The sequence below is a fragment of the Melanaphis sacchari genome, unplaced genomic scaffold (genome assembly GCF_002803265.2).
Source record: "Melanaphis sacchari strain LSU unplaced genomic scaffold, SCAv2.0 Contig43_pilon_pilon, whole genome shotgun sequence".
Lineage (NCBI taxonomy): Eukaryota > Metazoa > Arthropoda > Insecta > Hemiptera > Aphididae > Melanaphis > Melanaphis sacchari.
The window spans coordinates 3645282-3717370 of NW_020271284.1; the positions used below are offsets into that span (position 1 = coordinate 3645282).

General features: G+C 28.0%; 2 protein-coding genes across 2 annotated transcripts in view; one reads left to right on the forward strand and one right to left on the reverse strand.

Moving 5' to 3' along the window:
* Positions 1-947: 947 nt before the first annotated feature.
* LOC112597779 (homeobox protein ceh-37) lies at positions 948-41282 on the reverse strand. Its single transcript, XM_025343989.1, has 9 exons — positions 40839-41282; positions 33534-33641; positions 30277-30368; positions 29367-29468; positions 23995-24144; positions 22583-22749; positions 21200-21325; positions 8097-8197; positions 948-1824 (listed from the first exon to the last, which is right to left on the reverse strand). Exons 2-9 carry the CDS (start codon positions 33625-33627, stop codon positions 1427-1429), a joined length of 1230 nt encoding a protein of 409 aa, XP_025199774.1. The 5' UTR covers positions 33628-33641; positions 40839-41282; the 3' UTR covers positions 948-1426.
* Positions 41283-49680: 8398 nt separating this feature from the next.
* LOC112597778 (cGMP-dependent protein kinase, isozyme 2 forms cD4/T1/T3A/T3B) overlaps positions 49681-72089 on the forward strand; it is a gene marked incomplete in the record, with an annotated part of 125685 nt that continues 103276 nt past the window's right edge. Inside the window, 1 exon segment of the mRNA XM_025343988.1 lies at positions 49681-49807. Within this exon segment, the coding sequence (XP_025199773.1) occupies positions 49696-49807 (112 nt within the window).

Genomic DNA, 72089 nt, shown 5'->3' on the forward strand with positions numbered 1-72089 from the left:
GTTCAGTCTATAATTCTTACGAATAACGTATTGAAAAATGTTATGTCTTATATACTACGTAATATAAGTACGCTTTATATTATTGATGTTCCTGATGTAATGGTGCCGCAGATTGTTTTCGTATACCAAATTGATACTGTGGGGTATCATGAATGATAAGTTTATTAGGAGGTGTATTTAAAGAAATAATAATAATTGAAAAGATATAATAATACATAGGGTATAATATGATAATACTTCACACTTATAATACATACATTGAAAACATCTAATTAAAACAATATATGCAACCAAACGTATAGTAGGTAACAATTTGAACAACTACTAGGTATCGGCATAGCAATGTATAATAATATATTAAGGTATACTGTAACGACATGAAAAATTACAATAAATGATTAAAAATACATCATATTATATTGCTTCATTGAGTATGCTTACAATATTGCTGTGTCGTTTTTTTTTCAATTACGGGACACGTAAATGAATAAATAATTGAATAAATAAAATTTACCTAATTATGAATTAAGTTAATCTTTCTATACACCTTAGAATTAAACGGAAACATTAAAAAACAAAAAACATATTTGCTATCGTTGACGCCATTTTCTAATTTTTTTTTTTCATGATAATATTTTTCACTTAACGTAAATCACGACTTACGTAATAATAATAGTTTTCCTACACTTAGTATAAATATGGTATCCGTAAATTAATGTCGTGTGTGTGTATATGTAATAATAATAATAATAATAATAATAATAATGATAATAATACGTAACTATAATACTAAACAGACGTATATAATGAGAAAATGAAGACTGTATATAATATTGTTTAATATAATAATAGATAGATAAAGAGAGAGAGAGAGAGAGAGAGAGAGAGAGTTAAAATTATCAGACGAATTATTAAAAAAACAAAAAAAAAAATAGGGCGAACGAAAACAAAAAAAACAAACAGAAACCGACATATTATAAGTTAACGTAACGTTTAAAAATTTAATATTATTTTAATCGATGTAATTTTACTGTACAAATTTGAATCTGTAAGCCTGTCAACAGATTTTGTTTCGTGCGCATAATAATAATATGCGTATATTACATACGTAGTATTATATTTTTGTGTGTTTCCGGAGAATTTTTGACTGCAGTGGCCAATTTGAAATCGTAACGAATCCTTCACGCACACACGTCCTGCACAACATGCGCCCAAATTAAACAATATGATACACTGACAACTTACGATAGTGTTGTAGTAATAATGCTGTTTTTATAATAATAATAATAATAATAATAATATGGCAAAGAATATACGCGCTGGGTCGAACCCCGTCGATCGTTAATGACGAGGCGTTTGCGGGGGTGAATGTGACCACCACTTCAATAATTATTTAGGTCTAGTACTAAGGCCGGTCGCCCGCGATTCAGTTGTCGGACGACGTAGGTGGATGTGGCGGCGATATCGAAGTGGCCTGTTCCGTCGTGGCTGCAGTGGTGGTGGTACTGGTCGTGGTCAGCGATAGCGGTTGCGGGTGCGGCATTTGCGGTTCCGGTTTCCGGTTGGCGGCCAGCGCGTGCAGTGTGGACGTGAGCGATGGCAACTGGAGCCCGAGGCCGACGGGTAACTGGAGCGCAGCGGCCGCGGCCGCGTGATGCTGCATGTTGGCCACGTGCTGCAAGCTGTGGAACAGCGCGGCCGAGTGTTCCTGAGCCTTACGCCGCAGCTCGGCCACGCTAGACGAACGATGCTCGGCGCCACTGCCGCTACCTCCGTCGGCCATCGATCCGAACGGCTTCATCGTGCAACAGCTGCATCCGAACCCTGTGGACGAATTAAACTTGTATTGGTTGTGGTGAATTTTTATTGTATATAGTGCAGTAAGTACACGGTTTTTTTTTAATGTAACCTGTCTTGGACCAGTTAATAACAAAAAGTATAGAGTGTAACTAGTTTTTTCGTAAACAACTTTTATTATTACTAATATGCATATATGGGTTATAATATTTTTATCAATTCATTAATGACAATTAATAATTTATTGTTAAATGCAAATCACAGTAGCGTAATTAAATCAGTTGTTTGAGAAATCTAAAATCCAAACTTTTGGAAAAATGAAAATAACTTAGGAATTTTTAACTAATTGCCCATAGAATTTCCCTTCATACCTAAAATTTATACTTAATACAAATTACAATTTACTTTGTAAATTTGTGAATTAAGAAACTTTTTTTAAAGGCATACAAGTACACTTAATTTAAATGTAAATAATTATTTTCTAAACATAAACTAACTACAGCTATGAGATTTTTTCGTATGTATATTTTCTAATATAATGATATTATTACGATAAAATTTTGTAAATTTTTTCGATTGTCAAAATGTTAATATCCATTTCCGACAAATTCTATTGAAAACGGCAATAACAATTAAAATATTTACTCGAGCCAAAACGAGAAAAAAATTTTAAATATAGATATTTATTTTAAATAGGTAATACTGGTATTAAACTAAAGGTTAATATTTTAATTATTGTCATTTATTGTGTAAAAAATGTTAATATAAGACAAATTTAGTTGTTGAGCGAAGATTTGGAAATTTGACTCTAAAATAATGATAAGTTATGAATATTTTAATTAATTTTACGAAAACGATATAATTTGCTAATATAACTATGGTAAATTAATCCAAAAATGTGTCAGTCAAGACTTGATACTTTAGTTTATTTTTGCCGTCTACATCTTAATATTATAACAGCTAACACAATTATATTATTAAAAACCTACGAGTGAGACTACCAGTGTTTGGTATTATAAATTGATTTTATTAGGTGTTTCAATTTTAATCATGACATTTTTTTTTAATTAACTCTAATTTTTATATTATTTTAAATTGAATAATGAAGAAACCATTTTAAACCTTTTATGGAACGTCGAAAGTAAATGTAAAGAAACGACTGCGTTCATTATGAATAAAACATTTTGTAATTTTATTATGGCGACGTGGAAAATAATTCTTTGTTTCCTTGGCAACATTATAATAAAATAGTGTTGGTCGTAACTCGGGTACTGTAAGAAGATATTTAGTTAATTAAGCAATTTTCGCTTGTTTACGACTTACTAACCATGTTACATCATACTCTAACGGTGTTGACATGGCTATTTTATCAAATACGAGTAGGTACTGTTTTTGAATCAGTCATTTGCTTCAGTTTTATGCAAAACAAATTATGTGGGTTTTCTATTTTTTTTTTTTCAATAGTTTTATTGAAGATGTTTCTTTTATTTATCTTTGCAATGTCAGTAATATCATTTAAAATAACCAAATCGATTCTTCTTCGACGATTGAAAAACATTGGAAGCAATTTAAATTTATCTAACTTTTGTATACGAAGCATTAAGAAACCACAAAATCGCTTTCCTCTCTATGTGTGTGTGTATACTGCATATAAATATATATATGCAAGCAATTATTATGTATCAGTTACCGACTCAAAGTTTTACTTATTTACTAACTTTTGACACATAATATTTCTTTTATTATTTGATTTTACTTTAAAGTCTACCTACTATATACGAACATCGGAACATGATATTCATTTATCAACGACTTCGATGTCGTGATATTATGTTGCCAGGGCAAGATTTAGCACAAATGCCGCCCTAGGATATCATTAATATGTTGCGATTTCTCCATAAAACCAAAAAGAAAATTAAATGATTTGTTCTAGCCATACGGCCTAGGTCAAAACCCTGCTTCATTTGTGGAATCATATCAAAGACTTTTAGAAAATACAAAATAACCCAAATAGTGAATTAGTGTAGTATGTATATAATAAGATAATATGTATATGATAAGATATAATTAGAAACGGAAACTGATTTTTTTAATCACTCAAAGTGGCACTAAAAACTTCAAATTTGTATACGAAATCTAAGTAAATAAATCCAACGAGTGATAAGTATATCATGACTCATGAGTAGGAGCAAACACGTTGCTACCGCAGCTGCAAAACATAATATATAAAATTATAATTTCGCTGGGAATGCGATGATATATAACGATGTAGGTAATTATACCTAAGCGACATAGTTGACGTTTTTCGTTATCACGGCGTTGGTATAATTTCGTTAGGAGGAGAACCGGGCGAATGTTTATGAAAAAATCGGACCGCTAAAATCCTTTACTTCTACCTCACCCACCACCCGTTATCGTGCGACAGCGGACGATCCGCCGCCGTCGCCGCCGCCGCCGCTGCTGTAAAACCGAATGTCCTCGACGCATCCGTTTTCAGACTGGCGAATATTAATGACTGAGAAAAAATTTAGTCGATCGCGGGCGGAACCTACCCTGCGGTATATATATTTATATGCGCGCACCCGCGTGCTTTAATAATATAGTCGTAATAACAATTATGATTATTGCGGCGCGCGAAAAGGCGTCGGTGCAAATTGATTTAGTCGCCCGCGTATATATTTATATAATATATTATGTATATAATAATATGTATAGGTACACATCGCCGCCGCCGCCGTCTCGTGGTCCCCGCGAAAGACGCGCCCACCGCCGCTTCCTCTGGCCCGCGATATTGTATAATAATATCTGCTGATGCGGTGTATATATATATATATATAATATTTGCATCCCTTTCTCTGCCGCCGCCGCATTCGATCCATTAATAACGACTACGCAACTGCGGTGGCGGCATACACCTACTCCGCGCGCTCGTTTCGTCGTTATTTATTAAGGGATCCGTTTGATTATCATAACGCGCCCGCGCAGGCACATCGACTTCTTCCTCGTCCTCATTGTCGTCCGTCGTCGTCTCTGTCTCTCGCACTCTCTCAGCACACTCACACGGCACACCCCTCGACCATACACATATACGTATATTATTATATAATGTACCCACTGTACCCACACATATACACACACACACACACACACACACATATATGTGTTGCTACCCCGCGCAACCGACATAAATAAGGCGTACGTGTGTGAATATATATATATATTTAGGTGTAGGGCGCGTGTATACAGTATTATTATTATTATTATTATATACCCGTCGTAAACTTGGCGCCGAAAGCCGCTGCCCCGCACGATAAATCTCTCAAAGTTATTCCATTATGGAAACGGGACTGCCGGAATCGCGGGGGTGGGCACAGTAATGTGTGTGTGTGAGCTTCGGGGGTTCGGTGTGGAGGCCCCAGGTGCCTGCACCCTGTATATATATATATATATGTTACTCGCGACCGACCGCCCCCCGATCTGCACCCGCTCCTTCGCCACAATAACTATATAACGCGATAAACCCCTCACCCCATCCGCTTTTATACCGTCGGTGGACTCGAAATATACCGCGGGGGTAATGATAAGTGTACGCTGCGGTGGTGGTGTATATGAAACCGCCGACGTTCTCTAAGCCAATTATAATGACAAACGCATATTATATATACGCGCGCGTGTTTATGTGCGTAAATATTCTACCGTAGATATAAACCGCCTCACGGTGACTTAACCTTACTATATTTATGCACGAAACTCGCGCTGCAGTCATGAGGTATAATAATGTATGGTATAATATAGGAACAATCACAAGAAAGTTGTTATTCATTATGATAATACGAAATGTGTGAATTCTTAGGTGTGCATTATTATGAGACTTTGACAAAATTAAAAAAAAAGTTTTTCGATTATCAGCACTATTGTATGCAAATCTGTCGATATATAAAATCAATAAAAGAAAAAAATAGGGCATAATACGATGCTTACAAAATTGATTATACATCATAATCTTTTGGTCAAAAACTTGTAAATTATTTTTGTAAATCTCAAATATTTTAACTTATTGCTAATTTATAAATTAAAATAAAAAAATACATATTTTCTATGATTAAAAATCTTAAAATGACCAATGATAAAAAATCTTGCCATCTGCTTCACTATTCATTAATGTACAATAAAATATGTAAATTGAATATTATTCATTATAAATTATTTTTCACTTAATATTAATTTGCTTGTTAATATTTAGTTTAATTGTTTTATTTTATCGTAAGTTTCTTCTGTATACAGTTTATTAGATTTTAATTTTAAATATTTTAAATGTATTTTTCTTCCGCTAACATGTACAAAAGTATTGAATTTGTAGAAGATAGCTATATTTATATTCGTATATATAGATAAAATAATAATATAATTTTAATTATTATATTAAAAAATATATGTTTATGTATAGACGATATAACATTGTAATTTGTAATAATATTCTATATTCTGTGTATAATAATATTATAGTGTATCGGCGCTAAACGGTCAGATCAACAACGAACGATTGTCATTTTATATGAACACCAACGAGATTCGACAACCAGCTATAGCATATCGCATAAATATTTGCACGAATTTGCACGAAATGAGGTACATGTTTATTATTTATTTATTGTTTATACTTTAAAAGGGTTAATTCTTCGAATAATATATTATAGAATAGTGTATGTTACTTATTAGTTATTATTAATTACACAAAGATAGTAAATTACAAACATTTATAAGAAGAAAGATAAACAATAGTAAAATATAAAGTAAATTAATATAGTAAATAAAAATTTAAAACATAAACGAAAACGGGAAAACGTTTTGTTAATTTGCTTTTTAATTTTTGACAGTGAGATTTTATAATATGATAAAAACCACATAATGATACGAACCATCAAAGAATAAATCGATCGGAAAGAAATATATTTTTTTAAATCATAATCTACGATGAATTTGTATATGTTTATAGGTTAAAAATTTAAAATTAAATCGATAGATAGAATAAATAATTTGTACAAAAATGTATTTTTTTAAATTTTGTTCATTTTTATTCCGTTTACAATCCACATCTGTCACACCCATAATGTATTGCATTATCTTTGTCCTATTGTTTTCTTTTATACTGTATAATAATAAATGATATAAAAATAATATTCAGTTATGCAAATAAATTTATATAATTTTATTTTTTTATTATGTAAACCTATTTTATACCCAGACCTTTTTAATATTAAATTTCGTAATATTATACTACCTATATCTTGAAGTATCATATATTCATATCAATCTATAATTTATATAGTACGCAATGTATTAGTACCTATAAATACTAAGCCAATAATAAAGATAATTTATGATAGTATATTAGATAAATCGTCTTCAGAATGAATGCAGAACTAAAACTAGTAAGTATAGTTTCAGAATAATTCCCAAGTTATAAATTTAGTGCTTATTACGTAAAATATATAGCTGTACTATTATTTAACGTGGTCCTTAATTCTCTTCATTATTTTAGTAAAATATTCTTCGATGACTAAGTGTGGTTTGTAATTTCATTTTAACAAAGTTCAATATTACAACTGACATGCTATTAAATAAGTAATATATTTAAAATTGTAGATATAGGTACTTTGATGATTCATTATTATACAATTCCGTTTACACGATTCAATTTAGTGAAAATTAATTACAGTATTTTTCTTTGTTTGATAAACACATTTTATGGATTAATTATTATCAATTTAATAAAGTTTGTCTAATATAATAACTGTATACTGTACAGATAATATTAATAATTACAGGTATAATTATTATTTTATTTATGTTCAATTGCAATACAAACACTAGCTATTTTATATGAAGGAATTAATAAATCAAAAATTAAAATACTTTTCTTTTAAATGTTGTAATTTTTATGGTTAAAATTAAAATATTTTTTTTATTTTTTTTTTTATTGATGTATTGATTTTATCATAGATATTTTGAATGATTTTTCGGTCATCATAATTCCCAAAAACTATGCTTCTAATAATAATGTCGTGGATACATGTCTAACTTTTAATCTATTTAGGCAATATATTGATGGTACTATTTCCAATAAATAGAACTATGTTTTGATATTTCAAGATGAAATGAATGAAATTTTTTCATTGTTTTCAATCAAATAAATATTTTAATTATGTGTTGTATGTATAAATTATGTAAATAATAAAAAATAAATATATTTTATTATGACATATCTTTACATTAAATACATTTTATTTGATTCTTACCTTTGAGACCACTGAATAACGGAGATGGTAACGATCCGAAATGAGGCGGAAGGAATATTGGTCTGGATATTGCAGGGTCAGACACCGGTCTGAATCCATTTCTGTAGACAAATTATAAATTATATAATATTAATCATGGGTGATTTAGTCATCTATTTATATAAAATAAATGGTATTTTAAAATAACCAATGATATAGATTGAATAAATTGTATTATTAAACAACCACAAACATATTCTTTATAATGACGTATACGTGTGCGTGACTTTAGACAAAATTATTCAATTTTTTAAATCAAGGTGGCTTCTTAGGAAGCAAATTGAATTTAGTTGGCATTTTGGGGGATAAAATGAAAAAAATTCTATTGGTATTGATTTGCATACTTAGTGTAAGTTAATAACAGCTATTTAAAAATTATACAAAATAATAATAATATAAAAATAATTTTATATATTACGAGTATTATATATATTTTTGGAAAAAAATTGTTCAATCTATCATATTTTCAATAGAAAATAAAATTATTTTAATAGCAATGAAATATCAGTTAGAAATACAGCGCTATGGACTATCTTCGTTCAGAAATATTTTTCGTATTCAATGATTATTATTAAAATCAAATTTAACATATCTCCAATAAATTCACCTATTATATGTACAGTAAACCCTGCAGAACAACTAGGTACCACATTTATTACTATTTATTTATTTATTAATTATATGTATATTTTATTATTGTTTAATTAAGTACTATACAGTCTATACTATTGTAAATGACAGTAAATATTAAATATTGTTTCAGTTAATTTTTATTGCGACGAAATATCTACGATCAGTTGTCGTGCTGTAAAATTAAGTATTTTTGTTTTTTAATTTGTTTTAAAATATCGTATTATATACAATGTACGATATGAATGACGGAGCACAATGTGTTTAAAGAGTACATATAATATCATGTACGATATAGGTACTTTCATTTTATAAGTATTATCACAAAATTGACAAAAATAAAGGTATTTATCGAGTTGTATGGGAAGCAAAACGTAGATGAACATATTACTATTTCATTACAATACGAGAAGTTCAATTTGAAGTTTCAATAAACCATAATCAGGCTTATTAAAAAACCATGTTTCAGCTATTGTCGGTGGGGTGATTATGAAATTAATATTCCAGCAGTGGCTCAAGGATAGATACACAGCGGCGGCGGTGCCAAAGAATGCCCGATAACTGCAGTATGTAGGTACTGTGTGGAATAGTATTCAGTCAGTGCGTATGGCCAAACCGATATCGGTCGTGGTTTGGTACCTAAAATTATATTATATTATGTTATAGTGTCTAATAGTCGATTCATGCGCGCGCGACACTTGCAATCGTACATTTGAAATAAGTAGCCAAAAAAATATTGTAATTATATATATATAGGTACGTTAAGTGTTATGAAAACGGCCATTGGTCACAGTTGTTGTGCTTCACTATCGGAGGTAAATCTATATTTTCTTATTTTATTTATCACGTGAATTAATTTTTAATATCATTCGAGAATATCGCAATGATGGATTTAATTTAATACATAGGTATTACATTTAAAAGTTAAGTGTCAGTGTAGATCGGCGGCGAACTCTTTCGAATTCAACAGAATTACTTCCAACTCACATAATTGCGTTTCAAGTGCGAAACGGACGATATATTCCTTTAACGACAAGTATTATTCTTTATAAAAAACCTCTATTGAAGGCGGAAGGGGGATTCAGATCAAAAGTAAGCTCCGCCGGAATTTATTACTGTTTAAACAACTGTTAAACCAATCACCGCCATAGGTTCTTAATAAATTGGCGCAAGAAACAGATTTAATATTCCATCCTGCACTAATCCACCTATCCAAATTCTGATAAAGACATTTGCTGTCATATAGTAAATAACTTGTCATAGTTAGTAAATATTAAAATAGTATAGTTAATATATTAAATAATCATATACAAACAGGTCATTATCACCCATCATCCTTTAAAACGTTGAACATTCAGAGGAAGCTTCCTTGATAACCTCTACGATAACCATCAGGTATCGGATATTACTTTATACAGATTTTCTTTTGCTCGTTTACAATTTATATATTATATTCACGGTTTAATGTTTGTATACAATATATATAACGGTCTCCTCCTCTGCGCCAGCTTTATATATCCACGCTGCGACAAAACGTATGTATGTGTGTACACGTGTGTACTGCAATGATGTCTGACCGGAACCGGAAGTTTTTAAAGTCCGCAGGGTGCTTCGTGGCTCTATGTAATAATACAATGAGGATGATCGCGGGGGTGGCCGACGGTGCTCGTAAACACGCATACATACACACACATTATGTGTATATATTTATATACATATAAATGGTTAATAGAGACGTACTCTTCGTCGTCATCGGTGCGGGCATTTATATTTTACTCGGAAGGAACTGGCAAATGGCCCGGGACGACTATGACAGCAGCGTCCGGATGTTGAACCGCATTGTGCGAGCGAATGGCCCTTGGCCCAAGACAATAAGCTCGTGGCGTATACACTATTATAATTGTATATATATATATATATATACATAAATATATATTAAATAGTATAATACGCGTACTGTGACGCGGTCGTAATTGACGTTAAACTGTCTATGCACATCCGACGACAATATCGTTTTGTGAGTGGAAAATTATCCGTGGTCGCTAAAAATATTTTACCCCGTACGCAAAATACCTATTCGATAGTTTCGGGCGAGCATCAGAAGACGTAAAAGAATATAATGTATCCATTACCTGTAGAAGCATTTATATTGCAGGGCTAGAGGGTGGATGGACAAAGTACAGCAGAGGATATCGAACTTTTATTTTAACATAATTTTAATTCATGTATTACGAATCAATCATGTGTCATTTATGATTAAAAATAAAACTATTATAAATGTTAATACATTTTTAACATAATTAGTAATTTAGGTAAATTTTAACAGTATTTATTATTTATCAATTTACACGAAATATAGAAAAAATAAAATATTCGGTCTGTTACAACTAACAACCATTAGAAAAATATTTATTAATTATTTTTTCATAATTTCCACTACATGATCTTCTGCGTACCTTAGTTTTATAACTAGTGCAGAAGACCCCCTCATAGGTTCGGATTCGACACAAAATGTATATGATAAATGCCTGTTAAACTAATATGCGCATCAATATATATATATAATATATATATATACGATTATTATTATTACCTTTATCTAATTACATAACAATATATTATTTTACTCTGATTAGAGGAGTGTGAAAAAGTACGAGTATTTGTCTTAAAATATTAGAGGCCTTTATACCGACAAAATCTTTGAAATTATATGACACGAAATACATTTAGATATTAAAAATTTTAGAGGTCTACCCCTGGACTATAATGTGTAATGTACCTATTACCTAGTTGAAAGTTAAATGTATTATAACATTAATTAAGTATTAATTGGTAGACTATAATTATTATGGTTATGAAATTACGTACGATATGCTTATTTTTTTATATTTATGGAAAGAGAATTTTTGAGATAATTTATATTAACTATAGTTTTTATTGTAATTTTTAATTAATACATATTTTTATATATTATAAAGGTTATTTTCTATATGGAGATTTTTCCTTCAGTAAATATATAAATAAATAAAAACGTAATATTTTATACACAACAACTTAATATCAGATAATATATGTCCACAAAAATGTATTTTATTATGAAGATTAAAACGAGTGTACGTCATGTACGAAAAAACAAAATATAAAAGCGTGTTAAGCGATATTGACACGTACATACGTCGTATTTGTGATTATATTAAATTATTAAAATACTCGAAGAATGCGTTTAATTTTGATTTTACGTGCTTGCGGAAGGATTCGAAATATTGAATACTCCTCCCCTTGTAATTTCGCCGGAGCACACTCGACTGCGGTTTAGATGATCGAAACTCTCGGCACGCTCGCGCGGTCCAATTGCTTATTTCACTCGCGTTTGAAGTGACAATAACGTATAAATATACTATAAACAACCGATAGCGACGTCAATGAGTCGAATATTATATACACTTCGGCAATATGGCGTACAGCGCACTGCTATTTAGATACAGTGTTCGAATTATAATAAACTAACTAGAGAAGCTCAATCTAATGACGATTTAAAAATGTCGTTCCAAGTGCAAAATTATTTAACACATAACCGTAAAGATGAAGCGCTACATATCTCCTAGCTATTCTGGCTTAATCACAACTTTCTCCATATGTCATTTAAAAATTAAAAACCTAAAATTACAATCCGTTTAAGTGAACATGGATTTACGTTCGTTTAAACTCACTTATAATACAGATCATAAATTTAATTGATACATAATAAAACATATATAACATATATAAATTCATAAATGACTATCAAGAATATCTAAAACTGATAACATATGAACGGTATGTCGGGATAAAAATGATAGAATTGTTATTTTGTCCACCGAGAGAGAAGGAATCGTGGGATGAACGGAATTGGCTGTCGCAACCGGTGTAAGCGATAATGCATTAAGATAAAAATAGTCTAAAAATCGGTATAGGCATGTTATTAAGCTAACAAAATATAATTAAAATTAAAATTTAAAATATTAGAAATTGTAAAACGTATTACATTTTCTAATTCAATTATTGACAGTAACCATAACATGCAATATCGTAGGCAAAAATATAAATTCATAATTGATAAAAAAAATTAGTACCGGTATTAGATTGTTCCGTCACCCTAATTTTAGAAAAAAAAAACAATAATAGTTTAAGTACGCAAAAATATAAAAATAAATGTTGGGGAACTTTGGATATTCGTGCGCACCTTCTTTTTAATTCGAGCTCTAGAGCCTCAATAAATATATAGATCTAAATAATATAGATACTGCGTGTATATATATTTCGCGGTCTGGGGCATTTTTTCTCGTCTTCTCTTCAACGTACGCGTGTTAAACGAAAGGACCGCCATGGGCAAACATAATTTGGATAATTTACAAATTGGCATCAGCAAGCCAGCCGCTAACGAGAGGAGATATCCACGTTAATTACATCGAATTAGATTGTAGCACGAGGGACGACAGCTGTATATACATATATATGTTGCACTTGGTCGTTGTTGTGGAGGAGGGATTGGTTATGAGGATGGGAGTTGGACGAGGGCGTAGAGTCTGTGCAAAAAGGGCGGGAAGGTATATATAATATATATATTATGTATAGCAAGCCGATACTGTATAACGTTATTTAATAAAGGCACCCGCCAGTGGATGGCCGGGTGGGACGAGGGGCCTTTGACATCGTTTCTTTGAGCGCGGCGAGCGAATTATCATATTTTTAAGCCATCAAAAGGAACGCCGCCGCCATCGCCGCCGCACTCGGATACATAACTTGGGAGTTATGAAATAAAAGGAAAAACTGCTTTTCCGCCTCTACCGCCCCGTCGTCGGGTAATAAAATTCAATTTGCTCCAATATCAAACGACGCAGGTAGGTACTGAATAAAAAATTTTCAGCGAATTCTCTCTGCCACCCAACCCGCTACCAGCTCCCACACGTCCCGCGACCAATCTCGCTTGCCATACCTCCGGCCACCCACTTACTCACTACTCAATATATTATACAGCAATAATAAGTCAAAAGAACTTGATGGAATTTTTCGAATAAAAACTTTTTCTTCTTGATCCTTCCGTTTTCTTTCTCTTTCCATTTTTTTTTTCATTTTTATTTTTATTTTATTTTATGCAAACTTTTTTTCAATGTGAACATTTTAACATTATTATCTGATCGTTATATTTCCGTCTTTCTTTATAAACTCGTTAACAGTTTAATTTTTTCATTTTATTCATACCGAATATTTCATTTCTTTTTCTTGTTTTCTATCTTATTAACGTTGGGTTTAAAGTAATCTAAGTAGCTGGTAGTGTGGTAGCTAGTACGTTTACATATAAAATAAATAACTAGTATTCTGTATTACACGATACCGATATATCGTCTTTACGTAACAAATCGCAATTCTATTTATTAACAGGGCTAATATAATAGTATCATATGCTTGTAAATGATGTTTGTGTACCAATATATAATAATGTGCAGAAACTTAGATACATTTGTGTTTTGTATTTCTTGGAATTTATTTACCCGATATTATATCTTATACTAAGATAAATAGGTATGCACCTAGCATCTATCTTGTACATAAATATTTTTCTTTTTGATGGAATCGTCAAATGATTATAAAAATCGTTTTAAATTTACAATATGTATAGTAAAAGTTAATTTTCAATTTGTAATAAAAAAAAAAAAAAAAAAAACATGTTATTATTAAATGCTATGATTTTTTTGTAGGCTGTTTAGGTAGAGGTTGGATTTAGGGCAGTGGTGAGAGGGGGTTAAGTTCTGGGGAGTGAGGTTTACAAACCATATGTTATAACTCTTTACATTTACGATAGTTAATTTAGAAATATTTTACACAATTTTTTTTTACTATAGTGAATGTTTTTAAAAATGTATCTTGTATCTTAGATCAGATTGTATTTAATTATCTAGAATAAAAAGTAAAAATACATATACTTAGATACTTTTTCTCAAGTCAAGTGCTTAATTATACCGATATTGCGATATATAAATATCTAAGGAAAGAGATTATATATTAAACTTATACATTTTGTAATTTATGTGGATACTTTCATATGACTTTATAAGTGTTAGTTATGTTTTGTCTTAAAGTAATAAATTGTGAAGTTAAAGGACTAAAATAGACGGAGGTAGCTCGCTGATCGTTCAATACTTTCAGTGATTTAGCTAATGCGAATTTACAAAGTGTTTGATTGGAGACGTTTCTCAATAATAAAAATATGTGTAGGCGAATAAACGAAAAAGAATCAATTAAAAATCTTGACTAAACCCAAAAGCTAAATTCAATTGATTCAAACGACCCACTTTATATACACATATATATGTATACTTTTTTATTTTCAAATTGCTATTTTTTTGTGAGTGTTATATAAAATGATACAATACTATTAAAGGTACAATAATATTATTTATAGATTTACTTGTTTTTTACGAATACGAACATCCCACACGATATGTTTAACACTGTAATATCAAAATATTTTATTTTATTTTAAAGTTTTGTATCATATTAAAAATGCAAATGTATCATTATTCAATATAATATAATTAAAATAATTAAATTAATAATTAATATCAATTAAATATAAAATTATATTTAATACTGAGTAATGTCTTATCATACTGTAACAAATAAAAAATAACCATAAAAATTAACTGTAGATTTTAAACATTTAATAACATTTCGTATTGTATTTACTATCATATCAATTTAATAAAATCTCTTATTAAGTAAAACTACTTAGTAATTATCATTTATATAATGTTTTATTTGAACTTTCTATAAGCCCATTGTATAAGTTTATTTTACAAAATATTTGTATGTGCAAAGCAAAACAACAATTAAAGTTGAATGATGTCGATTAGAAATAATTATGAAAATTCTATAAGTATAAGTAGAATAATGTTCATAAATTTAAGATGTATATATTATAATGAGTAATAATTAAAGTAAATGTTTCTTATTGTTTTTGCTTAATTGTGCGTGCATTTAATAAATAAATTAACGATGAAATGTTGAAAGTAAAGTTTCGATGCAATTCGTTGGAGTAGATATATATTTGGTACTAAAATCATATTAGGCATTTTAAAGTTTGTAATTCAACTCGGGTAAAATGTAAATTAACCGAAATAAAGAGGAAACTGAAGTAAAATTAGATCTGAGAAAATTACCGAAATTGTTTTTATCGTGAAATTTATGGCAACTGATTACGCCGTTTGTTTTTAAGCGATGAGTTGATAACTTTGTTGTTATTATTCATGCACAGTAATAGTATATTATAATATTGTATACATTATTAAAAATATTTGATTAAATCCTCCATATTATACCTCGAGTACACATGAACCCATGCAAATTATGTACCTATTTATGATTACTGAGTACACGAGTTTGTATTGAATAAATAAACGTATCGGTATCGGTATTGTGATTATAATTTTTAGCAGTGAGTAATTCATTTTAAACTGTACATATAACGCGATTGAATGTAATTTAATTTTTGTTAATTATATTCAGTAAACAGCATTTACCTTTAAATAATTTTATTAACATGTATATTGTGTATTACGAATAGCTTTTAATAATTGTTATAAATACCTACGCAAAATCTAAATTTACCAAATAAATATTACTTTTTGATGTTAAATAATATATTAATATATAAATAATATAATCATTTTCAATTTAAATATTGATTTTGGTGCGTGTATTCCTTTATATACATTACCCATGCACACGGAAGGAATAATATTAAATAAAAACAAATAATTGAAAATTAATTTACAAATAAAATTGTATTGATATATTATATTGTGTTTGTTTTACCATACCCACCATTTATTTTAATTTATTATAAACTGAAATTGAAATTATTAAAAATATTTGTTTTAAATCATGAATTAATTTATTATAAAAATCATAAAGTCCAAATGTTATTTTTCAATGATCTACAACAGTCAATAATTATACATTATCGGAAATATAAGTAATTTGTAACGAATCGAAACTTATAGCCTTATAGGGGTGTATTGCAATATAATATAATGTTATGTATAAACCTAGCTACATAGAGGGTTTCGTGCACTATACGCGATTCTGCAAGGTTTTAAATGCAACGTAGCCATATAAAATATATTAATAAGCAAATATTATATTATTGTGACGTACTTACGTTTACGTATTATCGTTTTGTTCAATAGAAGATTCTGTTTTAAAAACAAAAGTTTTGAAAAAACATTTATTTTTTACTTCACACATCGTTAGACTTATCGTATCTGATATTTGAATTAGACTTATGGTTTTTTTTCATCATGTTTAAAGGAATATTTTGTTACTATAAAAGATTTTTCAGGAAATCTAATAAAGATTAATTTGATACGAAAACATCGTCTTTTTTTTGTTAGACGGCAGCATTTCAACTGTCAAAAGTTCACAAATTAAATTTTGTAGCTAAGGTATAGTAAGATAAATGTCAATTACTATTTTAATTTTTTTATAATTTTTAATGACAAATGCAAGCAAATTATATGGTAATAGTGAAGTTGTATAAGAAATCATACGGAATCGAGTATATTTATAAAAATAGTAATTACAATTTTTTACGATTCCACAGATTTTTCAAATCGTAATTAAACAACATAAGACATAAAGGTTAATACGAAGGTAATGTTTTCATCGATCGACAAAAAAAATATGTACATACTAAATATATAGCTGCAACTCTAATATATAATACGTAGTATTAAAATACTTTTTGACAAATGCACTTTAAATACTTTAAAAATAACTTTTCTTTGTAAATTTTATTTCAGAACATAAAATACTTTTTTTTGTTTAAGGCTCGGGCACATATAATGCGGTCTGTCGCGATGGTCAACGATCTGATGACGCCAAAAGAGATTTGTTAGTTTCATAAGGGTTCAGTTGTTACTATATACGTATGATGCGTATCAACCTGTGGTTGATATATTTTTCAGTGTTTTTGTTGTTATATTAACTATTAACCATTGGATTTCAATAACCATTATTTTTGTATTTTACCATTAAATACTTCTTCTTTTTTTTTTTTTTTTTTAAATAATATTTAATAATGATTTTAATAGTTAATAATTAGATTTCATCAAATAATTTGTCAGAATGGCTAAAATGTATCCGACTGAAAATTAATTTAGTATGATTATAACTATAATAACTATATCATATAATATATGAGACACCTGAAATTCTTGAACGTAGATATGTATTAACTATTATAATTTAAATGTTTATAAATATAATGTGGAGTAGGTATCTGTTTTTAGTTTATTGAACTAAACAAAAACGTATTTGTAAAGTATTTTCATTTATATTCAAATACGTTTGATAGAAAGAGTTGGAATACATATATTTCACGTGCAAATGGCACGATTGAAATGCGTATACATCTGAATACATCTGAAAAGTATTATATTAGGTGTAGTATTCATTATAGCGAATAACTATGAACAACCACGGGGGCGTTTACAACGCTATCATTCTATAATGCCGTTAGCACTGGCATCGTATTTATTCAATCGAAATTGTACACGGTATACGTATATAATGTTACGCGTGTAATACTGCACGATTCAAATCGAATTAACGCGGGTCACTTACGACGACGGTGGTTGTACATACGCGTTATTAATGTTGTTGTTATATTATTACAATTTATAATATTATTATTATTATGACGACGACTATCGTCGATACACTATAATAGTAATAGTAATAATAATAATAATAATAATAATAATTATAATAAAATAGCCGTCGCAGCGTTTTCGATGGGGTGTGTGGGCGTTGGGTGATAGAGAGTGGGACGAGGTTGTCGGATCCCGTGCTCTTCGCGGGCCGTCGAAACCGAATTATTCGGTAACCTGAGACCGCCGCCGGTGTAGCGGGCGGCACGTGTGTGTGCGCGCGCGCGTGTGTTTGTGTGGTGCTACAGCACGTGCACGCTTGTCACCGAAAGAAAAACTTTTCCACGTTAATAACACGATAATGCCGACGATTGTCTCCGCCGGGCGAGTATTTTGAGAGCAGCTATCGTTTTGTCCCGGCAGGGGCGAGAAACAACAGCAATAATGATGATGATAATAATAATAATAATAATAATAATATAGTGTACGCGCGTTGCACGACGAGGGTGGGCGGTCGGGCGCCCGAGAATTGACATGTGAATCGCTTGCGCCAAAACAATAATGTACATACAATACACGACTGGCGATCTAAGCGATATAAGTATATAATATAGGTAGGTGTACTTAGAAGTAATATCGTGCACTATGGTTTTAACTATTTAATCTTTCGGATCCGATTGTCCTGATAATAATTATTATTATTCTATTGTGATTTTTAACATCCGTCACCCAGTCGGCTAATTTGTGATGATGGTTTTAAGTGTTTTAATGAATTATTAATTAGTGCTATTTACCGAAATTGCATAAAATCCTATTGGGAGCAAAACTCTTTTCGATCAAAACCATATGCATCCCTTTTCGGCCAAATCAAAAGCTTAATATGTCTGTACATATTATAACTACCTATAAAACAATATTAAAAATAAAATTTGTATCAAATAATATTTGACCGATGGTTGTCTTGTAAAATGGTGACGGAAATGATCATTAAATGTATAATGTACATGTACAACTAATATTTTTAATACTTTTCTATAAGTGTAACATAAAGTTAACAAAACGATTATTTATATATGTTCCTTATAGGTAGGTTGGCACTTGAGAAATAAAAATATTGTAGCATTCTAAACGTGTGTTACAAATATACGAATACTACACTATGGATGAATACGTGTAACACGATCATTTCAAATAATATTTGAGGACGCGATAAATCAACTGAGATAAAAAAATAAAAAACCCGTAAACAACAAACTGAAATTGAAAAGATAAAAACCTCAAGTGTATATTATAAACTATGTGACATGATTAATCGTGACTAATGTGTATGGGAATTTATTAATGGAATTCTAAACATTTCAATTGAAATATCTATGAAAAAAACCCACAGAGATTATGTCAAAGTATAGAAAAAATTACTGATACTAAAGTTTTAAAAAAAAGTAAAGAGGATGTAATAAAAGGAGTCAGGAGCTGGTAGAAATAAAAGATAAACAAGATATATGAGGAGCGGTTGGACAGATGAAATAGATTGTGTTAGTTTGAACTGTATATTACATAAAACGTCCTTAAAATATAGTTTCGATAAAATAAAAAGTGAACATTCTACACCCAGAATTTAAGAAGACTGTAGTGAATGTTTAAAAGAACTATTTTTAGATATAATTAAAAATTAATTATTAACATCTATATTTGCATATTACAAATAACTAATGGAAAAGGGTTTATATACTTTATATACACCACAATCTATATATATATATATATAGTGATTGTAATACTATTAATGCTATTAAAATAATATAATCGTCACGGTTTTGTGTAAAAACCTGCTAATCAAAATGCGTACATGCGGTACATACACACCTCTTAATCTACAGAACATGCTCTCTTGGGAAATTAAGAAATGCATGTATACTGTGTTACTTACAATTAGCTTAATTTTATCATATAGTGAGTGTGTATATATATAATACACACACACACTTTCCAACACAAGTCTGAAGGGAGTTGAGTTGGTAGAACTTTATTTGAATTATCTACTCTTTATCCTTTAAACAATATTAAATTATCTCCACATAACATATTTAAATTCAAATTAATGTGTTGTTTGAAACATCATTGATATTTATTTTAAAATTAACGCAAGATAGAACAGTATACATGTATATTAGTATTTATAAGTTATAACGACTCGTTCATCTCGCTGGATAAGTTTTAAAATGTCATTTTAAATTCTAATTAAGTTTAAAAGTGATTTTTTTTAAAAATGGTTAATTTTTCACATTATATTTAATTTGTCAACGTAATCGATACTCGTACTTGAAAATCAACTCCGTGTATATAATATTTATAATATTATAATGCGATTTTACATAATAAATTAGCGATAGGGAGAAAAAAAACAAGCAAAAAAAAGTTAGCTGCGACAACCGCATCACTGCAGTGAGAACGACCCTTCAGATAACACCCCACCAGCGGGTCTTTTGTTCAATTTCGGACAATCTGCTAACACAACAATTTTAAGAGAGAAAAAGGGTAGCCTAGCCATAAGCCACATGAACATACACGCGTATACGCCATCTGTTTAATGGTTGGTACACGTACGGGTGTAAAATAAATAAATAAAGCTCGTTGTATTTTTTTCTCGACACGAATGACCTGCAGGTATTGAACGAATGAATGGTTTTGGGTTATCGCATGGATCATAGTTAATCTTTTGACAAATTGCAGTAATTTACTTACCCTTCAGAAGAGAATGGTGTAAATATTGAATGATTGAATGTCGACGTTGCTACACTAATGGGTGGACGAATTTGCGAAGGACTTAAACTTGGCGTCGGCGAATCTGATACCACAACGGTTCCATTTCTGAAACAAAAATAGACGAAAATATATACTGAAAAAAAAAAAAGCGTCGTGTCAAATTCAGTAACAATATTAAATATGTGAATGAAAACATTTAAAACATTCATGTCCTTAAATTAATGTTACTATGAAAAAAATGCAATTATTACTAGTGTTATTATCTTCATTGTCACTTGAAGAAAAAAAAAAGCGTGCCAGTTTATACTTCTATGTCGCCGGCCATTCGAATTGATTGTTTAATTGGCTCAATTACCAAGTATAATTTGAATTTATCTTCACTTAAACTGCATTACGATTTATTAACAACAATTGGACGCGTGGCATAACAAGCGCTACACACCATTTCGAATCGAATAAAATTAGCCAAGGACACTCGGCATTCGGTTTAATGACATATTATTTTATATACACAGCACCGCATCGTATAATATATACTTATTATATGGACTATAGAGTGGATTATTTTCATTTTTCGAAAACTTCACACGTTGACACTTGAAACGTTTTTAAGTTACCTACGTTAAAATGTGTAAAACTAATTGGTTCCGAAGTTAGGTATCTACATTTTTTTGTAGGACTGATTATGGCTCTTATGAATGCTGTTGGTAAATAACTATAGGTAAATTCTATAATATAATAAACGCAGTATGCGAGTCAAATCTAAACAATTTGGTAAAAAACTAATTAAATTTAACCGAAAAGTGAATTTAAATAGCATTTTTATTTATGTTTGATCGTCGACATAATATGTAGGTAATAGATACGTAATAACGTAATAATACGTGATATTATTGTCATTTATACGTTTAGCATATAATAATAATATATTAATCTTATTAATTTATACACGCTAGAATACTAAAAATTTATCATATTGACATCGTCTAACTCCAATGAGAACGATTTAATTGACTTATGATAAATGCCATGCCGGGTGTATTTATAAGATCATATATTATTAGTAATTAGTAAAGTATACACATATATATTAAATCAAAAATTCAATCATAACAACAACATTTCTAATAATTTTTTTTTACACGAGAGCGTTCGCTTAAAAGATAAGACCATTTTTCGGGCGGTTAAAAAATAATGATTTTATCATTGTAATCGTATAGCTTAGTAAACACAACTCTTTCCTAATTTCGGTAAAAATAATATTGGTCCGAGAGGTTTCACACTTTTCACAGTATCCAAATAATATTTCCTGTGGCCCGAAGTCTCGCGGACGATAAAATACTATAATATTATCATACTAACCCTGTTGGCGACGGTGACGTTGGCCTATCGTCTGGACCGCCGTTCATGCCACAGCTGGCAGGTGATTCGCTACGATCCGATATGTGAACTGTACTGGTACGGGCATCTTCGTCTGGTTCACTGCCACTATGTCCGTCGTCTCTCTGTTCACCTTCTAATGCGTTAGCCTATTTATATGAATACAAACGACGTAAGTCGATAATGATAATGCTGATACAATAATACAATAGTAGGTATTATTAATAATTTGTACGAGGGAAAAAATAGATATTTAAATATAAACATTATTATTATCGAATAAACGAGAGTTTTTCTTACAAGCCCGGCTTAAAAGAATTATCCTTACCCTTACGATATATATTGTACTTGTTTTATTTTTTTTTTCATTTTAAAACATAATATAATGGCAAAGTTATTTATGGTTGAAAAATGATCATCCGGAGGAAACTGTGGTAATACTGTCGTTTTTATTCGGTTTCATGATTTATGACCCGCGGGTCCGGTTAATAAATAATACATTACGTTCGTTGTGAAAACTAGCGTCGTAAAAATAAGAAATGAAATAAATATGGCGCCGTCAACCATTTTGGTTAACTGTAAGTTGGTTTTTTCTTTTACAGTTCGCCCTTTTTTTTTATTTCCATTTTTCCTTCGTTTTTTTTTCATTTTTTAATGCTTATTTGTTTTTTAAGCGACAACTGGAAACTATTTGCTTAACATTAACGAAAAAGCGTTAAGAGGTTATTAACTGGCGACAATAAATCAGCGAACACGGTGACAAGCGACTCGAGTGATAAATATATGAAGGAAAACCACTGCGAACGCGCGTACAGCGCAGTGTTCGGTTATACATTAAAAAGGGTTAAGATGACATCATCGTAACACCATAAATTTGGATATGCTCTACGTAAAACACCTGAGGCAAATTAAACTTAACGGATAAATCAAAAATCCCGTCATCTCCCTCCGTTATATTTAGGTTCGTTTGCCGAAAGGGTTTTCTATAAATAAATAAATTTACTCGCGGCGAACATAACACTGTGCACCAAGATTTGTGACTGAAACCTCTTATTGTTATTGCATATTATCTGCTGTTGCATTTGGTCATATTTCTCAAAAGCTATATATCTTATCAAGGACTTTTCGCGAGTATAATATGTACTATAAAATGCGTGTTTTTATGATTAACGGCCGAAAGCTTGAAAGTTTGTCGTTCTCGGTTTTGAATAAGATAATGCGTGATGATATGCTAACAATATATGTTTGTATAAACTTTGAACACTATGCGATTTGCCTTAATTTTTGTTTCCAGCCAACGTAAAACTTTTAAGATGAAATATCTCGTCGAAATACGCTGCAGGAAAAGTATAATATTATGCTTTTTTTTTTTTAATTTTAATTATTTTACATACTTTTGCGGACGGCGAATGTTGCATATCTTTAGCCATATGATCCAGCTGTTCTTGTAGTGAACCAGTCCTATCGTGTTCTTCTCGTTTTCTTTGCTCTTCTTTCAGTCTTTCGGCCTTTCTCCATTTCGCTCTCCGATTTTGAAACCAGACCTACAAATTAAAAAATAATTTTGTTAACACATTAATAGATATACATTCACAGTTATTTAAAGTATATTATTTAGTATTATTGAATTTAAAATTTCAATATAATTGTAAACAGTAGTACAACAACTGAAATTAAAAATAACACGCACATTTATGTGATATTTCGATATAAAAGCCCCTTTCTTAAAATTTCGTAAAGTATATTGAAAATATTTATTTTTATTTTTCCTATTTCGTCAGTTGCAGACCCGAAAAACATTGCTCAACAAATAAACGTCCGCAAAACACACGCACGACGTCAAAGAGCCATCATTTGGTTTGTGTTGTCTTATACGTTCGCGGGGGTTCTTCTTCCATTCCACTGTTGTTTAAAACTTTACCGGTTATTGTTGCTGTAGCCGCGTGAATACCGCCCGCACTTACTGCTAGCCCTCATCCTAGCATAACCTCTTCCGCGAATATAACCCATTTGGGAATCAAAATGCGCGGCTGTCAAATAAACATCAATAACACCAACGGGGTCGTGGTATCAATTCGTTAAGTGACGTAGAGTCCGCGCCGAAGCCACAAGAGACCCCCAAAGAACCCTTGAATTTTTTTTTTTAAAGTATATCTCGTGTGTAACACCATCGTGTGTGTAAGTAAAGTAAGAAGTATGCCTTCAGGAAATGGCATGTATCTATGCTTGACATGAGAGGGAACGAATGTAGTTTTATTCGTCTGTGTTTAGTGCTTTGTTTCCAAGTGCGCGACTCTTACTTTGCCCGTGTTATATCACGTGGTCGAGTGCGTAAGCCCGGGGGAGTGTTTGAAAAATTACCCATCGAAACATACATAATATTTATACTATACATTATAAGTTTCAATTTTTTTGCAAGCAACCATATTGTAGCTTTTCAGCCGCTGAGATATTAAATGCTAGTTTTATAATTTGGAAATTCCGCAGGTCGAGACTGGGGCGAGTATAAGCATAACAATTCGTTTATAGAAAAGTTATTAACCGAGAGGAGAAAAAGAACAACCACGGAGACGTAAACAATTGAGGTAGTGGAAACATTGTAATTTCACTACCTATGTATTATGGTATTTTTAAAAAGGAGAATTTAAAATTGAAAAAAGCATATTAAAGATATAATATATATTTATAGCCTGGTACCTACACTTCGTTGTGCAGGTTTTAATTAGAACTTCTAAAATGATTACGGAAGTCTAATTTAAATCATACAATTTTAATACATTATAAATTTGTAATTAAAATGCTTCTGTTTTTTTTTTTTTTTTAATGAAGCACAAAAAAATTAAATCATTCAAACCCCGAAAAAAAAAATAATAATAATAAAATGTGATGATATAAAAAATGTAATTAAAATACGTATTTTATTAACGCGTTTATTCATAAAAACAGGTTTAATCAAAACATGTAATAACGTATTATAGATAGAATCGTTATTGTCAAATAATAAATATTATGAAATTCAATATTTTTGTACACATCGATTTAAAAACTCTAAAAATGTTATAAGCTAAACAAGAGTTTAAACGTAACGTGAGCATACATCATTGTATGTTACGTACATATAAATAATAATTTAAAAAAAAAAAAAAATCACAAAACGGATATATTACGTAATCGAAATCTCTAAGGACTTTGCGGTCTCTTTAGGTGTACCGTATGTGCTACATCGCACGAGACATTAATGGCCCGAGACAAGTAAAACTATATTGACATTTGGGTAGCCTATTAGCTGTCGGATTACATTGAAATCGAAAATCACCCCCAGGCACCCTTAACCCTCGTTGGTTAAAAAAAAAAAAACGAACCCCAATATTTTATGTCTGCTTTTTTCCACAGAGGTAAGATTTATACTCGAAATAATTCTAAAAATAAATTTATATGTTTATACGCGAGCACATAGTTTTAGATGAGATTGACTTTTTCAATTTTCTTTTCAATTTTATTTCCCAAATCACCTGTATTATGGCGAAATAAATATATACACAGAAGATTTTATTTTAATATGTTATTCGCCTGCAATAATGGTTCAAGTATACACTATATACTTATCCGTCCAATAATTAATTTCCTACTAGTATCCTACATTTATACAAATATTTCAATATTTATATCATATTAATAAACAGAATTTTGAATTAATAGACATTTACATAGTTTCGAAAATATAATATAACGTCCAGTATTATAATATGTACATTGGCTTAAAATGAATATTTGAGTATGTATTATACTTTATTAGATTACGATTATTGAGTTAAGCTTTAATATACTATTAAGTATTCAAAGTATATTCATTCTGGTGTTTTAAATTCAAAATAGTATCTAAAATGAACGGGTATATTCATTAATAATAAATTGTTTATTGATTTCGATTTAATATTAAAATTAATAAAACATACATTAAAAGTTTAAATTATATTCAAGCTATATATATATACGTATATATTTATTTTCAAACGACAAAAATATTTAAATGTAATAAAATAAATAATACAATAATTTATTTTATTTTTGAAAATATATTAGAAGAGTAAAATAATTAAGTATACGTAAATAGTGTAAATTTTAAAATATTCAGATTTTAGTACTCATTTATTAATAACAACGTATTCAACTCTTTTAATTCAGATATATAATTATTAATGAGATGTGATATAGTATATATCTGAAACGAGAAAAGTTGAATACGTTGTTGATAAGGTACTAAAAATCTGAATATTTTAAAATTTACACTGTTCACGTATACTTAATTATTTACTCTTCTAATATATTTCAAAAATAAAATAAATTATGTATTATTATTTATTACAATATTTATCGTTCGAATAAATCGTTGATTCAAAATAATATGATGACAATTATTTATTTACAAGTATATTACAATATTACACTAAATAAATTATAATATTTTATTTATATGCCAACCATAACAATAATGCTTGAAATGTTTTAAACTAATTGCGTTTACTTCCTTTAAAATATACTATCATACTTCATACATTTCTTGATGAAATATTAAAATATATATTTTAGATCATGCAGTCATTAAAGCAAAGCTTCAACAATTATTATATCGGTAGTTTATGTTGAAGTTTTGTTAAATTAGGTATGTGCTTTAAACTAACTACTTGGTTGATAAAACTGAAATGAAGATATAAATTTAATTGTATAATAAAACATGACTTACTTATATAAAAGCCTTATTAAAAAGAAAAGAAAATGTAACAACAACAATAGAAAGCTTCTTTTAGAACACTTGACAGCAGGAAGCCTAACGGTATTATAGTGTATAATTATTTTGTGTTACACTGAGACAGGGGTCTGTGATGGAGTGTCCAACACTATTGACGACCGTCGACCTACCAGACGTCAAAACAATGCCTTCAATTACTGGTTGTGTTAGGTTCAGGGTCAGTAGAAAAAAGTGTTTTTTGACAATTATATTTTTGCAAGACAAAGATGAAAATCTCTGCTTAAATAATTAATGAGGGAAAATAGCGCTTTTGCGTAGCATGCATTTATTATTATTATTATTATTCAGGCATATTTAGAGATTTGTTTTAATTAAATCTTGCTTTAGGAATACAACTCAAGGATTGATGTTTTTAAATTAAATTTTCTGCTCTTAGGTTCTAGCCATAAATAAATATGCGGTATAAGGAAGCTTAAATTAAATTAAATAGATTATAATAACATAAACAGTTTAAAATCAATATATCTGTAACAATGACAGATGAAAATAAAATACTTCTACAATCCCTATTTTTTTATTTTATGTAATCTTTTCTTAAGTTTAAACACCAATTAGAATCAAAGTACAATAAACAATCAGAAAAAGATCATATCATAAATGTTTAACGTTTAGAATATTAAACACATAAATTGAGTAGTTCGTTATATTTTTCTAATTATTGATTAAACATTAAAATTTAATTGTCTTTTAACTTAATTTTTGAAGTGATACCACGAATAAATACTCATATATCATATAAAAAATAATGAAATATACCTAACTTTTTGTGTTTTAATTGCATTTTTACCTTTTGAAATTTATGACTTAAGGATTGGAATGTTTTTAAAAGTTCCATTTTCTGTTTTTAAACCGTAGCATTATAATTAATTACACAGTATACGTAGTTGATTTGAATGGCATGAATTATAATAATAATGTTTATAGTTTAAATAACAGATGACAACATAAAAATTTCAATAATAACTATTTTTTTTTTTTTTTTTATTCTAAAATTGTCTTAAGTAGGTAAGTCCAGACGCCAAACACTAATTTGGATTCAGGCTCAATAAAACAAACAGATAATTTAATAACATAAATGTATAATGTGAGGAACGTTAAAATGAAACACATGAATTGAGTAGTTAGTCATACTCTTATAATTAATTAAACATTGAAGTCTAACTAGTTAATTTGATCTAATTTATGAATTTACTATCGTTCAATACTTAATTTATTTTTGTGTTGGAATTACCTTACATTTATATAATACTTGTCGAGACAACCTTGCTTTTGTTTTTATTTTAGATCTATAGTAGGTATCAAAGTTCAAATACGATTAGCTCAATAATTGAGTTATTCTTCGATCATTTGTAGCAGACGTGCCCAACGCGTTTATAACGAAAAAGAGTATATTATTTAATCGAGAGAGCGGAGTTTTTAGCCTTCAGCATAGGTTGATGTACACTCTCCCGCAAATTATAATTATATAAAAATATAAAAATAAAGGTTTAAAAGTTCATCATATTATTTATTACATCAGTGATTTTATTAAGTTAACCCCTTAAGTGTATTCAATGGCGGCCAAAGCTGACGCGTTACCATAGCAACCAAACCGTCTTGCTTATTATGGCGGCGTCGTTTGCAATGTTTACGTAAAAATAAAGAGATAAACGATGAGGTATTTGCTTTCGTATCGAATTAAATACCACAAATCCATAAAGGCATAAAATGTTACATCGGCAAGATAATTGAAATTTATATGGATTACCTATAGATAATATGCATGATGATACGATTTCCTAGAATCAAAATAATTTTGTTTATGTTCCTATATAATGCCTATCTCGTAGATATTATATTCATTTAAAAAGCGTTGTTTCATCAGTTCTAATATTTATGAATTTTGTAGAAATATTCATTATACAATAATGTGTACCATAAAACTACGTGTTATATTAAGTATGTTTTTCAATTTACCTGAACACGAGCTTCGGTTAATTGAATTTTAGCTGCTAAATCTTCTCTAGTAAATACATCAGGGTAGTGAGTCTGCGCGAATGCCGTTTCCAGTTCTTCGAGCTAAAATAATAACAATAAAAAAAAAGTTTATTTTTATAATTGATTATAAGACATAGTAACGTTTGTAATATAACTTAATAAATGTTTAAATATTCTAACTTACAAGTTTTATCAAAAAAAAGTTTTTAAATGTGTTGTCATTTTTTCAAAGTTCATTCGAAATTATAAAAATGTTATTGGTATGTGCGTTACCATAAGAAAACATAATTCCCTCGTGGTTATTAAACTAAATACTAAGATAATATTATCTTTTTGTTTATTGTTAATACAACTAGGTACTTCAATTTTGAAATTAAATCATAACAATTATTTATTTTGTAATATTGCATTTGTTTAGTTTTCATTTAAAATGAAACAAAAATGAGTCTTTAGTTTTTAAACTGAAAAATTTAATTAATAGTTTATAATGTCTATCATATCAAATAAGACAATAACTGTTAAAATTTTTGAATTATTTTTCATACAAATAGATTATATTTGAGATTTATTATATCCAATATTATTATTATTTTATATGGATAAATTGTATTATAAATTATTGTATTGTGTTATGGGAAGTGTACATGCTTATCAAATATTATCTCTAGCTGTATATCTGCTAAATATCTACTGATTAATAAATATTAGTGTTTAGAACTATAAATAATAAACATTTCCATTTATAAATAGTATTGTTACTTTATAATAAACTATGAATACATCATATTATTATATATTATAACAGTACAATATAATTATTTTTAGAGTACCTACAGTATAAAAAAATATTAAAGATAATAAAAAATGTAAGCATAAACATACGACGTACCTGCTGTAGCGTAAATGTAGTTCGATTCCTTCTTTGTTTACGTCTAACAAATGAATCATCGTGAATTGCAGGATGATACGAATAACTAGTATCTAAAATAGAACAAGATTCATGTACTTTAATCAATTATAGCATATTATATTATTAACATGAATGTAAATTAAGATTAATATAATATTATTAATAAATATGTCTTGATATAAAATAAACCAAGTAATTAAGTGTAAAACTGCTTAAGGTTTGTAATTGAAAAATTGATCAATTTGATGAATTTTTTTTAAACAAAAATGTAATACGTATTCATTAAAATTTAAGAAGTTTATTTTTAGTGATCGGAAAATTTTAAAAAGTATTAGGTAAGTGTAGAAAAATCTATAGACATATTATATTAGTATTGAAATTTTTTCAAAATTTAGTGTTAATGAAATAAATGTTTAATTTTACTCAGATAATTTAATTACCTACAGATAAAAAAAAACATTTTTTTATTATTTTCAAATAAAATTAAACTTCAATATTTTTTATAAATAAAATGGAAGCGAATGACCGGATATAATTTACTATTTGTAATTTATAAATATCAAGGGATCGTGAAAACATTAGTTAGGTAGTAAATCAATGAACCTACCTACTCTCCCTTACTTATAATGTACGTGACTGATGGTGTAAAACTGAAAACGTAGTTAAAGGTCCGTCCCGCCCAGACAAAACTAGAGTAGGTGGGTTAGGGAAGAGGAATTGCAAAAGGGGTTGAGATGATAGTATCCCAGTAAAAGCTATCGTCGCCTAACAACGTTTAACTCCTAAGTGAATCATGGAACAAGACGCCGAACAGGACCGAGAAGTCCCGAGGGGCTTCGGGACGGATTCTATCCGGAATTTAATTAAGGAGGAATGAACCTAATTACGGTACAAGAGTACCTGGGAGGAGGAGGGTACAGCGGGTTTCCTTCAGGATTGCATTATGGAAATTTTCGTTAGCTACGCCTTTGAAATATTCATACACAGCTCGGTCTGGCACCGGCGTAATAAGCCATAATGGTTTTTCGGTAAAGTGGTGGATATATAATACCTAAACATTGGAATTACCAATAAGGCGCTTGCGTATAAACTAAATTCTATAGGATAATCAAATATAACTATGCTTCCGTGAAATTAATAATGATAACTGATCAGGTTAATACAACATTTTGAAAATTACAATTTAAAAGTTTATCATTATTAATAGGTACTTTATGGTTCTAACAATCTAACACAATAGTTATTATAATTACATTTTATGATTATTATTACTAATACGATTATATCTAATAAATATGATTAAGGCAAAAATCGATAGATAAAAGAGTTATATATATATATATATATTTTTTTTTAATGAATAATTATAACCTTTTAATAAGTATAATATAAATTATAAAATATATTTTAATTATATCTAAGCTGATATTTCTAAAATTCTAATCATAAAGATGTGTTACTCAATAGTTAATATATATTTTATAATTCATAGATACTCGGGTTTTCATAATTTACTTTTAAATATAAATTTAATTTTTCACTATTTTTTTAGTGCACAAACGTTTTATAACTAATGTAACAAGTACGTTTGATATACTCTTATCTCTTTGAATGGGTGCAATGTAAACATTGAATTACCCATTAATATTTAGCTAAGGTTTCGATCAAAGTGTGCAGAAGGTCTCTAATTTCTGACCCTTCTGTAACTACATAAACACTCTGTGAACAGTGATGTACGTAATCTTATTTTTCACATTCTATATACATACTCCATCTATGTATTTGTTCCCCAGTAGAAAAAAATCCCCTCCCCAGATATGACCTCAACGCGTATATCATTGATTAATCACGTTACACTACGTCAGAACACCAAAAATACCAATCGAATCGGACGGGCCAGTGCTTAAATACAAATTGTTAGGCCGTCAGACAGATGGGCGCCAATTACCCAGCACTGTGGTCCATTATGCACTACCAGTAACCGGCCTTGTCGACCCCAGGGACGAAAGAAATATAATAACTCTTGAACATACACTATCGGGTTACGGTGGTTTTATTTTATTTATATTTATTATTATTACTTTTTTTTTTTTTTTAATCGTACGCGAGGCATTTTGATATTATTTTAAAAAGCACTATATGTTTTTGGGATCTTTTTTTTTTTTTTGTAAAATGGGAGTTCTGTTTTTAAGAACAAACAAATCGGCTTTAAAACCACCCGTTTTCTCCGTGGAAATCGGCTTAAACCGAATTATAACATTACTAGTCACGACGTTGTGAACTCTTCCTGGGAACCGGGTGCATGTAATATAAAAATTTATCAATATAGCTTTTATTTTTCCATCTTTTATTCGCATACAAAAACCCGTAACTGACAATACCGCGAAACTTTTACGGAAATTCAAACACCGTAAAAACAAGCTTTCGGAAATTGAAACTTAAATTTTTAACCATGTTGTAGATCTTTGAGCCCCCGCAGAAAACTTTCAAAACAAAGAATTAAGCCTCATTATTATTATTGCAACATACATAGGGACCCCGGTAATGGAGGATAATCCCGACTCATTATTCATGGAAAAATTTTCATTTCCGGAATTAAATTACCGGGTTATGCGGTCGTGTCGGTAGTGTAATTTTTAGAAGCAAAAAGATTATATTGAAGTTTGCAGTACAATATTATTACATTGTTAAACCTTGATTTAATACCGCTATTTTAATGTAGTAAATTCACCATCGCCGTATGATATAGGATCGTATAATAAACACAATTAAAAATAAACTGAAGATAGGTACCATTAATAATTATTAAGAGTAAACTCGGAAAAATAATTTAGGTAGGTATATAGATATAGTAAACAAAAAACAAAAATAACAATGTATCTAAATTTAAAAATAGGAGCTTGATCAAAAACATTGAAGTAATGCACTTTGATTCAATACAACATTTATTGGCGTTAAATTGCATTATATATTATAAAAATATTTTGTTTGTTTTACACTAGTTTATTTCTTGTTCACACGTATGGTATAATAAATAAAATTTAAAAATATGTGTATATGCAATAAAAATTCGTCTTGCCTATTTTATCGGATTACTATGTAGAAATTAGGTTTTAAACCTGAGATAAATACAGTAAGTTCCGTTTATTCATTTTTTTTTTTTTTTTTTTTTTAATAATTATTCAATTACAATTAATATAATGCTGCATATACGCTACAGTTAGATTAATACTTACATGGATGTGACGATGAAAACGGATAGTCGATTGATGGTATCCGTGTCGATGGTGTAGGGTGTAATGGGGGCGCTGGGCAATGATAGCAGAACATTCCGCCAGCTGCTCCTGCAAAATTTGAAAACAATGCTTTTTTTAATTATTTGTTAACCGCCGTTTTTTTTAACACTAGACGCATTGTATAAATGTATAACGTGATATTGTATAAAATAATTATTCTTATATTAAATAAATAAATATTACGCGGTATCTTTATTATATAGTTGATACCCGCGATAATACAAAAACAATTTAAATTCAGCTTATAGAATCGACTATAACACTATGATATAATTATCAGACAACGAATATGATTAAGAGAACCCGTATATGTTATCTGTGTCTTACAATCAAGTCATACAATAAAGCAAACTTGTATTCATTAGAACCGATTTTGTGTTGTTACTTTGTTAGCTTTAATATTTAAGCGAACTGTCCAATTATAAAAGTTCAAGGTAAGAACATTATCCAGAAGACGCTTACTAACGCCGATTTATTGCCTTTATCTTAAATTCTGTTAAGCGCTTAATATAATATACTTATGTTGAAACTAGTTATAAGTAAATATTAAAATGATGATATGTAAAAAAATTAATATCTTGCTTTAAAATTAAAATATCGAAAAAATTCTACCTAAAAACTGTACTGATATTGCTATTGTCTTGAAGTTTGATTATACGTATCACGTATGTACAATTACTTTAATATCAAAAATAACAAAATGATATTAAGAATATAGAACGCATATTTTAAATTTTTTGTGTGCAAAACACTATAATATAGACAACAAATTCGCGTGTTCTCTTAATTATAATCGATTTAGTTATAGCGATATTATGTTAAGTATAGTTGTCTAAATAAAATATAAAAAACAATTCATGAAATATGTTTTTATAGGACATTTTCTTACAAATAGAAGTAAATATTTAAGAAAATTGTTGTTCCTGAAGTATTTGTTTAAAAATATAATTGCATTACAAAATTTTTAAAAAAAATAGTGTAATATATTTCTATTTCTATAATTTATTTCAATCGTCTCATAACTAATATAGTAGGCTCATTGCACATAGCTATGTTAATAAGTACTAATATGATATTTGTTTTTTATACTCATATCGTAACACACAATGCTGATTGAAATAAATTGAATATCGGTTAACCACATCTACAATCTACTACGTATACGTAGACAAATAGTAATAGTACATTATTATGCTGTAGTAATAATTCGTTTTGTTCTCGCATTTAAAAATTTACTGCAACTTAAAGTTGACATTGCGCTAATTAAGTAGGTTAATTTTTATATTTTGTTCTCGGAGATCATTGCACATTACATGTAAATTACTTAAATTATTAATTTAATTTGTCGCAAACAATTATTGAAATTGTTTTTTATATCATATTTTTTAATGATTACTGCAAAACGTTGTTTAGTCGTCAATACACAACCGGTTTCGGTCGAATAAAAAAATAAACATATTATATTTAGGTGAACCGCTTTTTATGTGTTTGCAAATATGATTTTTGCAACAACATAACACAACAGTAACAGCATAAGCGGCCGTCCTACTTGCCCGTCGTCCTTCGTCGCTACATTAAATCAAATTCCAATATAACTTAGACGTGCGTGTCGATTTGTTTTTCGCTTAATTAGGACGGATCCATTTAAATTAATTTAGCCAATTTATAAGTCTGTTATCGTTTCCCTTATGCACTAATTAACCGACGTACAGGGCTAGTGTTAATTATTATTTGTAATATATGGAACCTAATAGGAACCCATCACCCGTATATTACAATTATTATACGAATACAATACGCCTTCCCCTCTAAACTCTGCTTTTACCCTCCCCGCGACCACCACTCGCCCATAAGTTATAATACTTAAGCCGACCAGGGCCTAATTGAAATTAAAAGGGTACACACTATACATACCGTCCTCCCGTTGTTATTGCCCATTTAAATTAGTACACACATAGCCTACACCGACTTCGTTAAATTAATTAAAAGACATCTATTTCGCAGATGTTAGAACGTGCAATTGCACAATAATCAACTGGTGCTTCCTACACGCGTACAGCGTATCAGAACCGTACTCACTAAATCCACACACTTTTCACATTTAAACGAATTATACAGATACATCCATTTACATTCTATAAGGTGATCCACACACATTTCAAAATTTCGACTTTTGTAAAAATATTATTTTTACATAATTGTATTTAATTTTAGCATTATCATCTTTAAAGTTTTTACTTACTTTTAGTGATAATGTACATTATTTATTTCTTATTTCTAAGCTGAATATTTTTCAGAGTACTTATTGGCACGTCTTAGTAATCAAATTTTGAACGAGTATACTATTTATATAGCTAATTAAGTTATTAGTAGGTATTTAAAGTTTAAAAGAACGGAATATTGGGTCAAATTTTTCGGGATACCCCTTGCTACTTTTTTCGTTCATCTAAACATTATACTTATAAGTTATAACTAATTAACTAACACAATAAAGTTACCGGAAAAACCTAAAATCCATTGATTGTAAACACTTACTCACTCGGTTCATAAAATTCACATCTTAACATTTTTTATATTAACTTATCCAATTAATAAATGAATTGTTTAATTGGTGACCATCATACCTATTTATCATTTGATTGTGGGTTCATTAGAAACCGTGTTTATAACCACTGTCCGCTATTAAACAATTACATAAATAATGCAATGATCTAAATATATATTACAACAATCTACATGGTGTTTATAACTCAATTATTTAAGTAGATAGAGTAGAGTTTTAAAATTCTAACGGAAAAGAAAATGAATAACAAGACATATGGTACAAAATATTCTATAGATATAATATTTAATATTTTTCACATTAATCAAGATGGACTATCTTGAAGGAATGCAATTTATCGATTAATAATATCGCGGGTTAGTTTCATTAAGTAATTACTCATTCTTACTTGCAATACAACATTAATATAAGTTATTGTCATTATCATTATTAACCTCACTTTTTCATATATTATATTTTTACAAAACAAAGTAATAAACACATTATTTGATCATTTTTTTTTACAGAAAAACTATGATTTTAATTCATCTCCTGATACGAGTTTATACACATCTGCAAGTTATATTTTTGTTAAAATTTATTTGGATAAAGAATAAATATAATAATATTGGGCAGTTTCATCATAAAATCACATGCGTTTTGTCGGGTTTACATCGGACAGTGCACATTCATATTTTAATGAATGATTAGACAGTTGATAAAATACAACGTAAAAAAAAATGTATCAATAACATTTATAAGTTATAATTTTTGACAGCGAGAAACAATGGTTCGTCCTAGTTTTACAGTGAGAAAAACGTCAATAAAAATAAATAAAATTTAAGTAAGTACCAATAATGTATCGTGCTGCATCCTATAATGTTATCGAATACGAATGATAATAATCGACGTTATTGAAATATTATATTATGACAGTCGATGTCAATAGTATGATGTTTATAAATATCAAAAAGGTCTCATCCCTCCTGCTTTTCACTTACGGCACTTACGCAATAAATCAGTTCCATTTAGAGGCTGTGGAACTGTTAGCAAAAGAGACATTATTTTAAACACGCTCGTTCGCCAGACCGACCATATTGTACTACGATGTATAATATACATGTAAAATATGTAGCTGGTAGGCAGAGGTGTAAGAAGTCTAGTGGATTAGACAATATTTTAGTAGTTTTATACTAGAATTATGTTTATATATGTCATATACTCATATATTCCAGAGATGCTCTGCATATTATAATGTTTTTGGGAAAAGAAGTTTCGGAAAAAAAAATAATGAAGTATTTATTCAATTGTTATAGGTTGTACTATTTATATTTCATTATTATTATTATTATTATTATTTTATAAATTATTTAATAGATATGGATAGGTGTGTTTAATGTAAAATACCTGTTCATGATGTACATCTGTCATAGGTATCTAAAACATTATCATAACCCACATCTCGTTTGATTCTATATTTATATTTTATTATACACTCTACAATTTCCATATAAAATTGGTTTTAAATGCGGTAGATGATTCGGGAAGCTAAAAAAAAGCTAGGATAAACTCGTAACGTAAAAAAAAAGTTTAGAAAATATATATTTAAAAATACAAGTGGATAAAATCAGTATAGGTACATTAAATTGTTCATCTATAAATCATTATATAAGAAAAAAGTGTGGTTAAATTGTTTTAATTTAATTTTACAAGTTTTTGGCTGTATTTTGTATACTGTTACTTTTTATACAACGAACTTACATACAAATATAAATGTTTCCCATTTAATAAGTTTATTATTGTATTATATTATTATTACAATAGTTAATTAATTACTATTATTATGATTCACTTTTTTTTACTGAGACTTTTATTCCTTAGGTTTATATACAAACAATATACAGTGCATAGGACGAAGGCAGCATAATAGCACGCACATGTAACTATATAAGTATTTATAGTGTAATAACGGTTTTGGCGTGTAGGTATCTAATATAATATAGGTACATCAGAATATCCGACACGATTTTTGTCGCAACGCTTGTTATACCGAGGAACTACCGAGTACGTGATCGTTGTGCACAAGTCTCAAGCCCCATCGTTCGTTAATGCTGTACAGGTACGTCTCACGCTGTGTGCGTATTATGTATGTATATAAAAAGTCTGATCGGATTCTATAGGTGAATTATTATTGTCGTCACCCGTTCATCCGATGACCGTTTCCTGTAAGTCTATATATATATATATTTAAGTACCAGTAGTAAATGTACAATAATGTTTGATTTTCAAACGAAGGAATCGATTTGTATTTGATTGTAACTTTTGCACCGGATACTAACAAAGGCGCGTCATATTTTATTTAATAATATAATATATATATATATGTTTATAAGCAAAACATTCAGCGTATTATTATATAGTGTTGATTATTTTATCGAAATGCCTTTTTTTATTCATATTGCACATAGGTATAGAGACCTACGTATGGCATGGGTGACTACTGCAATGATTGTATTATATAACGTTTTGTTTTGTGCGATGATTTCAACAGCTTCTACAGATTTAATTCGTACTCCGATCACGTTTTTTTCTTTTTTTGCAACCATCGAAATAAAACATAAAACACCTACGTATTAATATTATGAATCGATTCAGCTAGTTTCGACGGTATTATATTATATACATGCGTTGTTATTATAATAAGATTATGTGGTACCAAATTAAATAGCTATACTATCGAATTGTTAACGTATTCGTATTTTATAAGTGTTAGTACTTTATACAAATAAATATACCATTTAAGAATAATACGTTTTTCATGTTAATCTTTCATATGTAATGAATCACACATAGCAAGAAAATTATGTCTACATAAGATCATTACATAAGAATTACAATAGGTACTAGTCTATAACGTTTCTCATAAAAATCTAAAATGTTTTTTAATTGCCTCGTAAATTATATACATTATTAATGAAATTATAATAATTTTATATCAAACTTGTATCTATATAATTATATAAGAATTTAAAACTATTATTATAGTTAACAGTTTTGATACATTGTGATAACATAATATCATAAATATTACATTACATAATTAGGTATATATAGATGTATAACTATTTAAAAAATTCAATTTTTCAGTAAGTTCAAACTATGGAATAGGTAAATTATATGATAAGAAAATTAATGTAAAATAATTAAAGTGAAATTTTCACTTTCATCTTATTACTGTAGTTAAATTACAAATGTTATAGATGCTTTAAAAAAAATAATATAATATTGTATCAACAAAAATAACAAAAACCTGTTTAAAATTAATTTTTCAATCTTTAAATAGGTAAAAACGTCTTAATTACGCAAATAAAATATATGTAAATTGTAAAGTTAATTTACAAGTTTACAACACATAAAAGAATATTTAGAAATTTTTGTAAAGGTTTACTGAAATATTTAATATTTGTAAAACGACTTTTTCAATGCACGTGACCGATGTCGAGTTTAAAATTATATTAAAATGTAACGAAATAAGTTTAAACCAAATTTCAGCAAAATGTTATGAAATTACTTTAGGATATTCATTGAGTTTAACAAGATAATAAAGTCTTGAATACCAATTAAATAAATCACCTAATACCAGTAATGCCTATTAAAAGCTTCATCTATTAAATTAAATTATCGTATAATATGAACATTTTACGAATAAAAAGTAACTTTTATTATCAGAGAATCTTAATAATTTAAAACACATTTAATGCGTCTTTACGTTCATTACTGCTTAATTGAATGTAATGTGTTAATTAAACAAATGTCAATTTATATATGTGTTGCATTTAAACGTGAAGACTATTATATAGATGACGTCTATAGTTAAAACACGAATATTCTAATACGATATATTATAAATAAATTGACTTGATTATTACAATAAATGTTTTCTTAAACTTGATATCTATATATAATTACTGTTATAAATAGAAATAATACGTTGATACATATATATATTAATATATAGTGATATGATGAATGATGTTTTTATTTTTTTAATTGTTTCATTAGACTAAATGTGAAATTAATTATTATTTTATTAACGCTAAACTACTTTAAGTAATAAAATACAATTAATCCATCACGTTGTTGTTTTAAAATTGAATACATCATTTAACATTATTGAATATAAAGTATTACTTATTTATACATGATGATTTACATCATAAATGTATGTCTTTTATTTATTTTTAATTTTATAAAGGCAAATTTTAAAACTATATGCTTAGTTCGTAACACGCCTAAATTATTTTAAATTTTGTCGTCTGATATCTACAATCGCCGAAATGAATGTGTATTAAAATATATCTATATTTGTAATATATTTGCAACGTACAAATTTTAGTAAGTTTTTATTTCAAACCGTCAACAATAAAAATCCACATAACCATTAACCATATTTTGTAATACATAAAAATTCGTACGTGCGTTACTTGAGGATCGCCGGTATAAAACGGCGAATGAATTTCCTGCGCGTAGATATTTATAATATACGTACGAGTAGTGCTTTGTATACAATAATTTGAATCAGTGTCTTTCGTCGTCAACAGAAAAATCGGTCGAACGGAATTTGCATGATTTGCGAAAGCACTGCGCTAGATGAGAATAATAGCGCGGGAAAATATTACATTATACGTAAACAAACGACTTACCCTTGTTCAAAAACGGTTTAATTTTTGATGGATCGTTTTCCCGTCGCGCTGTAGTAGTGAACCGGCACCGGTAGGTACGGAGCGGGGGACGTCGTTGCCGGTGACGCGATAACAGACTAGAAAGGATATTTTCGAAGAAAATTTTTTCCTCGGAGCGATCGCGCGAAGGACTCACCGGCGGCTCCCGTATACCGGATAAAGGATACGGCGACGATATCGACGGGAAGGGGGGGGGGCGCTTACGAGATTTAATACGCGAACGGAAAAAAATAAATAATATTATAGGTATCGGATTGACGGTCGTGTCGGACGCGTTGGGTGAACGCCGTTGCAGCGGGCGACTGTGACGCTGACGAGCGGAGACCGATCGGTGTGTAGTTTGGCGTATGTGGGTACGGCGAGCGACGTCGGCGATCCAGGATCCCGTTGTCGTCAGGACTGATAAGGAAGCGTGTGTGGCACACCGCTCGGTCCCTCCGCTTCGGCGGACGTCGAAAGGCCGCGCGCGCGTCTCGGTGGGCGTGGTGCACGGCGGTCCCTTCGGCGTGATACCGCGGACAGGCACCGCAGCACCCGCCCACGTCACCGCCGCCGCCGCCGCCCGCCACACGCCGCCTGCTGCCGCGGACACCGGCACCGCCGCCGACGCTTCACTGCAGCAGTCACCTCTCTTACGATTATTACCGAATTATTCGTACTATTATTAATTAATGTTATGTAGAAATACTCGTAAAATATCGTCGCGGACGTCTCGTTTTAATTATTATGATGATAAAACACGCGCACGCACGCAGTTATGTATAAACGCATACATATTATTATATTATTATAATATGCAATCGGTATCGTCCGAATAACGACACCGATCGTACGGCACATTAAATCGAGGATAAATTGCAGTGTGACGAATCCAGGTGGGCGGACCCCGGGTTCGGGACCCCCCCCCCCCCCACCCCTCCCCCACTAGGGCTTATGTCATGGTATTTATTTTTATTTTTTAAAGTTATCCTGAAGTTTTCATCAAATTTTATTGGTTAGATTGATTATTAGATTTGGTATTTAGTTAATTACAGCACGTCGAATTCGATGTACAAACAAAATCAATATTAAGACTAATGTCTAATGACTATACCATAATTTAACTGGCATAATAATAATTATTAATTGAAATACATTGTAAATGTAAATTTAAAAGTTTTAAAAATATGTATATTAAATAATATAATTTTGCTTATTAAGCAATAAAATGTATGTGTTATTTAAGGAAAAGAACAGAAAAACAGTAAATAAGTAATTTTTTTGGACCCCCCTCCCCCTTGAATAAATCCTGGTTTCGCAACTGATATATTGATTTTAAGAATTTTAAAATAAAGACTGTAATTAAGAATTGTATTTTCAAATTTTTGCAATTTTTTGTGCTGATTGACAATATCTCGTGTTTAATATTTATACAAACTTTTTAAAATAAAAATGATTTCGAAGATATATTTTATTTTTTTTGAGAATTTTGATATAACTAATTGAAAATTTGATCGAATATTTTCCCAATTATTAAAATATTTACGTTAAGGATAATATTATTAAAATTTTAAAAAATTGTTTTACAAAAATTTAAAAAAGACATACTTTTTGTGTTTACTACACTTGGACTATTTAAAAAAAAATAATAAATTTTAATAAATTAATATGAACTACTTATTAAAATTTCAAATTGCCAATTCCAAAAATCAAATTTTAAGTAATTGCCTAATTGAAGAAAAAGGGGGTGAGTAATGAGTATGCTTGGTGAATCGTCCTTTTTAATATTATACTTGATCCTTATATATAACGATCGCATAATATTAACAGTGATAATTTATCACGTATTGTATTCGTCAAATATTGTCGATCATCAATATAATGACCAGCATAATCAATAACAGTATTGTTTTTTTTTTTATTATTAAATAATAATGATTTAAATAAGAATCAGATTTTAATAAAATTTATCATACAAAATATGCAGCTATCACATGATGATAAGCTCCTGTAATTGAGAATAAACTTCACTGATTTTTTAGAATAATTATTCATTTTTACGGAATTTTTTTTTCACTTTTCGGTAAGTATATAAACATACAAAGTTTAAATTAAATAACAATAAGCATTTTTTGGTCATACTAAGTAATTAATTATAAACAATGAAGTAAATATATATATTTTGATTAATTAATCGGTTTTAAATAAATACGTTTAAAGCAATAACGACGTATTTTTAATAGTTTCTTGACCGTCATTGTCGATAATAAACTGACTGTATTATCCCCCTGCCCCTGTATCGATTCCAGAATCGTTTATAATTATATTAGACAAAATAAGCATATTATTATTATATCAGTCCATTTAAATCTAGGGACGCACGAAAGCCGCACTGTCAAAGCTGCACATACCCTCGGGACACAATATATGTCTACTGCTGTAGTCTGTAGGGACATTTAAGTTATTTATAATATTTTTTCTCTGTGTTAGAACTAAAATAATAATTATTTACATACATATTAACTATTATAGAAACTTAGATCTTTTTATACCGTCAAACTATGACATAAATACTGACGATTTTTAAGCCATTTTCGTCATAAAAAATTCAATTATGGCTATTAACTTGAACACGAAAACTTTATGGTCATTAAATGAACACGAAGACAACGATGGCGATTATTTTTCTATAAGACATACTTATATTAGATATCACTTAATTGGTATATCATTAATCGTTATATTTTTAATAACATTGTATATTATTATTTATATAAATTTATTTTGACACATTACTAACAAATGCGTAATGTTTGGTAAATAGATTGACATTATTGAGCGGTTTTTACTTGCACGCCTGTATTATTATCAACTCATCACTCCGACTTCTGAATTTTGATCCGCGAAATTTATCAATTAGTTTCCTCTTAATAATATTCAGTTCTAGTAACAGAGTCCCGGTAAGCACGTCCTAATATAATATTTTCTTCTTTTGCATAGAAATGGGCATATTTATTATTCCGCGCGCCTTTAATACCTAGTTGCGTAACGCAGTTTACTATTATAACCAAGTTCCTTACTTTACCAGATTTGGGCACATAGCTAAATTTAGATCTGGCAGTATAAAATGCTCGGTTACCTCTACTTGACAAGTTTTCAAGTTTACCTCGAAACTATTTACGTACCACATTTCTAAAATAAGTTTTAATAAATACTATTATAAGTATTGTTTATAGCTGAAAGAGTATAATATGAATAATGTTTTAAATTGATTTTCTTGTGTACATACATTATGTCGATATATTATTTCATCTAATATAATATACAAATCAGTTCACATCTTATCTTAGAATTATACTTGATACTATTGAATAATATTATAATACCTCTTTAGATCAAGGAATGTTTATGATTTATATTTACAAATGGTAGAGGGGAATCAAAGGCTCCAATCAGAGTATCTATAGAAGTATAGACTAACAATATTATTACGATAATATAGTGAAAATTTGTTTTTAAAATATTATTGCTATAGCATGATGGTTAATGAATGTAAATAAAATATAAAATTAATAATTTAGATTTAAATGCATTTTGTAAGTCACAATAATTATCATAGTAGTATTATATATCTAATAATAATAATTGAATAATATTTAAAAATTAATTATAAATATATAGTCTAAACCCCTCAGATATCAAAAAATATTTTTTTCAATACCAAAAAAATATTTTATTTTTAATAAACTATTATGTAAATATTATAGTTTCATTATGTCTTCATTGTTTATATAATGTTTTTGGACCAACAGTTTGAGATTTTATAAATATCAAAAATAAAATAATAATTTATTATTATTTTTGTTGTATTTCTAAATTAATATTCAAAGAATGTAAAAGAACATTTTTTTTTATTACTAAGAAAATATTTATTTTTTTGAATATTTCATAATATTATTTTACTAAAATGTTTAAACAACTTAAAAATGATATTTTAATATGATGGAAATGCGTTTATAGTAGTGCGTTTATTTTGGTATAAATATAATGTTGTTATAGACATTGTACGTAGATTGTGGTATTTTTTATTTTATTGATTCTAAACACTCTTTCTAATAACATTTTTAATAATACAATGTGTGTATGCTTAAGTAGAAAATAAAAGTTAATTTTCTCATCACGGACTCAATGAATTTATATTAGACTAGGTAATCACTTAAATTAAGTATAATATAATTTAACATATGAATAATTGTGAATTCAAATTTAATACCAAAATAATTTTGATAGTCTCCATTTGGGTATTACATCACTGATACATTTATTTCAGAGATGGACTACTTTTTAAAAGTTATAACTACTAGATATTTAAAAACATAATTATACATAATTATAAATAATATAATTTAATGACTAATGACCAAATACAATAATTATAAAAATCTTATTTAACTACCAACTACATCGCAAATAAATGTTTTTGGCTTTGCTAAATGTTTATGCTATTTTATGTACGGAGATTGCCTACACAATTATAACACAATAAATTAAATAATAATTTTTTGTTGTATACTACAAGTAGGTACCTATATATAAAGTATATATATATATAGTGTCTAAACGTTTACTCGCTGGGATGATATGCAACAATGCACTATTAAATAAATAAATATTTAAATATTAACGGTTTCATATATTGTACAACTTTTCCATCACAGTTACAAATATCTGTTATAGTTTTACATTCAAGTAATAATTATAATGATCAACAGTATTTTATAATGTAATACATTTTTACTTATATTTGTACATAAAGTAAGGGTGGATCCAGGAGGAGGGGGGGCTCTGAAGGCAAGTGTCACCCTGTTGGAAAAAAATATTAAAAATGTTCGTATAGTGAGGAGGGGGGGCTATATCTATATTGTATAATTTTTCCTTTAAAGTGCCCCGACCGTAAATTTATGCTGGATCCACCCTTGACATAAAGCAATGATTATGGTCAAGTAGACCAGTTTTATTCAACCAGCCTACGCCTATCAAATATAATGATATAAAATGTAAAATTTTTACGATCCGTGATGGTTTCTCGGAGTTGCAAAATACAGTAAAAAAATTTCGCTATAACTGATTTATGTGTATAGTATATGAGTTTATGTATTTTAATATCGTGTATATGTGTGTACTTCGGATATGTTTCAGAATCGTATTTTTTTTATAATTACGACAATGTTAAGAAAAATACTAATGACGCATTATCGGATTCAAGGCTTATTTTTTTTATAAACAGCACCATTCAGTGTAACAAATACGTAGGTAAAATGTATATAAATATTTTAATATTATCAATATCGTACATACATGCAATAAATACATTTTTAAATTTCAATATTTATAATGACTATTCATTTTCGTTCTCTTCTATCATGCCGTTTTGTCTACTGTAACGTTAAACTCGCGGCATGTTTAATATTTTCATAATGGCATCGCTAAAACAGAAGATAGTAGTATAATATACGGCGTTGGTTGTGCAATATAGTACATACATTAAATATTTATATGAATTAACTGTACTCACATAACATATATCATTTAATAAATATATATGTATTATCTGTTGTACCAAATAAAAGAAAAAAATAATTGATATAATAATAAATACTCTCAAATTCAGCTCTTTAAATTAATCTACAAAAACCTGAATTTTCCAATAAAAACGCAACTACTGTACTCGCAAGTGTAAAACGAGCATTTTTCGAAAGCAAAAGATGAGTTATGTAATTTTTGACGTTATGTCGTTTTTGGAATATTAACAAGAACATCTAAGTCGATAATTTGAGTTTTCAATTCATAGACGTAACTAGAACCATTAAATTGAGTGGGCTTAAGCCTATATTTAAAATGTTTAACAGAAAGAAGCGGTTATGGAAATACACCCTCCCTTTAATAAATAAGTAAATACATTAAAATTATGAATATCAACATTTTCATTTCAGAAATATAATTTAAATTTATATCCATCAGCAAAATATATTTATTATAAAATAGTATTTATTTATCATAATTGTATTTTTCTATTTTTTTCTGCAAAATGGTTAAAAATACTGAAAATGTGTTTAATTTTTGTAAAACTTAATAAAAAATATTTATTCGAATTTTAGCTATTTATAAACTAAAATTTTGTTTATAATAGTTCTTTAATAATACAATTACTCATGAATCATGAAGTTAATAAAATCATTGTAATAAAATAATTTTGATGAATAATTTATTTAAGTTAAATAATATAATAAAAATGTTAATAGTCTTAGTACCTTCACATGTTTGCACATATTAATTACGAAAATATTTAATCGGTGTACATACAATGAATGTAAGTAGTATTTGTATGATATTCTCTAAGTAAGTCTGTACTCGCACTTAACAGCCAGACATGACATTCGCTTCGTCTTAATATCGAGCTATAATAGCTAGGAAGACTATCCAATTTTAACATTTTTAAAAAAGAATACAATATTTATTATCACTTTTTTTATGTCATACATAATTATGTTCTATTGTGATACAAGTAAACAAAAACATATTATTGCTATAACTTGCTTGTTTCAAATTTTCAATTCATATTTGATTTTAGGTGGGTTTGACTAGCTGAAGGGTGGGTTAAGCCCACCTAAGCCCCCCTATTAACATCTATGGACTTTTCATGTTTGAATTTATATGTAAAGGCTTGCGTGCTTACATAATTTGTATTTGTATAGTATACATACTATATAGTGAATACATACCGCAGTCGGCGAGTAATATTTACAAAAAATATTCTAATCGAACATAGAACTGATGAATCAATAATATTATAATTTAGGCGTTGGCTATACGCTGACAAAACTTATTTAGACCTGTTTGATGTTATATTTAGTCGAAAACTGACGTATTTACTCAGTAAAGCCCACTATTTATTAATTATTAATTAATTGTAAACACGTGTAAATTCATATCAAAATCCTTTACACGTAAATCATATTGACTTAATATGATTATATTATATAAATAGCAAGAAATATAATGTTTAACAAATAAATTAACTCTGATTTTAGCCATATTATAATATTATAATAGTATAATACATTGCAGTTTTTTTTTTCTAAACTTTTAAATATCCTATGATACTAACAGTATCACTGTAAAATGATTAAACATAATCTTTGATACAAAACACAAAGTTATTGTACCTAACAATGTTAATAGGTTTTTAATTTTAATGTAAAATAAAATACGAAAGTATGTATAATTAAAAAAAATACAATACTTACAATATGACACTAAAATGCATAGCAAAATATTTTTTCAGCATTTCGCTGACAATATAATATACATTTTCCTAAAAAAAGTAATAATCAAAAAGAAGACTGTATTAAATTAAAAATAATAAATCTAAGTAAATTTAAAATTAAATGCAGTACAAAGATACAAATGTTATTTATAACTTAATATGAACTATAATGTTAATTTAATTTTTATTGAAAATGTTGTTTATATCTTTATCAAATTAATTACATAATTATACATTAATTTTAACGTCACCATTCACTTGTTTTATAATCGTAAGTATATATGTATATTATACGTATACTTATAAACTATAAATAAATGACCTTGGTCTTAGCGTGTATTGTAATTTAATAACAAGTTTATTTCACTGTTTAGCATAAAAAGAAATATATTTTACATGATTTACTGTCTACCTTAAATTCTTATTAATAATAAAATAACCATGAATAAAATTACAGGTACCTATAATAATAATTGTAGACGATATAATATGCTTGAGTTCTCGATCAACGAGTTAATATTAATTTGTTGGTAAGAGTGCAAAGTAATTGTATTATATTTATATATTTTTTTTAATATTTATGTGGCAAATGTAATATATTATTACTTATTATTCATTTATTTTATTTTATTCGCGATATCTATTAAAAATGAAGTAACAATTTCTATAATCATACAATTGTATTTGTTTATCTAATAAATAATATCTACAACATAGTAAGTAAACTTTAATTTCATTATCATTAAAAATATGACAATCGACATGAAACATTAGTTAATATACTCGTATTTAATTGTTTATTATTTTTAAAAATAGTTGAATACATTTAGAATAATGTTTAAAAAAATGTATAGTAGTATCAATTTAATATTAAAAAAAAAAAAATTATTTAATTAAATGTTACTAGTTACTAAAACTTGTATTTTTTAGTAAAATCCTTTAATTATATACCTAAATAAATAAAATAATTAATTGTAGTTATAGAAATGTAGTAATACTTGAAAAAAAAACATTAATATGTTTATTTTACAGATAAAAACAATAAGCCCAAAAATTGATTTTTTGAGAGAATAAAAATAAAATATCATATTTTGAATATTATATATACGAAATTAAAATGTTTTATAGTTCCCGTTTTAATATCTGTATTATGAAAAGATATATTAGCAAAGTATTCGTTGATAATTAAAATAATTTGTAATTTTCAAGTCAGATATAGTATAAATAAATATTTCACAAAACTAATATACTAGAATAAATCTATAGACTTAATTTATTTATTATGTTGACAAGCTGATTGAACTGTATTATAGTTGTATTTTAGTATATTAGTATATCTGTATATGTAGTATATTTTTGAACCCGAGTTATGCTTTTATATTATTAGTATTTCAAAAGTGTATCTAAATTACGAGTTATAACCATACATAACCTATAACCTTAAGAAGTGTTCTATTATGTTTCTAATAGTATAATTAATTTTAGGTTACAGGAATTAAATAATTCATCATAATGTTTGAGTGGGGGTCAAGGATCCTCGGATTTTCATCTGATGACCTTTGTACTACTCGACAACCGGGCAAAGGACTCTGGCTTTGCCGAATTGATTCAGATGAACAAATAAGTAAGTACTTGACTAATAATAATGTAATATGTAATTGTATTATTTATAAGCAAAATTATTTTTATTCATCTTTACATATTCGAACAAAATGATTAAAAAAAAATATTGAATTGACATATTATTGAATACAATGTTGATTTATAAAAATTGCAAATAGATAATAGTTAATGATCGGTGGACCATATAATCATAATAATAATTGTTGACTTTGTGAACATTATACGATGTAAGATATACAGTACCTACCTGTAAATATTTTTAAAATACATCACACGTCAGCTGTGTATCAATTAATGTACAAACAATGAACAATTTATGAAATTACGTTTACTGTTTAGTATGTCAGATGTACGTATATATTAAACAGAAAACAATTATTTGTACAAATAACAAATACGTATGGCAGTATGAAACAATAAATTGTAAGCATTAGACTATAGCAATAATAACACGCGGCGCCTGTCAATGTAATCACTTAAAGACAATTTTCGCAATTAACAAGTTAAACTGTAATATAAATTCATTGTTTGACTACCCAAACCATTAAATAGTACATATTATACACTATTATATTCGCTTGCGTTCGTCAGAGGATATAAAAAAATTACACAATTTATTTTTATCGTCGCTCCGTCGACGTTCTTACTATCGTGATTCGACATAACGACCTGCATGCTGCAGCTGTAAGTTGTAACATATCAAAGTGTAATATGCAGCATTAGAGCTATAATAACTTTAACGTATATGTTTTGGCGTCATGGTAATGATTAAAACTTTTAAGCCAATAATATATTTTTATCCGCGTATAGTTTATTAATAATATATACATTATACATTATACATGATATATTATAGTACATACTTATTATTATATTACGTACTAAATCCACATATGGCATTGATTGAAATAGGACAATAATAATAATATGCTTAAAATTAAATATAATTTTCAAATTTTGATGATTGATACCAATACATGTCTGTCCTAAATTCTGAACGAAGCGATGAATATATTGATTTTAAAATAATACATGTTTTTTTGTGTATGAGTACACAATAAGTTGTCGATAAAATGCTTTAATTTTTAATTTTGAGTAGAAAATTGAATCTAATTTGTACTTTTAAGATTTCAAAACTTAAAATTCTCAGTACTTTTTTTTATAATTTAAAAAACAAAAAAAAATAAATCAAGAAACAATGGGAATTTTTATGCTAAACTAGATTTTGATTAAATTGATTTATTTTATTATAATTAAAAAATGAATAACCACAAAATCTTAAAATTTTCAACAAGCGTATTTGTATTAACATTTTTATACAAATAACATAATATAATTTTCAAAATATGTTGATTTTTTTTTTTTTTTGAGCTATTCATAGACAATTTAAATTTTTGATTTTTTTTTAAAATATTGTTAAAATATTTATAAATGAGTAAAAATATTTGAAAACGTAATACAATGTTCTTAATAAGTGGTTTATTTCTAAATTAAAAAATATCGAAATTTTATAGTCACAATATTTATTTATAGCCAGCATTTAATTAGAATTTGACAAAATTTGTGAAAATCTCAGATAATAAAAATTATTTTATTGTTAGAAATACATAAAAAAAAAATTCTATTCATATTTAAGTTTCAAAATTATATGCAGGTTTCTTTATAAATTTCTCAACCTATATGAAAAAAATCTACCCGAAAGCCAAATTAATTTTTTATTATTATTTGAAGTTCAACATTTACCACATAGGAAATTAACCCGTATAATTAGTAATTATTACTAATTACTATATTTTCCAAAATCATTTTTGATATTTTTTTTGGATTTCAAAAAATAACAGAACAAATTTTAAAAGTTTACCAAATTATACATATAAACAATTTCATTATAATATGATCATTAAATTTATAACTTTTTTAAATTATTTTTGATATATTATAGGCGTGACATAATTTTTAATTTTAATTTTAGGTATTTTTATAATCGTTGATAAAACTTTATTGGTTGAGTAAAAATTCTTGTAACACAATACAAGATTCCATATAAGTTGTTCTTCTATCGGTAAAATAAATATTAAAAATACATTAAGATATATATATATTTTATTTTTTTTTGTTTTTGTCCATTTGAAATTAGAGCTTTAACGAAATTTATAAATATTTTAAATACCAAGAACAAACTATTTCGTAATTAGAAATACATAAAATCTTCTCATTATATACCAATGTAAATCGGAAATATTTTGAAAATTTAGTACAAGACTTTCATAAGTACAAGTTACTGATACCACAAAAGATACAAAATCTAAAAATTATATAAAGATGGTTATTTTTTATAGAAATGTTAGGCTTAGATTTAGATGAAATCACATATTCATCGATTAATAACGATGTATATAATATTATTATGAGTTTACTATACGCAAAAACATTTTTGATTTATTTTAATATGTAGTCTATATTATGAATATATTTTTATTTTTTTACGATATTTACAAAATATAAAATTATATTTCAAGATATAAAAAATAATTTTAAGATACCATATTTAAAAATAAATACTTTAATTTTGTATTATTATTGCAAATTAAAATCATAAACTTCTATTACTGACAAAACATAAGACTACAAATTATCATAAAATAAAATAAGAATTTTTCTTGAAGTTAAACATTGTATAATATAGGTTAGGTGAGATTAGATCATAATTTGCATTATATTGTTACTAGCAACGTTCACGGTAGAAAAATTATTCAATGTTTTGTACAGAATTAAGACATGGCTTAAGTTAAAAATAAGTGATAAAAACCTTGATGGGGTATGCATGATAGTGTTCATAAGGAAAACATTTTCCTAAAAAAAGTTGGATAAAAAAATTTAATTCATTGATATTGTTATAAATAAATTTGATATTAAAACAAAAACTTAAAACTTTTATTTCCATATTATGATTCTAATACTATGATATTTGTTAATTGACAATTGTTAAGTGATACCATATTAAAATAAATTAATAATCTTATTAGTTATTGTGTTCTCAAATGTATTATATAAATAACAAGTAGAACATTAAAATGTCTTGCATTCAACCTTCAATAGATTTTTTAAGGTAGTACCCTTTCTTTCTCGTTAGTTTTCAAGAAAAACCTACCTAGTACCTGTATGCTATAAATGGATTTTGAAACTTAGTTTAATTTCGTCATTTCCGTGAAAATTACTCTATGGGTGCCTTTATGACTTTGTAACCTTACAGTGAAAAACCATGAATAGATATTTTATCGTCGACAATGTGCAAGTAATTTGTCCAGGTTCACTGATTTATTATTATACTGAAATTATATTTATTGATTTGGAAAATTGCATTATTTTGGCCCATAAGTCCCCTATATTGGTTTATATACATATATATATATATTATTTTGGTTTCCATGACACGCGCACCCGCCGATTGTCGTCGTGGTTGCCTAAAATTTACATTTCCAAATTCAATTTCACCAGCGTGCAATGACTGTGTAAATTAAAACATTGTCACAATTATCCGACAGATATTGGATAGACAATGTTATTATGTTATTAAAAATTGTCGCGCCCGTCCATTTCTCCCCCGGGGCAGCGGGCTGTGGTATGAAACGTATCTGCATCGCACAAACCGCAATCGCACCAAGCTGACTAACTTTTTACAATCCGGAAAATTGGTTTCCCCGTCTGCAGCGACTGTATATATCACAATAATATGGCTGTTGCCGCAACGTTTGACTTAATCTGATTTATTTTCTCGTTATAAACGCGCGTGTGCATCGGACTCCAGTGCCATACCACTCAACTTTTGATGAACAACAACGTCTATATTCTTAGCACTTTATGGCCCCTGGCAGTGCCGGATACGCAAAATACGTAATTCAATTTTTTTTTGTATATTTTTAAAGTTTTTGTTTTTTCAAAAAAAAAAAAAAAAAAACAATACAAATTGTTACTATTCGGTTTTTCAGTTTTAAATTTAAAGTAATTTCTAACAAATGAATTTTAGTTTTGAAATATAAATGTATATTATAAAATATGATAAAATAATGGAAAAAAATTAAACACTACTGCAGTTTTATATTAATACAAAATTAAATGATGTGATTTGGCTGAATATAACATGAGGATTTTCACGTAAAAACAATTATTGAATACTATCATAAATTCATAACATATTTATAACCTAAATATGGATGTTGAAAAAATAATTATAAAAAAAAGTTAAATTAAATATTTATAATTTTTTTTTTTATTAAATATTTTCATCTTGATTTGATATTATGTTAATAAAATATTACTTCATAAAACATCAAAATATTAATTTATAAAAGGTATAGGTAGATGTTTCAATTTTTTTTACTCAGATAACATACTTCAGAGTAATAACATAATATATTTGAAATACATCACACAAAATATGGCCACGAGGGGGCTCATATAAGAATGAAATGGTTATCAAATTCTAGTGTATATGCGATTATTTTGCAACTTACGAGGATGTATTCGTATAAAATTGAAAAGGTCTATTTAGAAATTTATTGGAAGGGATTTCTAGACAGCCGTTATAGGAGTCAGTAGTCACGTACACTCGTCCCTGCCCCCGTAACCATACCTGGAAACCTTTATATCCCACTTATACGTATAATAAAAAACCTCCGAGCTCTAAAATGATTTCCTCCGTTTTTGCAGAACGAATTCTTCGAATTGTTTATCGATAAGTACGATTATATACCTTGTATATAAACAATATACGCACATACAAATATAGCATATAACATTTTCTAGAATCAAAAAGCAATATCTCAAGGCGAATACAACCAATTCCAAGTGGTAATAAACTTCACCTTCCTCTTTCGTTTAGGACAAGCGTATGTGGGGTTCACAATATTCGATCACTGCAAATATTGAGAAAAAATGATTGTTTATATATGAAATATATCGAAGTAAAAACAGATACTCCGTTATGCTTTTATAAAACTTGAATGTTCAATATACATAAAACAATTTTATTCATGAAAGTATGAAATATATTAAACCATAATCATTTGGGTGTTTTTAAAATCATATAATAATCCAATCCAAATATGTCATGTATTAAATATAATGTTTATTCGGGCAGAGGTATCTATGTAAATTGCCTATTTAAATTAATAATTAAAAAATTACTGACAAATTGTATTATTCATTTATGATTATTGTAAGAATTAATTCAAAAACAAACAGATGAATTCTAACCTATTTAATAAAATAGTTTTCCATTAAAATAGATGAGACTATAGTATTTAATTTTTATTAAAATTTCAACAAAAACACCAAACTAAAAGTAAGCTGCAGTATGTTATCAATTATTATATTTCTACTCCTGTAGTCTTGTGATTTACACACATGAATACTTATGCATAAATATAATTATCATTTATCACTATACTATTATAATATAAAAGTAGTTTATTGTGCCTTGTTATTTTCGGTACTATCTACATCATAAATAAATATAATTCGAAATTAACAAGTAATTTCGTACCTATGTTTGAAAACAATATTTATTAAAAAAATTTTTTATGCTGTTAAGGAATTATTTTACTTTTATTAAAAATAAATTATTCCGTATAGGTAATACGAAGTACGAAGTATACTGCAATAATTTGATATTAATAAAAAAATATTTGTTACGTACAAAACTTTCGATTAGTTCTTACCTTGACTGATGAATAACTTAGATTTGGTAAGTATATTATATTATATTATATTATAAACTAATATACCTCATAATTATTGATCTCAATTATTAAATATGTTAAATTATAGTACATATTTTAACCTATATATTAAATATTGAACAATTTACTTAAAAATACTATAGTCATCCTACGTCTGCCACCTACACATTTATTTATCATTATTTATTAAGTATGTCGTTTGAAAATATATGCATAATATATAGATTAAATCTCAACAATTTGAAAGAAAAAAATGTTTGACGGTTAATCAAAAAACTGAAGTTCAAACCAATTATATTATAACAACATGCCTGCAAAAAGTTTTAATATAAAACAAAAGAAGTCAATCAAAACAATAGAATACAATTAACAAAAACAAAAGTTGTACAGTATTGTAATTATAAATTCTACTTCGAGGATGTTTTAAGCGTGTAGATACCATATATGTAGTCGATAAACGACTGACTGAACGTGCAAAACCTTTAGAAGGACACTCAACCATTTAATTTTAATGACATCCATTTTTATTTTTCCATTGTCTTGGTATTGTTTCTTTCTACATATAAGTGTTTTATTTGAGCTGCTGATGGGTGAATTCAAAATAATTGTTTCAATAATTTACACGCTCGTCCGTATCACTAGGCATACTGGGCATGCATTTATAAAATTCAATAGGAATTTTCTACAATATTATTAAAATTAGTAAAATGTATTCAATCGAAAAACATAACTTATCGTGATATTCGGTGATAATTTTAAAAATTCTGTTATAATATGTCTTCGTACTAAAATAAAAATAGAAAAAAAGAAAATTTAATTATATTTTGATAATCATATAAAATAATGATCACATTCTACAACATAATATACAAAAAGCATAATTTAAATTATTAAATAATTTTATTTTATCATGTATTAAATATCAATGGCATTAACAAAAATAAGTTCGACACTATCATTATTTAATTTGTGCTTTAAAAGGGACGATCCGATAATTTTGAGTAGGCCGTACGCTTACACCCCTAACCGTCCCCTTAATAAATTTCGTGGGTTCGCTAACATAAATGTAGTTATACATAATAATATATTAATAAAACATGTATTATTATGTCATATAGTAATATTTTAACAAATTATCCAATGCGTTACGGGTATTCATATTATAATCAACTTTTTCCGTTTATCATTTTTTTTTTTTTTTTTAATTCATTCCTTTCATCAAAATATAAACATTTGTATTTTATGTAATTTACAATATATAATAAATGTGAAACAATTTTTTTTTTATAAAATATTGTTTGCGCATTTAACTCTTTACATTAAACAAGAGAAAATGCAAACTTTTCATATTTATGGCCAAACGATATAATTTCAGATGATATTTCTCAAATATCCATTGTCAGAATCTCGCATGTACTCTAAAATTCATAAGCGTTTCATACACGGTTGACTTGAATCCTATACGGTATCAAGTTACTCCATGGACTTTTTAGATATATTTTTTATTTTATAATCTTTCCGGGAAGAAATCATAAATAAATCATGTACATGCGTCATGTATGAAATCCCTCCAAGGGTGACCGACACAAAAGCGATTGGCCGGATCGGTTTACACACGCACACGCGCTAACCCTTAAGTAAGAAAAAACACTTTAGAATTTTATGGTCCGAAAGCAAGTGTCACGGCAGCTTGATGACATTGTTTCTGGTGCCACTTTGAAATACTATCGTATGTGGGAAAATGGACTTTCATGAGGAAGTTACGAAATACAAAGGAGATGTTTTAAAGATATTTTACCACATGAAAGCCAAATGCTTTTGTAAAGCAATATATTATTTTTAGTACGTTTTGTCTTACACTAAAACTACCCTCAAAACTAATCCTATTTCCACCTTTATCATAATAAAGTACTAAGCATGTTGATAGAATCGAAAAACGGTTTATATTAATAATTTTTTTGTACATTATCTATTCTTAATAGTTTATTTTTAATAAAATAATATTTATAAACCACGAAAATTAAATAATTTGTATATATATTATATTAAAATAATGTTTTTTAGTCTAAAAAAAAAATTAAAGTATTTTAATGGTTTTGTTAAAAAGTTGATGTGTTCATAACTGAAAACGAATTTTCCTAGTAAATAATTAGAATAATATTGTTGAAGACATCATTATACTTATACAGTGTACCTAACACTTGTATTTTTTCTACAAAGTATATCATAATTTAATATTTTTTCTATTAATTTCTTTTTAAGTAAACTTTTTTAAATGAAATACATCGAACAAAGGGTAAAAAATGTTAAGTGTTGAAAACTCATTAGCATGGTAAATAGATATTGTTTCCATTAAATAAAGTGCAATGTCACTTTAAATACTTTGAGATTAGATAGACATATAACGTTTATTTAGTATACACTATACAACGCGTGTTATGTACATAGTACCTGATGTATATATAGCATTATTTTAAACTGTCAAGTCAATAATATAGTTATTCAATTATAACTTCAGATACCTAGTATATTTTATGATATATATTATTAAAAATATTTATAATATATAATTTAAAATAAATTGAGCTTGCAATAACTTAACAAGTTATTTCATAATTGTTTTTGAATTTAAAAAATGTTAATTAACTTTTTTAAACATTCAATATATTGTGGTTTATGGTTAAAATATATCTTAATATTTTTAAATATTAACTACCTAATTTTTTTATCGTAAATCCATAACATAGAATTTATCGCAAAATTATAATATTGATACGGAAATTAGTATATTATGCATAGATTTATATAATCATAAGGAAATTTGTAAGTAGAAGAATTTACTAGTCAGCTTAGACCAACATTTTTTTCTGTTAAAATCACATAATTTAACTTACCACATACGTCATATATCTATATCTTTATTGGAAAAATCCGATGATAGTATTACATATTATATCCTATATATACCAATGTAGCATGTGATCTTTCATTTCCCCTCTATAAGAACAACTTCATTACAAAACCACAGACATCCCTCGACTTCAATAACGCACAGTTGATCGAATTTTTAACCCCTTTTCGCGATTATACATTACATTATTACCGCTATTATTATTGTTACATACACGTCTTTATTCATTACGGCTTTGACGACCCTCTACCCCCGGCGGGTTGTTGACAATAATTATTCGGACGGGTCGCCGCCAGCCATCTGTCGTCATATTATTATGTATAATACTGATACAGCACTGTACAAGTAACAGTAGCAGTAGTATTATAACAGTAAATACATAAGTTACCCACCACTCCTCAACGTTACACCACGGAGAGGATTTCAGGGAAAAATAGTTTAAAAAAAAAATATATGAAATAATAATAAAAATGAATCTAACCGTTTTGTTTACAACGTTTGGTCGCGTTATGTAAATATTTGAACCGCTTATATTTCCATCTTAAAAATATACACATTATAATACTGCTGAATCACCGACGCGGGTAATGAGACGGGCGCACAAGGGGAGACGCTTGTTCAAACGCCAATTTAATGGAGTAAGCGCATGGTGTATGTAAGGTATCTATATAATATATGTGATATACGAGGAGTATGACCGAGCACTGATATCTGAAGATATTATAATATATAGTTTGTTCCCTGTCAAGCACGGCGTAATCGGTATGTCAACATGCCAATAAACGAATGAGTTTAAAACAACTAGGTAGATGGGTAGGATATGTATACGGTATACACGCAATAAAGTGTACTATACGTCTGTACGACACACACATATAAAAAAAGTTCAAACCATAGGTATATTAATAATAGAATTTTATTCGTATAAATATTCAGATCAAACATTTTTACGAAAAAAGTGTATTTGAAATACTAAAGCGATACAATTATTTTAATATGTATGCGTATTAATATCGTACGTATAATCAGGAGCGTAACTAGGATTTAATAGACATATAGGAAGTCCGTAAAATCAAAATTTTAAATTATCTATAGAATAAATGCGTATTAAAAATAAATTCCAAAAGTTAAATATAAGCAATAAAAATTATATACAGAGTGCTTCACCAAGCATTCTCGTCCCTTTATTCTTCTTCAATAACATATATAGTTATTCAAAATATAATTTTTGAAATTTTTAAACATATTTAAAAACTATTAAAATTTAGTTACTTTTTAAAGAGTATCTTGTATGAAGCACAAACTTCTTGTTCTCAAACAAAAACCACCCTGTTCTAATGTAAATTTATAAACAGATATTTTTTTTCTGATCACTTTGTCAAAATCAAAATTTGATCGAGTATTTTTTAAGTTATTCAATTTTATATACTTACTTAGGATAATAGATTCATGTTTTAATTGCTTTTTATTTTACAAAACCACTTTTAGAGAGTTTTATCCCCTATATAAAGTTTCAATAACTGAAACAATTCTTATTCAAATTTTGAATTAGGTACCATAATATTTTTAAAAAAATTATCCAATAGAAAATTTATTGTAAAAAAGTGAGGTTTCCATGTGTAAAACAAAATTTTGTGTTGATAAGAGCGCAGTTTTGAATAACTACATTATTGACGAAAAAAGAGATGTCTATTCTTAGTGAATTAGTTTATATCGTTATTTAATAAATATAATATTATAAAACGTCAATGAAATAATAACAAAAATATTATATCATATACCGTGTAAATAATTAATATAAAATAAAACTGTTTATTAGTTTTCAATTTTAATTTTTCTTATTTAATAAAAATAAAAATAAGTGAGTATAATAATTAATAACTTACTTCAATATATTAATTCCATAATTAATTTTTATTAATTTTTATTCTAATAATAGCATCTCGGTACGTTGAATCCTAAATAAAAATGTAACCTCTATTTGTTGAAAATGTCAAATTTCTTTTTGTAAATATAAACCGTTATTTCAGATATTTTGAGTGAAAAGTACAGTTTAGTAACAAAATGTAAAATATATTAAAAATAGAAAAATAAATAATACAAAAATGCTATTTTTTTAAATTAGATATAACAAATATTTATACATAACTAAAGTGTATTTTATGTTGTGACTTATACAAAAATTAAACGATACCTTGAAGTTTAGATTGACTTAATAAAATATATGCACCTACTTTACTAAATATAATTTTCCTCATTATTTTTTTTAAGTCACATACCTATTAATAAATATTTTATTTTTTGAGCTTTTCAATAGTATTATATTTTGAAGTGGGTAATCATACAATACATAAAGTTTTAGACTATTTTCCGAGCAGTTAAATATATTTTTTTTTTTGTAAGATTATTGATAAATATTTTTTGAATAATATATAGTCTTGTAGAAAATACAAATGTTACTTATATTAGTTATATTTATCTACCCAAAGTTAGGTTATAATACTTGTAACGAAACACACTTAATATTTATTTATTTTTGTATTTTATACTTTTATAGTAACTATTTAGTTTTAATTTTAAACTTTGTCAGATAAAATTATTATAATGTATAATTTACATTTTATTCGGTAACCTGTACCGTACATGTATGCGTAGTAAATTCAATGGCATCTACGTATGTCCTATATAAATAACTAATTTATTATTAATCCCGTAAAAGTTCGAAATATGATGTAGTAAGAATTACGTGCTATGCCTCTTCTTATTCTTCTGTATGTTTCGCAATAATAACACTTTTTTTCGAACGAAATTTCAGATCTCTCCCTGTCTGTGCGTATTAGGCTAATACTGTATAATATGACTTGTCACCGAAAATCTATTGTGATATACTTTGGGGCTGATTGGCGTCGGCAATATTTAATCCAGAAAATGATTACTTGGATTTGACCGAAGTTTTATCGTTACTAATTGGATTGGTTCGTGAGCGTCAAAAGGAGATGGTAGTAACCACATCTTCACACTCTATCATCCCCTGTTCATCGAGTGCGTCTCACGTGTGCAGCACTCTCGTCAGATTTATACTAACAGACGGTGGGGTAGTGTTGGCAGTCCAAGAATAAACCCGATTACGTTGTCATCACGACGGCTTAAGCGAAGCCAAAAACACATAACGATATTATGGGGACGACGAAGGTGTAAGGCTGGGTGAATACGGCTATAAAGGAGGGAGGAGAAAGGTTTTCCGCGCGCGGTGGCATAACGCACTTATACCAGCCAATCAGCGTGGCGGACACCCTATGCATGTGTGTACGAGCGCTTTGAAGGGGCAGAGGGTCATAACAAAATTCTATAAGTCACAATTCTCGGCAATCACTGACTTAAGGTGGATAACAACATTACCGTTCGGGATTGTTGGTGAACAAAATGAAAAAGCACTGCCACATAATAATTGATATATGGGTTTCTCGACTTTATTTTTTCCTTTTCAATTTACCACAAAAATAGTTAATGTGTAATATTGTTATAACAGACGTTGTGTAAATACGTTCGTTTAGAATTATACGCAGGTCAGGTTACGCATTTATACTACGTTAAATCTACTTATATGTATGTATATATATATTTATATAATGTGTTTAATAAGTAGAAAAATATGTTGCATTTTATTTGAAACAATGCATACAATGTGTAAATCTACAGCCTACCTCTGTTCTTATCATATAGTAGTAAGCTAAAGTAAGATTAATACAATTTTATCGTATTTATATGAATAAAAAAAAGTGTCCTATGAATATTCATTAATTTAAAGTGAAATGTTAGTAATGAAAAATAAACTACCCGTTTTGTCACTTTAAGTTAGTGTATTAAAGTGAAGACAGCTCCAGTGTTTACTATACACATTATATGCATTCAATAAGCGTAAAACGTTCTTTTTTTATATAAACAATAGTAATTCAAAAATATAGGTACCTGCATTATTTTAAATTATATTATTTCAGTAGAAAGGATAATAAATATCTCGACTATCATTTAAATATTAATAAATAAATAGGTTGAAAGTATTTAATTTATGTGTATATTAATCAAACTAAATGCATTCACTTATTAAAATTACATTATTCATTGTTATGTTTACATGATATCCTCCATACAAACCTAGTATGAAAAAAACATCTTTTTTCCTAAGAATCATAAATCAAATTTTTTTATAAATATTTTAAGTTTAAAATTATAAAAAAATATATTGATTTCATAAATTACAAGTTACATTAAATTATTTTAATGATACAATTTCAAATTTTGGAAAAGCAAAAACATTATCTGTTTTAAAGTAATTATGTAGCAAATTTAAAATTATATATAATAATTATTAGTCTATATATGTAACTGCGGAGAGTGTAAAGAAAACTAATTAAAAGAAAAAAAAAATTATTTTAGTCTGCAATAAGTGATTATATGATTAAAATCCATTTTATACCTATTTCCTGAACGTAATAAATACTTATTTCTTCTAAAACAATACTAATAACTTGTAGAAAATTAATTAAAATGTAATGACTTATAAATTTTAAAGATTTAGCTTAAATAAAAAAGAGTAAATCATTATTTTTCATGTATATAGGTGCATTTTATTATTAGAAAATAACAATAGACAATTTATAAAAATAATTAACTCAAAATTCATATTTTAAAAACTTCAATTGGACAATTACGTAAAAATAATATTTATTTTCTATTTATTTAACGACAAAATTTCTGAACAAATAAAAAGTATATTGTTACACAGTTCATTGGTTTTCGGAAACACCAAGGATACAAATTTTAAATTCAAATCAACATAAAACCAATTGGTTCGCTATACTCGTAAATCCAATATAATATAGATTCCCTTTTCAAATACATTTCTTTCACCACCGACATCATCATTGTTTTACAGCTCGGCAGGGTGGCTATTACCAAGTGTTTTGTTGGTCTATACACGCATTGTATTTGTCATGTCGGCCGTGTAAATGGCTTACTTTTCGGAGAACACGGCACACCAAACAAAACTAACCCCTGGGGATATTGTACACCCGAAGTGGTCTCATATATAGTATACAATGTATGTATAGAAGCTATTATAATATAAGCGTCAAACCGGAAAATAACATACACACAGACTTTAATTGACTTAAACAACAGTAGGTAGGTAGTAAAAATGACAATGCGTTGAAAACCAAGTTATACAAACTTCATTGATACAGAAGTACAGAATAAATATACAAATAATATTTAACTTGCATTATGCGCATATATACTAAATTATTGAGCTTCAAATATATTATGAAATAAAATTATTTTAAGATTAATATAATTCGTTACACGCAATGGAGTGGTATCTAGGAAAGCTCCAGTGTTTTGTAAACATATCATACACAAGAGTAACAATAATTTTTATTTATGTAAAGGTATTGTTGCAAACGTATAAAAATGTTATATCTCATATACTCATGATATCAGCTAGTATACCAAATTTGTTAAGGATGCTAATAAAACATCCTCTATACAACAGATTATTATTAGCTCCCCCGAAGCAAAATGTTGGTTATGTCACTACCCTAAATACGTATATTATAACAAAGGTTAGGAATGTAATGCACTAAAAAAACCCAAAAGTGGTTTTATGCTCTTAAAATTTAAAATGATGCACCTATAAAATACACTTAAATATTTCCATTTTAAATAAGTTTTGAAGCAAAAAATATTTTCATTAAATTTAAAAATTGATTGACTTCAATTCCACGAACTTCTTGTAAATTACTCGGACTTAAAAATAGTTAAAATATAGGATAAGTAATACGAAAATTCAAAATATAATTGACCAATTGTAATTATGATTGATTTAAATTTGTACATGGTAAAAAGTGTTGAGTGCGAGTTCGGTACGAATTCGAAAAAAATATTTTAAAATTCAGTTTAAGTTCAATTCGATTTTAAAAAACAGAGCTCGATCCATCACTAATACAAGTAATTAATTTATTAAAAACTAATTAAGAATTATATTCAAACTATACATATTATAAATATATTTGATTTGTTTATACTACATATTTGATTTATACATTATACTAAATGTATTTTTATAATATTAACATTATATACCACTATAAAGTATAAATACGTATACCTTCTAAATAACAAACACTGCAATTTCAATATTATATAAGTTTTAAAAAAAGTTTATATTTGATTCGAAGTTGATGAATATCACGAATCTTGAGTGTAAAATAAGAAAAGTTTAGAAGTAATTTGAAATAAAACATATAGTAGGTATGTAATGTAATAAACAAATATTATTTTTTACTTTAATATAGTATTATATAAATTATGTATAATCGATAAACAAAAATAAAAAGTAAGATGTTATTTATTTTAAATATTGTGAGTTAAAATGTATTAAATATAGTTGTTTTGAAAAGAACATTCAAAATACAGACATTTATATTGCGAGTATAAGCACTAAATATACGAATAACTTATAAATATACAATATAAATGCGTAAGTTGTATATATATTTATATATATAAACTTGCGTTTTATATTCATATGATATAGTTTTATGCCACTGGATTTGATTGATATAACCGTTTTACCCTAAAACATTTAGTTGAACAATTTTTACGGAAAACTGAATTGGTAAAAAGTACCGTCTACCTACCTATAATATATATTTTTTAGCCTTTTCAAATTCAATTTCAAGCGGCGTACATTTAAGTGTATAATATTCTTTTGGGCGAAACGAATACGATCGCGACGGTCCCAAAGGTCCCGTAAATGGCGATGTATAGCGGTGCTGTCGTGATCCTGACACCGACATTAGTTACCACCGCCTTTAATGCTCCTCGGGCTTATATTCCTCCTATCTGCCATCGTATACCTCACGCCCTGCAGGGATAGTCATAAACTTGGTAACCTAGCCTTGCGTTGCTACACTCTTATATGCAAATCCGAATTTGTCCCTCAACCTCCTGGCTAGAGGTGGGTCATCTTAAATCGCATTACGATTCTTTATGGTAAAATTATGCACTTCCTTATTATTCTCGCAGCAATGCGTATGTAAATGATTGGACCATTTAAACGAATATTATTTTTTGCTTACTATTTATCTATATTACCAAACTATTTACCAATAAACGTGGGACACGTGTATTTTGTTAGAAGAAAACTTACAAATATCAAAATATACAACATGTAGTTTATATAAAATGAGTACCAATTAAATTATGTGCAATGACCAACATTTTATTAAAATGATTCTTAAATTAATTATTGATGTCATTTTATGGATTTCAATATTTCATATAGCCAGGTATATAATTAGATTAAAAAGGAACTGAATATTTTAAATATGATGTATCAATATTTTGGATGGATTAATTTGTAATAATTTCATTATTTATATAACATTAAATAAATTGTTTTAAAAAAGGAATTACATTCTTTCGAATTAAATTTTAATTAACTTAGAAATATTTAATACATATATATATATATATATTTTTTACATAATTTCATTTTTATGGATATAAATAAGAAACATAACATACGGGCAAAAATCTCATCAAAAACTTTTCTTTGATATACCAATAAATACAGTGACATAAATACTCATAAAAACAATTACTGAAGTACACGATTATCTCACATGCGTATTATAAATATTTGACATCATTGTTGTGGTACAAAGAAAATTTTGCCATCAACGCAGTAATTTACGTAAACAATTTATTAAACTACATAGAATTATTTAAAAAGTTAAAGTTGTTTGTCTAAATGTAGTCTCATTTTACAAATGATTAATAAACAAATATAAATGACAAATAAATAACAATTACTCATAAATTATGTATTTAAAACAAAATATTGTTAAATGTTGCTCAAAAAGAGTCAAAATATTTTAAAAGTTACACTTTGTATGGGAAATTATAAAATAAACACTTGGTTCTCATTATTCTTTAATGTTTTGTTTTTTACTCAATTATTTAAAAATTAACTGGAAATATTTCTGATCCTCCAACTAGATCCAGTTTTTTACCAGAAACCACTCCCTAAATCGAAAATAGAACCAATATTATTGCCCCAATAAGTGATGACAAACAAAAAATAACATCATTGAAAATCAAAATATTCGTAGTTCCATTCACTATCTATCTAAACTATGCTTTTAAATATATATATAAGTACTTTTTACTTTTTATAGGAAATGTTATTATCATGAATAAATATTTTTAATTTTTATTTATTTATTTATTAAAATACTTGTTATATGTACTACGTCGTTTAAAGCTTTCATATTTTAAATTATATGAATACCTTATTTTAATTGAATTTTATTAACCTACTGTTCATTTTTTTGAAATTATTTCAATTAAAATTGTATATGAATTATTATGCTTCAACATACTAATTACTAATGATAAGTTGAATGGTTACATTTAAAATATTTATACTTTACTCTGTTGTCTTGATAAAATTTCTGTTAAATTTATTAAAATATTCATAAGTCATAACTTACTTAAAAATTTTAATTTAAAATGTAGCCTAGGGGAGAAGACTAAATAATATTTTTTTTTAAAATCTGTTAATAGATCAATTATTCATGTGGTTACTGATAAAGATGCCTGCTGAAATATAAATTGTCGAGATGAGTAAAATCAAAAATACATAAATTAAATTTTTGTTTTATAAATGATAAATAAATGATATTAATTAAAATAACGAGGGAGGCGTAGACTGCGTTTAAACTTTTAGTTATTCCCTTCTACCTTACAAATAGATCTAGGAATACTACTGAGTTATATCTTGTTATTTGTTATATTATGGATGAAGAGTATACACTGTAAATCATAATATTTGGCAATTTAATTAAACCATAAGTAAAAGAAACTAATAAAAAGAAGTATACACTCTGCAATTTACAAACATGCTAGCTTCCTGGTTTCAATACGTAATTTAACAGTCTATAATAGAAGATATATAACCATAATTAATAACAATAATTTCGAAGGTCGAACAAAATATTTAAAATATAAATGTTAATACCCAATGGCTAATAATAAAAATTACAATATGTACACAAGATATATATATGGTTTATATTCTAGAAAAATCAGGACACTATACTAAATAAAATTTAAAATATCAAGATTCAGAACTGTAGATCCAACTCTTAAACGAAATGAAAAAATAATTATATATCGTTTGAAAATCGAACTCTTGAGAGTCAATAGACTTACTCACAGATTTCTCGTGACTTAAGGGACAAAATCCTGTATGCAAAGCATATGGTATTACGCTCATAATGAAACACCTATTATACCTAAACGAAATGTCAACGATATGAACAGGATAGACTGAACTTCAACATGAAAAAAAACCTCAACTTTATATTTGGCCTTAATCTTGAACAAAACAAGAAAATTTTCAATTTTTTAATATCAACCAATATGATTAACAAAATATATTTTAATTATAATTACAATGAAACATTTTGCAAATAATTTAATTAATTTTAACTAGTGTTTGATTAACTGTAACTGATGGTATTTTCTGCTGAGTTAGTCTAATATTAAAATAAAATAATAATAATATTTTATAAGTTTATATAACTTAAACGTCTAAAATACATTATCAAAATAGATTAAGCTAGAATCGATATTAAATACAAATGTTGTTACTCTGATGATATTAACGTATGGTATATGAATCAATGAGAGCATTAAACTTATTATGCAACGATGATGAGTCTAAATTTAAATAACATTTAACTAAACATAAACCAAATCAAGAGTGAGAGTATACGTGGGTTAGTATGATGTAATAAATAGCCAATAATCTCGATTAACGTCCAATGTTCACCAACTTATCTGTTAAGACGCATACATATACGTTTTCATTTTTACTTAAAGTTGTATATGTACTATATTTATTTTAATATAATGATTAGTTTACTACATATTAGATATTACTAAATTACATAATTAAATTATATCATAAAATTACCTTTACAACGTTAAATGTTTACTCTATAAATTGCCTTTTTTTAGCAATATTGTAATGAAATATTCCCTTGCGTTAATATATATGATATTAAAACAGAAAACAGAACTTTAGAAGAGCTTTATTTAATATCAAAGAGATATTTTTTGTTTTCTTAGCAGTAGACAGAAAAATAATAATACTTTATTTATTAGTGATTACCTACTCATTTATACCTACCTAGCTACCACTAGCTTTAACTTTTAAGTTAAAAATATAGTGAAATAACGTTAGAAAGAATCTGGTATACATATACAACATTATACATTTATACGTATAACGTATGTAATATAATATGGTATCAATGGCGTATTTAGGTTTTTGTCATGGGGGGGGGATATGACTTAATAAATAAAGATACCAATGAGAATATTGTACAATATATTATAATATTTTAATTTTTGCAAATTTAATCAATTATTGATAAAAAAAAAAATAATAATACATTTTTAATAATATGATGACTTTAATTATTTGTGTGTATACAGCCTTTGGGAGAGGGGGATTTATCCCCTTGATCCCTCCCCCCCGTAAATACTCCACTGTATGGTATGTTAATAATGATGACGATAACCATGTAATCATGCAAACAACAAAAGTTGTGACATGTGGATAAATACAATATTTAATATAAAATAATTCTATACATAGGTACTTATAATACAAACGATGGATTCAAGATATTTGAAGATAAAAAGGTTATATAATGTTGCAAAATTACTTTTAACGAAAATAAGGACTGAGAGATATCAGTACAAGACATAAGTTATACATATTCCATGGTTTTTTTTCTATGAAAAACTGCAAATGAACACAGAGAGTGCCTGCTACATAAATTGAATAAATTTAATTAAAAACATTTTTAATATTTATCAAATTAAGTGATGATTAGTTTTTAAAATTTTGAAAACTGCAGGTATACTAAGACATTTTATCATTGCCACAGTAGCAGACTACTATCCTGGCTCGTTTTCATATGATATACAAATTACAAACAAACAAATCGAACAAGCTAGTACCGCGTGTTCAGAATTCAGAACAATATTTCTACTTAATACGTAGTGAAACTTTGAATCATTTACCAAAATTTACTTCACTACATTGTTTAAATTACTTACATCGAACCAACGGGTAAGGTGTAAAATAAAAAAGTTTTGCAAACACTGTACAAAACCGTTTTATAATAGTTATATAATAACTGTTTATAAGGAGTTCAATATAGCCAATTTTCTGTGTTTGCACGCGGGTCGTGTAAATATGTGTGAAATAAGTGATCAGTGATCACTGATCATAGTGTCAGTGACATGTGCGAAATATAGCGGAGGGCTACCGCACGTCCACGCACATGTCAACAAAAAAGATTATAAGAATATTCATGATTGTTATTTTATTTTTTCGATAAAAAAATATCAATATTTCGTGACGATCGCATTAACTGATCTCCCCCCCCCCGCCTTCCACCAGCTATTGATCCGATAAATTTTTTCTGAAAACACGTTTTGAACTCTTCGTGAAATTTACTTGAAAACGACCGCGGGATCGAATCTCGTCAAACGACTCGACGCCACCATATTATTGACTGCGGAGTGTATACTGACACGCGGTGCGTGTACCTATAATACATAAACAAGGATTCAAGCGCGATCGCGCGGGTTCTATGATGTATTGCATAAAATAATAATATTTATACGGTATAAACGGCGGCGGCGGCAGGGTTGAGCGGCGTGCCGCCGAGGGTGGTCCCCGTAGCGTCGCCGTCGTCGTCGTCGACACAATACGCGCAGTACCGTCATATAATAATAATAATATATAGGTACGCCACGCAAATTCACGCACCGCCGCCACCCCCCCGTTCGACGCTTACGACGTTTAGTCGTAGATTATCGTATAATATATATATATAATATATGTATTGTATATATATTACGCGCGTTTCCTGCGATCGCGCGCGCGTACCACGATATATTATTTTAATATTATATTGTATGTGGGCCAACACGTGCCCACTCGTTGACGGCGTACTCGCCGGCACTTCCGCAGCAGACCTCCGCCGACGTTTTTTCAGGGGGTGCCTGCACCGCGGCGACGCGTTAAGGGTTTGCGACGCGCGCGCATTACTCTTACCGCCGCCGTACCGTTATTATAATATTGTATTGTGCGCGCACAGAGACCACCTCTGCGCCGGCCGTATTGTTTGTTTATTATTGTGAGATGATTCTTCCGCGATACGATCGAACGGCGGCCGTGATTATACGCCGTACGATATTAATATTATACCCGACGAACCGTGCGCGCCACAATGCCGGCTCGGCGACACGCGAGTCGTCGTTGTATACCGCGGTAGAAGTTTTTTGCTAGACAAAACACGTTGTGCAGCGTGCACCGCCGCCCACGCGAGCACCGCACACGGTGTCGATGATCACGTATATCGTTATGGGGAGGGTAAGGGGCCTCCGGAATTTTTCGTAGAGTGTTGCAGGTTTTTCGCGCGGGCTTCGTATGTGCGCGCCTATATCCTGTACGATACAATATCATATTGTGTAACCGCGCTTTTAATAATATTGCGGTAAGACGTACACCTCTACTGCGAGGTTGCGTCGATTTGCCAACCGTGCTCAAACCGTAACAGAACGTATAGATATTAGATATATCCGCCGCGAGGTGCAGGTTAGCATATTTGGTGTACTTCATACGAACGCCGTGTTGTACCCACTAATACCTAGGTACCATTATTATTTGATTATTACCGTTCGACAACAAAACGCTGGTAAAAAAAAAAAAAATTTAATTTAATTTACGGTTTTTAAAAATACATTATACAATGCTATAAACGCTGTATAATAAAAGCATCGTATTAAAGTATTAAAATATTTAAAACAAACTAAAAATAATATGCGTAGGTATTAAGTAATTCGACGAAAATCACTAAGAAAAATATAATAACAAATTAATGTGCAAATTTAAATGAACGCGATTTGTTAATTCCCGCCGTAGCTGTTATTATAATTATTGTTATAAACCAGATATTTTAATCACTTGACATTTAATAGGACTTAACGTAATTATTTTGTAAGAAAATATGATAAAAATGATTTCGTTGATTTAACCAATGACAGTTATTTAAAATCAACTCCACTGCCATATTAAATGTACTAAATCTGTACAACTGACAATCTGTTGGGGAAAAAAAAATCAGACATTTACTTATGTTTTAAACATAATTTATATAAGATAACTGTTACAAAAATATAGTTAGAATAATATTTACGCTTACTATACGTGTTTCAAGATTTAAATTTATAAAAGCATCAATATTAATGTTTGTACTCTGTACACAATTACAAGGCCGACTATAATATAATGTACCATCTAAATTACAATTATTCAAGATTCGTAGTTTTGCTGACTAACACAACAATATGTTTCAATTATTTAGATGGGATTTAATTTAACGTATATATGTGTAAAGATATAATATATACGAGTACAAAAAAGTTTACTGTACACAAAAACCTTCTAGTGTATATTATTTTTATTTGTAAATATGATTATA

Excerpts from the sequence above, each read along its gene's own strand:
- LOC112597779 (XM_025343989.1), bottom strand. The coding sequence starts at position 33,627 with ATGTTCTGCTATCATTGCCCAGCGCCCCCATTACACCCTACACCATCG. Across the intron at positions 30,369-33,533 it reads GTTTTCATCGTCACATCCAT|ATACTAGTTATTCGTATCAT; the intron begins GTAAGTATTAAT and ends GTTCTATTTTAG. Across the intron at positions 1,825-8,096 it reads GTTATTCAGTGGTCTCAAAG|GGTTCGGATGCAGCTGTTGC; the intron begins GTAAGAATCAAA and ends ATTCGTCCACAG.